This window comes from Mustela lutreola, chromosome 1, assembly GCF_030435805.1.
Source record: "Mustela lutreola isolate mMusLut2 chromosome 1, mMusLut2.pri, whole genome shotgun sequence".
In the NCBI taxonomy this organism is placed as follows: domain Eukaryota; kingdom Metazoa; phylum Chordata; class Mammalia; order Carnivora; family Mustelidae; genus Mustela; species Mustela lutreola.
Window position 1 is genome coordinate 277,650,854 of NC_081290.1, and position 72,089 is coordinate 277,722,942.

General features: G+C 41.0%; 5 protein-coding genes across 5 annotated transcripts; 2 read left to right on the plus strand and 3 right to left on the minus strand.

The window, feature by feature from the left end:
• Positions 1-18,097: 18,097 nt before the first annotated feature.
• On the plus strand, positions 18,098-19,024 carry LOC131822678 (olfactory receptor 9Q1-like). The gene has a single exon (XM_059158967.1). It carries the CDS (start codon positions 18,098-18,100, stop codon positions 19,022-19,024), a length of 927 nt encoding a protein of 308 aa, XP_059014950.1.
• A 9,675-nt stretch (positions 19,025-28,699) lies between these two features.
• LOC131822679 (olfactory receptor 9Q2-like) lies at positions 28,700-29,644 on the plus strand. The gene has a single exon (XM_059158968.1). It carries the CDS (start codon positions 28,700-28,702, stop codon positions 29,642-29,644), a length of 945 nt encoding a protein of 314 aa, XP_059014951.1.
• Positions 29,645-37,919: 8,275 nt separating this feature from the next.
• LOC131811441 (olfactory receptor 1S1-like) lies at positions 37,920-38,927 on the minus strand. The gene has a single exon (XM_059140054.1). The coding sequence runs from the start codon at positions 38,892-38,894 to the stop codon at positions 37,920-37,922; it is 975 nt and encodes a 324-aa protein (XP_058996037.1). The 5' UTR covers positions 38,895-38,927.
• An 11,214-nt stretch (positions 38,928-50,141) lies between these two features.
• LOC131811508 (olfactory receptor 10Q1) lies at positions 50,142-51,101 on the minus strand. Its single transcript, XM_059140176.1, has one exon. The coding sequence runs from the start codon at positions 51,099-51,101 to the stop codon at positions 50,142-50,144; it is 960 nt and encodes a 319-aa protein (XP_058996159.1).
• A 15,161-nt stretch (positions 51,102-66,262) lies between these two features.
• On the minus strand, positions 66,263-67,207 carry LOC131822680 (olfactory receptor 10W1-like). The gene has a single exon (XM_059158969.1). The coding sequence runs from the start codon at positions 67,205-67,207 to the stop codon at positions 66,263-66,265; it is 945 nt and encodes a 314-aa protein (XP_059014952.1).
• Positions 67,208-72,089: the final 4,882 nt, after the last annotated feature.

A 72,089-nucleotide genomic window follows, 5' to 3' on the forward strand; every position in this document is an offset into this window, starting at 1 on the left:
CATGCAAAATAATGGTCCTTGATTGGGGTCATCAATACAATCCTCATGAACAATCAAACAGCATAAGAAGAAAGCTCATTGGATTGGACCTGTATTAAAATAATAGATTTAATTCTATGAGAACTGACGTTCTTACATTATTGATGAGTCTTCCATTCTGACAACATGGCAATCTTTTCCCACTTAATCATGTCTTCTGTTTTCTTTTTTTCCTTTGTTTTGTTTTTGTTTTGTACAGATGCACCTACTTATTTGAAAGAGAGAGAGAGAACATGAGCGGGAGGGACAGAGAGAGAGGAAAAGAGAATCCCAAGCAGACTCTGTGCTGAACACAGAGCCCAATGTGGGTTTCATCTCAGGACCTGAGTTGAAAACATTCAACTGACCATACCACCCAGGAACCCCTTGCCTTCTGTTTTTATAATTTTATAAAATCGTGTCCTTCTATAGATTTTATAATTTTCTTTATATAGGGTGATACTTATCTTATTAAGTTGGTTTTTAAGTAGTAATCATAGTTTGTGTTATTGGTATGAATTAAATCTCTCATTCATTGTATTGTCTAATCCAATGTGGTTCAATAGAAATATAACATGAATCACAAATACAGTTAAAATTTTCTTGCAGTTACATTAAATATTAATAGATGAAATTAATTTTTCATAGCATATTTTATTTGACACAATGTATCTAAAATACTATCATTTCAACATATAGCTTATAAAAGTTATTAGTAAGATATTTTACTTTATTTTTCTATATTAAATTCTTAAAATCCAGAGTTTATGTTAGAATACATCCTAATTCTGATTAGCTTACGAACCAGACCTTAATAGTCACATATGGCTGCTGCTACCATAACAAACAGCTTGGCTTTAGTCAATTAGAGCTATTAATTTTTTAAAATGTTTTTCTTGAAGATAGATTCCACACAGAAATCTCTTACTAGATTGTAATGATTTTTCATTTTGTTTTCTGATTTTCTCCATTTAAAAAAAATTTAAAATTTTAAATGGCAATATATAATACATAAATTGTAACTCTTTCCACTTCCATTTGAATTTTTAACACTTTATTTTATGTAAAAAAAAAAATCTGTTGCCTTGGTTGTAACTTCTAGAAACATGTTAGATAAACACATGAAGGACACCTGTTTTGCTCCAGACATTGTTATCAATGGACATGATTTTAGTATGTCACCATTAAGTATGGTGTCTGTTGCTGATTTCTGAAATACAACCTCCCTTAACAACATACAGAAGTCTATTCCTCATGTTCAAACTTGTTCTTTTTTGTTGTCTATATTTTGAAGTAAAGAATAAGTGTTACATTTTATGAAATGTTTCTTTTGGGTATATATCACTATGGCCATATGAATTTTTCTTTTAGTATATAGTAAAAATAAATCACATTAACAGACATTCTAATGTTGGATTGTGCTTGCCTTCCTGGAAGAAATCCCAGGGGTTTTTGTTTGTTTGTTTGTTTGGGTTTTTTTCACACCAATAGAACTGACTGACTTTGCTAACTTTTTATTCCAAAATTTTGCAATTGAATAAATGAGATTTTTGTTTGCTTTTATTTTGGTGTGTGTGTGTATATATATATATATATGCTCTCTGAGTCTGGTTTTGGTATCAGTGTTGTTGTATCTATTGTGTATTTGGTGATTAAATATGACAGGAACTATCTATTTTTTGCAGGTTCCAAAGAATATCTGCATAAAAATCTATCCTATTCTGATGGCTTTGATGGAAATGGGGTTTGATTGCTTTTCAACTTTTATGGTGCACTTAGCTTTATATTTCTTCTGTACTAATTTAGTAATTTATCTTTTCCTGAGAAATAAAGGATGATGGTTAGATTTTTAAATGTAAGATGGAGAGGAGAATGGAGCTGGGGGAAATTGAAGGGGAAGATGATCCATGAGAGACTGTGGACTCTGAAAAACAATATGAGGATTTTGGGGGTGGGGTGGGAGGTTGGGTGGGCCTGGTGGTGGGTATTATGGAGGGCACATATTACATGGAGCACTGGGTGTGATGCATAAACAATGAATTCTGGAACACTGAAAAGAAATTAAAAAATAAATGAAAATTAAAAAAAAATACATAGATCGATAAACCATTGGCCACACTAATCCAAAAGAAAAGAGAGAAAGCCCAAATTCATAAAATTATGAATGAAAAGGGAGAGATCACAACTAACACCAAGGAAGTAGAAACAATAATCAGAAGTTATTATCAACAGTTATATGCCAATAAGCTTAGCAACCTAGATGAAATGGATGCATTCCTGGAAAACTATAAACTACCAAAATTGAACCAGGAAGAAATCGACAACCTGAATAGACCGGTATCTAATAACGAGATTGAAGCAGTGATCAAAAACCTCCCCCAAAACAGCCCAGGACCTGACGGATTCCCTGGGGAATTCTACCAAACTTTCAAAGAAGAAATAACACCTATTCTCCTGAATCTGTTTCAAAAAATTGAAGCAGAAGGAAAACTTCCTGACTCTTTCTATGAAGCCAGCATTACCCTGATCCCCAAACCAGGCAAAGACCCTACCAAAAAGGATAATTTCAGACCAATATCACTGATGAATATGGATGCTAATTTTCTCAACAAGAACCTAGCCAACAGGATCCAACAGCACATTAAAAAGATTATCCACCATGATCAAGTGGGATTCGTCCCTGGGCTACAAGGATGGTTCAACATTCGCAAATCAATCAATGTGATAGAACAAATTAATATGAGAAGAGAGAAGAACCACATGGTCCTCTCAATTGATGCAGAAAAAGCATTTGACAAAATCCAGCATCCGTTCCTGATTAAAACGCTTCAAAGTATAGGGATAGAGGGAACATTCCTGAACCTCATCAAATCTATCTATGAAAGACCCACAGCAAATATCATCCTCAATGGGAAAAAGCTTGCAGCCTTCCCGTTGAGATCAGGAACATGACAAGAATGCCCACTCTCATCACTCTTGTTCAACATAGTATTAGAAGTCCTAGCAACAGCAATCAGACAACAAAGAGAAATAAAAGGTATCCAAATTGGCAATGAAGAAGTCAAACTCTCTTTCTTTGCAGATGACATGATTCTTTATATGGAAAACCCAAAAGACTTCACCCCAAACTACTAGAACTCATACAGCAATTCAGCAACGTGGCAGGATACAAAGTCAATGTGCAGAAATCAGTGGCTTTCTTATACACTAACAATGAAAATACAGAAAGGGAAATTAGAGAATCGATTCCATTTATTATAGCACCAAGAACCATAAGATACCTGGGAATAAACCTAAAAAAAGAGGTAAAGGATCTGTACTTGAGGAACTACAGAACACTCATGAAAAAAATTGAAGAAGACACAAAAAGATGGAAGACGATTCCATGCTCTTGGATTGGAAGAATAAACATTGTTAAAATGTCTATACTGCCTAGAGCAATCTATACTTTTAATGCTATTCCGATCAAAATTCCACCGGTATTCTTCAAAGAGCTGCAGCAAATAATCCTAAAATTTGTATGGAATCAGAAGAGACCCCGAATCGCTAAGGAAATGTTGAAAAACAAAAATAAAACTGGGGGCATCACGTTACCTGATTTCAAGCTTTATTACAAAGCTGTGATCACCAAGACAGCATGGTACTGGCTTAAAAACAGACACATAGACCAGTGGAACAGAGTAGAGAGCCCAGATATGGACCCTCAACTCTATGGTCAATTAATCTTTGACAAAACAGGAAAAAATATACAGTGGAAAAAAGACAGTCTCTTCAATAAATAGAGAGTATTCTATTATAATTTTTATTATGTAATATTCTAATCATCCAGAAAGACATAGAGAATATTCTGATGAACGTGTGTGCCAACCATCCAGGTTTGCTAGATATTAACATTTTACTATATTTGTCTAACATTAAAAAAAAAACCATAATGATATTCTTGAAACTTTTGTAAATCTATCTCTGATCTCATTTTTTATCCCTATTGATACACATGGCTCCAGGTCATACCAGTTTTTTGTGGATCTGATATATACGACTTATTCTTTCTCATAATTTACAGTGACCTCCACAGGCTGAATTTTTCTCATTCTTCAATCCTAATGGTATTCATTTGTTTTGTTGTCTGTCACTTGTACCCAATGGACTGACAATATGTTTCCTATTGTATGGATCATTTCAAAATACTAGCTCCTGGTTTAATTTATCAGGTCCACTAAAAAAATTTGTCTTATATATTGTTACTTTCTACTTTTTCTTCTCTCTTTCTCTTTTTTACTTCCTTCTGGCTTCTTTTGGTTGTGTGTGTAGCTTTTACTTGCAACACACCAAATTTATTTGTTTCCATATCTTTTAATGAGTGCATTTACAAGTCTAGTTTTTCCCCTTTTTGATTGTCAGTACTGTTCACAGGTTTTAATATATACTAATCAGTGTCAGTTATTTCTGAAAAGCTTGACATTTCAGGCTCAGTTCCATTTTGTCTCCGGAGTAACTGAACAGGCTCTTTCCATATGTTAGCATAGTTGGTATTCTTCTTGGCTAGACCTTTGTTAATTTCTTTGTGCCTTTACATTGTGGCAGAGAATAGTTGGGAATTAAAGTTTAGATCAAAATCATTTTCTGTGATCTTTATAGACATTTTCTTTCCTTTGACTTCAGGCATTTAGTATAGTAGATTAAAATGTGATGATAGTCTATTTCTTGTTCCCTTATAGATCACTTATTTTTTTTTCATTTACAGAAATGTAGAGTATATTCATTGTATTCTTAAAACAAATTTTTTAAATTTATTTTTTATTTATTTTCAGCATAACAGTATTCATTATTTTTGCACCACACCCAGTGCTCCATGCAATCCGTGCCCTCTATAATACTCACCACCTGGTACCCCGACCTCCCACCCCCCCGCCCCTTCAAAACCCTCAGATTGCTAAAAATAAGTACACACTACCCCCAACATGGGGCTTGAACTCATGGCCTTGAGATCAAGAGTCACATGCTCTACCAACTAAGTCAGTGGGGTGCCCCTGTTTGTCCTATTCTTGAGTCTAGAAGTATGTCTTATCTTCAATATTGGCATCAGGATCTTGGTGAGCTCTTTGGATCTGAAGACATTAGTTTTTTAAGCTCAAGGGAACTTCCTTCAATTATATTTTATATTTTATTATTCTCTTTGTATATTCTCCTTGTGCCTTTATTAAACAGAGAAGGATTTTTGAGGGCTTTTAACTTTTTTTCATGATTCTTTTCTCCTTTGCTGACATTTTGCTCTATATCCTGGTAAGTGTAATAGTTATACAAATAATAGTCAATACAGGTGTGCAACAAAAATAACATATTAATATTTTATTTTAACTGAACTCAATCTTTTTTCCACTAATCTTTTTTTTAAAAGATTTTATTTATTTATTTGACAGATAGAGATCACAAGTAGGCAGAGAGGCAGGCATAGAGAGAGGAGGAAACAGTCTCCCTGCAGAGCAGAGAGTCCAATGCGGGGCTTGATCCCAGGACCCTGGGACCATGACTTGAGCCAAAGGCAGAGGCTTTAATTCACAGAGCCACCCAGGGGCCCCCAGCCACTAATCTTTATTCCACTTTTTCCACTAAAAGAAAGAAAAAAAAGAATCCTTTTCAACCCAAAACAATTTAGTTTTACTTTTTGAAATTTGTTAACCTTTTTTTTAAAATTTGTTACTGTTTACTATTCCTTAAAATTTTTTTTTTATCCCTTTTTGAAAAAGTAATCTTGACACTCAATGTGGGGCTTTGAACTCACAACCCCAAGATCAAGAGCCAGATGCTCTACGGATTGCACCAGCCAGGTGCCCCAAGGGCATGCAGTTTTAAGCATGGCCTGTTCAGAATTCCAAATCAGTTCAAAATTCTCTCTCTTCTTTATTCCCCTTTTCTCCAGGGAGTGATATAAATTCTCAGAGGGTTTATGTATCATCCTGGCATTGGGAGTAGGACATTTAGTACAACTAATTCCCTCTGTTCTCCCTATCTTCTGAAGAGGGAGCTAGTCGTTTCTGGTTCCTCTTGCCATATGCTCCTATGGGCTACTGTCCTTGCCATGGCTTCTCTCTTAAAATACACACTCTGTATTCTTTTTTGTAGGGCCCTAAGTCTCCTTTGGCTTTCTAACCCTCTCATCAGATTTTTATACTGAGGTGTCAGTGTTCTGTGAAAGTATTTTTGGTCCCTCTGTTTAGACAACATCCATCAACCATTGTTGGTATGTTTCTTGGCTGCCATGTTGGATGCAGAGACTCTAGTGGGCTTGCCACCACCCAAGAAAGTGAAGCACAGGTATCCTCACTTCCAGACTTCTACAAGATGAGATTGGGGCTTACATCACCTACTCACCACCTCTGGGTGCTGGGACACTGACGCTTTCTTAACAATATGTATAATCTATACAACTATAATCTAATCAGGATACCCTCTGATTTTCTCCTCTCCCGCCTGCTGATAACGTCTTCTCTTTCCCTTTTAAGTAAGAAAATGACTATCATCGCGTGAATTTTAACTTCATGATATCAACTCTCTGCTTCGTGTTTTCCAGGAATGCTCTTTAAATGAAAAGATCAATTTAGGGAATATCAAGGAAAATCTCATTTTTCAAAAACATCTCCTTTGCAATTAAAAGCTTTGGTGTCAAGCCTATTTTAAAAAATGCATTAAAAATCTATTTAGAAATTTAATTGTTTTCTTTAGTCCAGGAAGCATCAGGCCTGCCCTTGAAGGGAAAGTACGTGACAAGTAATGAGGGCTTCCTAAATCATGGAGGTCACACAAGGATAAGGAGCAGAGGATATTGGGTAATGCAAACTGATGGCAGTGGTGGAAAGCCAGTGCTTAATATCTCAACTATTACGCCACTGAAGTTAACATATCCTCTTGGAAATACCAGTTAGATTTTCAATGTGTTTATGATTATTTTGTGCCCATTGTCACCCCTGCTTTATGCCACCATCATGACCCCCAAGATGGCTGGCAGAAGCTGCCAAAGTTTAGCTGCAAATTTGAGAGCTTTTGACAAATGTAGTCCTATCTACATGTATCACCTTCCTCTCTCTTTCTGCAGCCCTCATCAGTTGGTTCCATTTTCTGTGAACTCCCATCGCCTCTGGCACTGCCCTGGGGGCAGAGAGCTGCTATATATGATTTCTTCTTGTGTGCTTTCTGCTGCTATATTTGTCTTGCTCTCTACAGTTCTGACCAGATGAGCTTGATCCTGTTCATTTACCTTTTCATCAATCAGAATATCTAAGCATCTGCAAATAACAGTGCCAGCCAAAGCCCTGTTCTACCTTTGTCTCACATATTACTACAGTCGGGTTGATCTTCATGACTTGAGCTCTTACTGATGCTTTTATGCAATGATTTAGGCAAGTTCCTGGAAGGGGAAGAGACTGTGACCAGGTTCTACAGAGTCGTGAGCCCCAGGCTGAACTTTCTGCTTTTATAGCCTGAGGAACAGGGAAGTGAAGGAGGCCCTGAGGACAGTTCTTAATAAAGCCAAGTTGTACTAATTATCTTCAGAGCTCTGTGAAATGCTCATCAAAAGCCTCTTCCATTGTATGAACCATCTGGGCTCTCATTATTGTTTGCAGGTGTTTGCAGCAAAGGAAGCTGGGAACCAGGCCTTCAGATGTAGAGAATCTTTCAGGAAGGAGTTTCCCATGAATCCTGCCTCCAGGGGAAGTGATGAAAGACAGGGGCAGAATATCAACAAAGAAATTCCAAATTTTAATGGACAGAAATATGAATAGATATTTAAAATTAAATTATGTGATGACATCAACAGGCATGTTGACATCAGAAGTAACATTAATATTGTGCTAGAGGAGAGCAAAATGGGACAAGGAGATGATGGGTTGGCAATTACAAAATGGATTTGTTAGAACTATCGTCCGAAAAAAGGGGGCCTTATCATCTATAAGAACATTTCCTTGTATGAGTAAGAATGCTACATTTTGCTAAAATGATTTTAAATTTTATTTTGGGGGAGTGAAGGTGTGCACTTGTGATGAGCACCGGGTGTTGTATGGAAGGGTTGAATCCCTATATTGTGTGCTTGAAACTAATATTACTTTATGTTAACTCAGCAGAATTTAATTAAAAACTTAAAAAAACCCTCGATTTTTAAGTGAGAAGTTACATGGAAAGTTCTCAGGATGGTGCCCAGCACATAGTAGGTACTCAGTGGCGATTTTCATGATTATCACAAGTATTATTAGTGGATTCTATATTTATGAAAGCACAGAAAGTTTTATGGCTGCCATAAAGTAATGAGTTGGTGTGAACTCTACAAGATCATTGAATGAAAGGTGGAACTTGGGAAGTGGTCTGGGAAACAGCCTGCTGATGGTGAAGAGCAAGGTATCCTGCTGAAGAATGGTTTTCTGTTCTCTCAACCTATTCCTTTTTCATTTGATCTTTTCCCCCATAACTTTATGATGTTGGCACTATAATTTCCAATTTACAGGAACTACAGTGAGATTATGAATATTCCCCATGGTCAAACAGCTAGAAAATAATGGAGTCAGGATTCAAATCCAGGCAGTCTGATACCAGAATCCATACTTTTGACCAAAACTGGTAATGTCTTCGTTTTTGTAAACTCTTGAATGGTTAGAGATTCCTAAGTGAAAGGAAAGGCTAAAATAGAAATTATCTGCATTTAGCATTAAAGTACTTTGGGATATGAAAAAGCTCTAAAGTTCATGAGGATACCCATCCCCCACCAGGTAGCAGATTTGCAGCCCCAGGAGTCATATTTCCTACTTCAGAGTGAGGGAACATGGTGATCTCTGCCTATTAGGAATCAGAATTACTATGGGCCAGTAACGGCCATATGCCTGACACTCTTCCCTTTTCTAATGGGTGTGTTTACTGTGGTTGTCTTGCCTAGCTCACCAATGTAGGTTGGGTGTTTGCGGGACAGGCAGAAAGCTTGTTTTTTTTTTTTTTTTTTTTTTTCTTTTAAATTCATAGTTCTTTAGACCAAGGAGAGCTGCATCTGGACCTGGTAGGGATCACAAGACCCAAACTCTAATCCAAATCATGTAGTTTTTTGAAGTTTGTGGAGGAGGTGGGGGATCTACTTGGCATATGATTGATGGGGTAGAATAGGAATGTTTATTAGACAATAGAGAAGACTGGATTACTGTTGAGAAAATATTCACTCTATTCCTTTTCCACTGTGAAGAGAATTTATTCCCCTGCTCTAGGATGTTGAGCTTGAACATGTGACTTTCTTTTGGCTGATGAACTTTAACCTTTTGAGGTTTCTCAAAAAGTTAAAAATAGAACTACCCTATGACCCAGCAATTACACTACTAGGTATTTACCCAAAGGATAAAAAATACTAATTCGAGGAAACACATGCACCCTTGATGTAAGCAAAAACTTGAAATACGCTTTGGCCCCTTGCATTTCTGCCATTGTTAGAAGAAGAACATGTCCTGGGTAGCTTGCTGGTCCATGAATGATGAGAGACTCATGAAACAAATCAGGAACTGAGTTCTAGCTTGGCCAACCTAGGAAAGTCCAGCCTGGATAAGCCAAATCCTGGTTGACCCATAGACTAGTGAGTGTGAGAATAAATGTTTATTGTCATGTGGCTCTGAATTTGTGGGTGTTTGTCACACCACAGTAGCTAAATAAAAATTCTATGGTCAAATACTTTTGAGATTTGTTGCATAATACATGCTTCATTTTAGAGACTTATAAAGTGTATTATCATACTGAGGTCTTAGTATGGTACTAAAGGTCTTATCCTTTAGTAAAGACAATTGTTTGGCTTCATATAACCCAGTTTTCCAGACATCTTTGAGCACTGAATCCTTTTTTGGTGTGTTAAAAGTAAAAAAAAAAAAAAAAAAAGAAATGTTAGTTAGGGTTTGATCTATTTTTCTTTTCTTTTCTTTATTTATTTATTTGACAGACATAGATCACAATTAGGCAGAGAAGCAGGCAGAGAGAGAGGGATACAGGCTCCCTGCTAAGCAGAGAGCCCAATGTGGGACTCGATCCCAGGACCATGACCTGAGCTGAAGGCAAGAGGCTTAACCCTCTGAGCTACCCAGGTGCCCCTAATTTTCTTTTCTTAAAAAGAGAAATTCCCCTGTATTGAGGAAAACCCCTAAAAGAGCATTTTGATTATGAAATTTAAGATTCTCTAATGTATGATGGAAATAGAAGTATTTATAAATCAAAATCACAGTGAGATACCATCTCACACCCATCAGAATGGCTAAAATTAACAAGTCAGAAAACAACAGATGTTGGTGAGAATGCAGAGAAAAGGCAACCCTCTTACTGTTGGTAGGAATGCAAACTGGTGCAGCCACTCTGGAAAACAGTATGGAGGTTCCTCAAAAAGTTAAAATTAGAGCTACCCTAGGGCCCAGAATTACAATACTAGGTATTTACCCAAAGGATACAAACATAGTGATTCAAGGAGACACATGCACCCCAATGCTTATAGTAGCATTATCAAAAATAGCCAAATTATGGAAAGAGCTCAAATGTCCATCAACTGATGAATGGACAAAGAAGAGATAGTACACACACACACACACACACAGGAATACTACTCAGGCATAAAAAGAATGAAATCTTGCCTTTTGCAACAATGTGGATGGAGCTAGAGTGTATTATGCTATGTGAAAAAAGTCAGAGAAAGACAGTCATCATAGGATTTCACTTGTATGTTGAATTTAGGAAACAAAACAGATGAACATAGTGGGAAAAGAAAGAGAAGCAAACCACAAAACAGACTCTTAACTGTAGAGAACATACTGAGGGTTACTGGAGGGGATAGGTGGGGATAGGCTAAATGAGTGATGGGTAATACAGTGCCCTCTGTATTAATAAATAAAATAAAATAAATAAAATCCTAAGATTTATCTATTATTTATTTATTTATTTTTAATTTAATTTAATTTTTTTTCAGTGGACCAAAATTCATTGTTTAAGTACCACATCCAGTGCTCCATGCAATATGTGACCTCCATAATACCCACCACCAGGCTCACCAAACCTTCCACCCCCCACCCCTCAAAAAACCTCATATTGTTTTTCAGAGTCCACAGTCTCTCATGGTCCATCTCCCCCTTCAATTTCTCCAAATTCACTTCTCCTCTCCATCTCCCAATATCCTCCGTGTGTTTCCTTATGCTCCACAACTAAGTGAAACTGTATAATTGACACTCTCTGCTTGACTTACTTCACTCTTCCAGTCCCATCCATATTGATACAAAAGTTGGGCATTCATCCTTCCTGATGGAGGCATAATACTCCATTGTATATATGGACCATATCTTCTTTATCCATTCGTCTGTTGAAGGGCATCTTGGCTCTTTCCACAGTTTGGCAACTGTGACCATTGTTGCTATGAACATTGGGGTACAGAGGGCCCTTCTTTTCACTCCATCTGTATCTTTGGGGCAAATACCCAGGAGTGCAATTGCAGGGTCATAGGGTAGCTCTATTTTTAATTTCTTGAGGAATCTCCACATTGTTTTTCAGAGTGGCTGCACCAACTTGCATTCCCCCCAACAGTGTAAGAGGGTTCTCCTTTCCCCACATTCTCTCTAACACTTGTTGTTTACTTTCTTGTTAATTTTGGCCATTCTAACTGGTGTAAGATGGTATCTCAATGTGGTTTTGATTTGAATCTCCCTGATGGCTAATGATGAACATTTTTTTTTCATGTGTCTGTTAGCCATCTGTATGTCTTCTTTGGAGAAGTGTCTGTTCATGTCTTCTGCCCATTTTTTGAGGTGATTATCTGTTTTGTGTGTGTTGAGTTTGAAGACTTCTTCATAGATTTAAAAAAAAATTAAAAAGATCTTATTCATCCCTGGGTTACAAAGATGGTTCAACATTCACAAATCAATCAATGTGGTAGAACAAATCAATAAGAGAAGAGAGAAGAACCACATGATCTTCTCAATTGATGCAGAAAAAGCATTTGACAAAATCCATCATCTGTTCCTGATTAAAATGCTTCAAAGTATAGGGATAGAGGGAACATTCCTGAACCTCATAAAATTTATCTATGAAAGACCCACAGCAAATATCATCCTCAGTGGGAAAAAGCTTGCAGCCTTCCCGTTGAGATCAGGAACATGACAAGGATGCCCACTCTCACCACTCTCGTTCAACATAGTATTAGAAGTCCTAGCAACAGCAATCAGACAACAAAGAGAAATAAAAGGTATCCAAATTGGCAATGAGGAAGTCAGACTCTCTCTCTTCGCAGATGACATGATTTTTTCTTTTTCTTTTTTTTTTTTAAGATCTTATTTACTTATTTGACAGAGAGAGAGAGAGAGAGATACAAGTAGGTAGAGAGGCAGGCAGAGAGACAGGGGGAAGCAGGCTCCCCGCTGAGCAGAGAGCCCGATGCGGGACTCGATCCAAGGACCCTGGGATCATAACCTGAGCCGAAGGCAGAGGCTTTAACCCACTGAGCCACCCAGGTGCCCCTGACATGATTTTTTATATGGAAAACCCAAAAGACTTCACCCCCAAACTACTAGAACTCATATAGCAATTCAATAATGTGGCAGGATATAAAGTCAATGTACAGAAATCAGTGGCTTTCTTATACATTAACAATGGAAATACAGAAAGGGAAATTAGAGAATCGATTCCATTTACTATAGCACCAAGAACCATAAGATACCTGGGAATAAACCTAACCAAAGAGGTAAAGGATCTGTACTCGAGGAACTGCAGAACACTCAGGAAAGAAATTGAAGAAGACACAAAAAGATGGAAGACCATTCCATGCTCTTGGATCGAAAGAATAAACATTGTTAAAATGTCTATACTACCTAGAGCAATCTATACTTTTAATGCCACTCCAATAAAAATTACACTGGTATTTATTTATTTAAGATAGAGAGAGCACAAGTGGGGAAAGGGGCAGAGGGAAAGGGAGAAAGAGACTCTCCACTGAGCAGGGAGCGCAATGCAAGACTTGATCCCATGACCCTGAGATCATGGTCTGAGTTGAAGGCAAACGTTTAACGGACTGAGCCACCCAGGCACCCGCAGAGGGCACGTGTTGTGATGAGCTCTTGGTGTTGTATGTGAGTGATGAATCACTACATTGTACACCCAAAACTAATATTACACTATATATTGACCAACTGGAATTTAAATAAGGACCCAGAGCTATAAAACAAATAAAATAAATGGAAGGTACTGAGATATTAAAAATTTGATTGTGGTGTGTAACAATACATAAAGAATTTTGAGTCTTCTCAAAACCACCTGTTTCAAATATCATAGCTATAAGATGAGGGACAACTACCCAATCCATGCTGGATTTTCTGTGGGAAAAAAAAAAATGTACTGTGTAAAGTCAACTGTGATTTTAAGGTAGTCTGTTAATACAGCATAGCCCAGAGGACTCACCTCTTCACCCAATGAGCCTTGGTGGATAAATGCATGAGTGGAGGGTCATAAAAAAAAAAAAAAATGTCCTCTGGCAGTCAGGGCTTTGGTCTGGGCAGAGTCCCTTAGCAACCAGTATGCACAGGACAGACAAAATTTCTAGTCCACTCACCAAGTAACTAATGACCTTAGGATCCTCTTGCCCTTTTTCCTCATTGGTAAAAATGAGGAATTATCTCTCAATCCACAGGCTCTAGTGAGAAGAAATGAAGAGAGGGCTTTGAAATAGTTAAGGAGCCTCTCTGCAAGCATTAGATCTTATTAAGCTGACCTTCCTTCATGGTCTTTTCCTAAGTGGAGGGCAGTTAGGAAAGAAATGGAATATGCCCAGATGAATGACAGCGTGTGGACTCTGAGAAACAAACTGAGGGTTTTGGAGGGGAGAGTGGAGGGGGAGTTGGGTGAGCCTGGTAATAGGTATTAAGGAGGGCACGTATTGCATGGAGCACTGGGTGTGGTGCAGAAACAATGAATGTTGGAACACCGAAAAAATAAAATAAAATGTTTAAAAAAGGCACTTGTTGAACCTGTCCCTGGAAGCCCTTGGTCTTGTCCTTCCTTTTCAAGTGTATCCCCCGGTCCCACTGCTGTGCTAAACCATTAGAGATAGTGGCAAAAGAGTGATCAATGATACTGATATCTTTGTTTGAAAACTTGATGTTTTGTTCCCCATAGATTTTTTGCATTGATTTTGACTTTTTAATAATATTACATTAATGTATACCTTGTTTACTGTTTTTGGCAATACCTTAGATTTTGCACCTGAGGCGAGTTCCTCACTCACCTTACCTGAGTCCTGGACCTTCCTAGTATCTTCTCTGCTGCTGCTAAAATTTGAAGCATTGTCCCAGGCTGTCCTGCCACTATAGATTTGCTCCCATTGGTTCACCGTCCTGAAGAGTTTTGCCTATCATCCCTGTCCCCTACCTCTGTCCAAGCTGTCATCTCCTCTAGGAAGTCCTCCCTGATCTGTTCTACCTATAAATAATCCTGACCTACACTGAATCCCCATGGCACCTTGTGTACACCACCTTGATTAAGAGTTAGTGCCCGTTACCTGTCAGATGGATAGTTATCTTACCTACCACATTGCACATTCCTGTGGATAGGCACCTTTTCTCTTTTGGAGAGGTTTGTTTCATTTTGTATCTCTCGCTCTTTGTTTAGAATTCTTAGCACAGTATTGGATTAATGAACTGTGTGGTGTCATTTTCTTTTGGCTCTCCTAATTGTCAAAGAGAGCAATTATTTTGTTCCCTCCCACTTTTCTTATTTCCTTTTCTGAACTGAGACATGTTGGCATTCAGTGACTTAACAAAATGCTTATGAATTTGGGGTTTCAAAAATGTTACAGTGTCAAAGAGGCAGATTGCTGGCAGAGGTCATGACAACAAGAACTTGCCAATTTCTCCTCTGGGCACAGTACTAGGCTGTTGTTTTCCCTATAGTTTTACTTGTTTTGGAGAGAGAGTGAGAGGGAGAGACTGACAATTAAACATTCGACCTCTAGGGAGGGCAAATTTAGAACACACAATGTGTCTTGTTGAGGTCTTCCCCCCTTTGTCTTCCCAGATTTTGCAGATCAAAGACTTCTGTTTATAATGCATCCTGCTTCCAGATCTGGCCACTGTGATGGGGTGGTAATGTGTACAATTTCTGACTGTAGAAGTTAAAGCAAAGACATCTCTCTCTCCTCAGGGCACTGTGCAGAACCAGGATTCAGGACTTTTATCCCAATCTCAGTGGGTGTGTCACAGGGCTTTGGGAGCTGGGACTGGAACCAGGTGCCTTGTTAAAAATCCACGTGAGCAATAATTGCCTTTCCTTAGAGACCACTTTAGTCATCGATTGGAGACTTCAGAGCTTTTATATCAACTATTATTGTCTCTCCCTAAAGGAGTTTGCATTGGTGCCAGAAGCCCATAAGAACAGGCTGCTCTCCAGCCTCTGCTATCCCAGCCTGCAACTGAACAAAAACCAGGGTGAGGTGTGCATTTTAACCAGAGTTCCCAGATGGAGGAACCGGAGAGGTTGAGGGCAGGGAGAAGAGAGGGCTGGACAGTCCAGAACTTGCAAGGTAGATGAAGATGATATGGTGCAGGCACTGATGTTCAGGCAACGGTCACATTATTATTCCCTTGTTGAGTCACTGTTTTAGTGTCTGTGAGGGAAGTGTAGGGGCAGAGGGAAGGACACTGTAGCCCTAAGAGATACTAAGTCACTTGCTCATCGTCATAGCTGAGCAGATATGGGAGGACAAGAACCACCCAGCAGACCTCCTGCTGCCCAGAGCAGTAGTCTTTCCCCTACACCCTTACCATGCTCCAAGCCATGGAAGACAAATGACCTTTTAGGAACACAGTGGGAAAAGGTGTGGCCAGTAAAGACGGAGTGGGATTCAGGGGAGAAAACGGATGTGGTTCTCTTGGCTCATGCTCCATTCAGATCCCCGGATCCAATTTCTTTAATTTATAATTTCCCCCACTACATCAGCCCAACTAGCTGCCAAGATCTAATGCTTTAGAGATGATCAAATATCTCCTTTATCCCGCTGCCCTGCAGCTCTGCCAAAGTACTGTCTGTCCATTAGCACAGAAGTCCCCATCAGCCTTCAGCTAGAAGTGGACTGCAGTGTGGATATCTGGGCGCGTCCTTTTGGGCTGTAGGAGTAGACGTGTGATGCACGTGAAATCTGGTAATGAGATACGTAGCACTTTTGTGTGCAGCATTGTTACTAATGACGGTTCTGTTTACTGGCTGTGCAGTCTGGAGCGTGTGACGTCAGTTCCTTCTGTCTGTTTCCTCATCTGTAAGATGAGGATAATCAAAGTTTCTACCTTGTAGAATGGTTGTGGGGATTAGATGAGTTAATACAGAAATCACTTAGAATACTTTTTTTTTTTTTAGAGATGTATTTATTTATTTTAGAGAGAAAAAGAGCAGGGGGAGGGGCCGAGGGAGAGGGAGAGAGAGAGACAGTCCCAAGAGGACTCCCCGCTGAGCACAAGCCCAGCCCAAGCTCCATCCCACTGTCCTCAGATCATGATCTGAGCCAAAATCAAGAGTCGGATGCTTAACTGACGGAGTCACCCAAGTGCCCCCACTTAGAACAGTTTCTGTCTGTGTGCTTCTATTGTTAAGGATAATAGCAGCTCTTATGAAATCTGCTTTTGGTAAACTAAAAGGCTCTAATGAAGATAGCAGCTTCCTATAAAGGAAGCACCTTGTTAGGCTGGGAATGGAAAGGGAAAGCCTAAGCACGTGGCCTACAATGTTTGTGAATGTTGGTTGGTTTTAATGATGTTTTTTGCTTTTAAACATTTTCAGAAAACAAAAACAATCACTTGAAGATTTGTATAGGGCCTTTCCCTTTGCAAGGTGCTTCACATCTTATTTGATAAGCTTATTTATTCTGTGAAGACATCTTAAACCCTTATAATGTGCTGAGTTCCAAGGGCACGCACACTTACCAGGGAAGACAGACTTGAGAGAGACTTTTTTCGAGAGCAGTACGATCTGACCCTGGGGATGGGAAAGTAGGTATTTTGTCAGAAGGGGTGGCCTGTGGAAAGCACAGAGATGACAGAAAGGATGGGCATTACAGAAGCTGCAAATAATCCAGTGTAGCTGGAGAGACGTGTGAGAGGGAGGGGTGTGGCCACAGGTGTGAAGAGTGAGTAGTAAGCAAGGGGCATGGGGAAGTAGGCAGGGAGTCCTCCCCACAGAAGAGTCCTCCCCATTGAGGACTTTCCTGACATGCCAAGGAGCCCACTGACTCTCCTATCCTATACATGATGGGGTATCATGGCTGGATTTTAACAGGGGAGTAAGACATGATCAAATTAAAGTCTTAGAAATATTATCCTGGTCACAATGAAGAAGAATTGGCAAGAAGTGTGTCTGAAGGCAAGGAGAGCTGTTAGGTACACTGCTGTGGTTTTTGATCCATGCAAGAGATGGTGAGTGTTTGAAATGAGGAAGGAGTGGTGGTCTTGGAGAAAAAGGGATAGAGTCCTGAGATGGACATTCCCATGGTAGACAGGACCCCATGTTTCAACCCTTGCTGGAGTGACAGGGGAATATTGGTTAAGAATGGTTATTTGGGGCGCCTGGGTGGCTCAGTGGGTTAAGCCGCTGCCTTCGGCTCGGGTCATGATCTCAGGGCCCTGGGATCGAGTCCCGCATCGGGCTCTCTGCTCAGCAGGGAGCCTGCTTCCTTCTCTCTCTCTCTCTGCCTGCCTCTCAGTGTACTTGTAATTTCTCTCTGTCAAATAAATAAATAAAATCTTTAAAAAAAAAAAAAAAAAAAAGAATGGTTATTTGGCTCACAGGGGCTCCCCCAGCTCACTAGCAATAAAAGTAAGACAATAGGCACTCTATTAAGAATAGAATTTTGGCTTTCTTGACATATACGATGACTCTATTTCTCAGAGCTCCCTTGAAGGTAGGAGCGAAGACCAGTCATCTCTGAGGTCCCACACAGCCGGTGACATATTTCATCCAGAGTACTGGTCCAGTAAACGTCCGCTGGAAATACAGGTCAGTCCTATTTATAGCTTCTGACCTGGCTTCTCATCCTAGTGCTGTGAGGCACCTCATGGCAGAGAAGAACATCACCTGGGTGAGCGAATTCCTCCTTATTGCATTCACTGACAGGCCTGCGTGGGCCCTTCCTCTCTTCTTCCTGTTTCTGCTCATCTATCTCCTGACCTTGTTGGGGAACCTGGGCATGATGAGCCTGATCCGTGCAGATGGCCGGCTGCACACCCCAATGTACTTTTTCCTTGGCCACCTCGCGTTCATGGACGTGTGCTACTCATCGGCCATTGTGCCACAGATGCTGGCCGTGTTGCTGGAACACGGGGCCACACTGTCCTACTCCCGCTGCGCCATGCAGTTCTTCCTCTTCACCTTCTTCGGCTCCATCGACTGCTACCTTCTGGCCATCATGGCCTATGACCGCTACGTGGCCGTGTGCCGGCCCCTGCTCTATGTCACCATCATGACTGAGAAGGCCCTCTGGGGCTTAGTGGCTGGGGCTTATGGCGCTGGTCTCTCCAGCGCCTTTGTTCGCACAGTCACCACCTTCACCCTCTCCTTCTGTGGGAACAACGAGATTGACTTTATCTTCTGTGACCTTCCTCCTCTGCTAAAGCTGACCTGTGGGGACAGCTACACCCAGGAGGTGGTCATCATTGTGTTTGCCATCTTCGTCATCCCTGCCTGCATGGTGGCGATCTTGGTGTCCTACCTGTTTATCATCGTGGCCATCGTGAGGATCCCCTCAGCGGGAGGCCGGGCCAAGACCTTCTCCACCTGCGCCTCCCACCTCATGGTTGTGTCCCTCTTCTTCGGCACCCTCATCTTCATGTACCTCAGAGATAACTCTGGTCACTCTCCACAGGAAGATCGGGTGGTGTCTGTGTTCTACACAACAGTGATCCCCATGTTGAACCCCCTCATCTACAGCCTGAGGAACAAGGAGGTGAAGGAGGCATTGAGGAAAGTTCTTGAAAGAGCCTAGTTGTCCTGATCATTTACTTCCAACTTTGAGAATCCTGACAATCGTCTCTTCTGAGGACCAGCCTCAGATACTCATAATGATACTCATTATTCAAGGCATGCTCCATGTTTGAAGGATTGTATCATGGCACAAAGCATAAAAAGGAACCAGAACTTTTAGTTCCAGAGAGAGAAAAGAAGAAAAGGAAAAGGCTGCCTGCAGAGATTGGGGGAAGAGCTCTAAGTCCCAGGACAAACGACAGAAGGAGGTGCGGTTAAATCCTAGGAAATCCCCATGTGTCACACTTCACAGGTCTGTGGCTGTAAAACAAGATGACTGTTGTTGCAAACTTTTCCAAAGATCCTTACCATATAGAAACATTGAAAATAGTGTATAGTGAACTCCCTAGACCTCAAACTTAGATTCTGCTACTGCTAATATTTTATTATATTTGTTTTATCACATATTTATAATCTATTCATTTACCCATCCATCAATTCGCCCTTCAATCCGCCTTATTTTTTGATGCTTTTCAAAGTGAGTTTCTGACATCTGTATTAGTGCTCTTCAGTCCTAGACAGTTCAGAATTATGTCATCAATTAGGATTCAAAATTTAGATTACATTTATGTTTAAAGGTTGAGGTAGTAGTTTGAGGGTCCTGTTAATTAAACTGAACCTGCTCAAAGTATTCTTGACTCTTCACGGGGGTGTCTGACAGAGTCACTGAAAAATGCCCAGGATAACATGCCTGTCAATTCCTATCACCACTGGAAATATAGCCTGGTCTTCCTTCTTCCCCCACCTGTCCCAGCCTCCATGTGTCATGCTGTTTGCCAAGAATCCACTCTGTGAACTTATACCATTCCCACTGCCTGTGAGAGTTTTGGCAGTGTCTGTATCATTGATGCCGACATTACGTTCTTGGAGTTTTTGACCTGAGGGAGGCCAAGCATTGTGCATTCCACACACATTAAGCAGGAAGGTTTTCCTGTACTGGGTCCCTGGGTCTATAATAGCCCAGCCTGTGTCTGAAAACTTCCAGAGTCCGTTAGTTTTTGATCTTTATTTCTCGGACTTGTAGTTCCTCAATCAAATTTAAGACACTAGAAGAGAACAGGCCACCCACATATAATTTTCTGTTTTTATGTTGATCCTTTTTCCTGGAAGTGAGCTCTTTTTCTCCCTGTCCCTTGGATTACCAAAAAACTAGATCCCAGGTATATGAATGATGTAAACCATCATGGGAGAGAAAAGGGAGGTGACAGTACCTTGCAAACGGGGGATGATTCCACATTTAGTCAGCCAAAAATGCTCTGTCATACTTGGAATTCTAGTAGAGCTTTGCTCTGCTATCTGAAAGTAGAGCCTTCTTATGAAAATGTTTTTAAGCCCAAGTGGCATAAACAAAGAAGCAATTACCGTCATTTATATGGAAATTTCTTTGAGCATTCCCAGATTCCCAAAATAACCTCTCTTAGGCTCTTCTGACACCTTAGGACACAAGTTGTTAATGGATGCAACAAAATAAATCGAGATAAAGCACAGATGCTTGTAGACACAGTTCAAAGGTGTGGTGGCTTAATGTTCAACAGCTGAGTGTAGTTTTGGGGAAGGGAGCTAAGTGGAGCCCTTCTTGCTGTTTGGGGTACATGCTGAATGTTATTTTCACCTTTTGTCATTCTTAGTAAAAGTGAAAATCCTCTTTGGATTTCTTTCAGTTAGCCAAAACAGGTCTTAATATAGGTCTTTCATAAAAGCAAAGTGGGGCAACTTGAAGTTTCGAAAAGCAGAGGAGACTAGTAACAGATTTTAAATTGGAAGAAGCAGCTAAATGAAAGGTTGAAGATTCAGGGTGAACATGTACAAAGGATATGCAATTTAAGATCACCTGCAGTAAAATAAAATACATTACAATCTTCAAAGACATTACAATAGAGGAAAAGATGTTTAAAATATAAATATAAAAAATATATGTTATAATCATCATAAGAAATATATGATCCATTTAATGGTGGCGTGTCTGGTTATGAAAGCCCAGGTTGAAAATCCATAGCTCCACAAGAGGGATGTTATTAGATAGCTCCCATGTCAACCATGTTATAGGTGGTGGCAAAAGTTAAAGAAGGAGTTAGAAAGCTCAGATTGGTTATGTGAAGTTCCCTTCTGACTGAAGAGACATCAGGTCAGCTCTCTTGGAATCTTCTGGAAGGCAGGTAGCACATCATGAAGTGAGAGAAACTACAAAAAGGATGAGCTGCCAGGTTTAAAGAGAAGACTGAATGCTCCTTCTGATGGAATTCTGAGTAGGCAGTGAAAGGAACTTGTTCAAGAAGGGGCCAACTGAACTGTCTGTAGACACTAGTGGCCACAAATCCTGTGTTGTATATGGGATGCCATATATTTTTTACTCTATAGAGAGAACTCAGGGAAGATTAAGAAAAATGTCCTGAGGTATCCACTTATGTATTGAAGGGCAGACAGGATTAGATTAGGTATTTTTTTTCATTCATTCATCCATTTATTCATTTATTCATTCATTTAAAGTAGGCTCTCCTCCCAGGGTGGAGCCCAACGTGGGGCTTGAACTCACGACCCTGAAATCAACACTTGAGCTGAGATTGACAGAGTTAGACGCTTAACCAACTGAGTCACCCAGGTGCCTCTGAATTAGGTATTTTTTTAAAAAATATTTTATTTATTTATGTATTTATTTGACACAGAGAGAGAGATAGATCACAAGTAGGCAGAGAAGCAGGCAGAAGGGGAGGGGGAAGCAGGTTCCCTGATGAGCAGAGAGCTAGATGTGGGGCTCCATCCCAGGACCCTGAGATCATGACCTGAGTTGAAGGCAGAGGCTTAACCCACTGAGCCACTCAGGTGCCAGGAAGATGCCAGGAAGGTTACCTGGTTGTGAATAGGTGTTAATATTCTATACATCTTTCTATTCTTGTATTGAAGTCACTCAAATAAAGCAAATTATGATTCTTTTTGTTGAGTTATTTTAATTTTAAAGGTCCTGTTTTAACAGAAAACTTATACTTGATGATTAATCATTCAAAAATATGCATAGGTCATACCAGACTATTCAGATCAGAAAACGCCTTCTGTGGGAAAGTTCTGTATATGGTGGCAATACCTGAAAGTAGAATAAAAGAAGTTTTCCGGGGAGATGACCTTGGCTCTCCAGCTCAGTAAGGGAATGGTGAATATAACACCCTACCCACATCCTCCTGGTCTCCTGCTGCAGCTCAGCTGGATGCCTCTGTTCACCCTTCTCAAGGGCCTGCTGGAACATTGTTTCCTCCAAGGAGAATTCTACTGCTATAAGCCAGGTCCTCTAGGAGCTGTCAAAGAAGGGCTTACTGGTATCATGGCCTCTCTGGTGGCTTCAGGAGACTCTCCCAGCCTTTTCTGTCCCAGACCTGAAAGAGGGGTCCTGGGGACCACACTACTTGTTCCAGGAGGTGAAGAAAGAAAAGCCATAGCTCTTCCAGCAGTAGCTCAAGTTAGCAGATATCACTGTACATTGATTGCAGTAGACATGAGCAATAAGCCATGATTTGCAAGGTGTCAAGAATGAGCCTGATTCCCTCTTAATCCTCTTGCTTTGCTTTCAATTCCTTTGCTTGAAATTAGCTCATGTGGCTTTCTTTCCTGGGGACCGTAGATAGATAGAAAGAATGCTGGGTGGTGCCTGCCACTCACCAGGTCTGGGTCCTTCCATGTGGGAATTCCCAATTCTGTACTTTGATTTCTCCACCCCCCAAATTGGGGAGAGGCTGGAATATGAGAATTCTAAGAGTCCCTTTGTGGTCTGACATTCTAAATATCTGGGCTTTAACTCTTAAAATATCAATTATTTGAGAAGAGGACACACAGGATTCATCACCAGCCACTTTGTTCAGAAGGGAGCCCTCTCCGAGCATGGGTTAGAAGGAGGGAGCCCCTGAGTCTAGGTAATGGAGAAGTATGGGAATGGGCAATCAAGCCAAGGAAGATGGAGTGGCCAGAAATGAACTTCACACACTTTGCATGGTCCTTAAGTGGTCAGGCATAAAGCTGAAGGACATCACAACAATTGTCTTTCCAATGCCCTGTTACTGGCAGTTAGGTCTTTCGGCAGGATGTAAATGTGAACTGTTTAAACTCCAGTGACACATCTGCTTCTGGCTCTGCCACCTCTTGCTTCTCAGAGTTGCTGCTTAGCCACCACCTCTGTGGGTTCCTTGAAGCACAGGTGCAGCAGGAATTTCTTGGATTCTCCATAGCTTAGTGTGGTGAAAATCTGTTCTTTTGTATGTCCACACCAGCATCCCCTCCCACCTGGAAATCTGACCATGAGTTCCCATGAGCACTTCCCTTCCCTGTAGAACCCATATTTCTGGGCTCCACTGACTGACCTTGGGGTAGGCACCTGACCAATGTTAAGCCAATTTTAGTACCTTGTCCCTTGGCCATATGACATCTGAAGTCTTCCTTGGAATTTTTTTTTTTTAAACTTGGCACCAGAAAAAGTGATTTTCATCGTATGTGTGTGTGTTGGAGAAGCTGGGCATGTGAGGTATGGACACAACCAGTAGCCACTTTTTTCTACTTTGTGGAAGAATTTGGTTGGGAAAAGCTAAAGCTGATAGTCAGAGACAGCTATGGACAATAGAGAAATTCCTGATGTCACGAGAGTTACCCGTCCCAGTTGTTCCCTAATGTCTAGATGCACTCTTCTGTGTACCTCCCAAGGTTTTGAGAATCTTGCAGGGAATTCTTCTGTGTGTTACAACCATGTTAGGTGTTGGGCTTTTGTTGCTTGCAAAGAAAGAAGACCTCATCAAGAAGTCCAGAATGACTGTCAGAATTCCCCTTTTAGAATCTTTTTCTCACACTTATGAGGAGCGGAATGGATCCCTAATGTTTTTCTGGCCCCATCATTTTGGGAAGTTCAGATCTAGAAGCTCTAAGAAAACTTGGAGGCAGCTTATCAAGGAGGGAGTGGAAGATGCTTTTCTCAGAGGGATGGGAAGGGCAAGATAATGCATTTTGAAGAACTAGAACTGAATCAAGAAGAACTCACTTGATTATCTCGTCATGTTTATGTGGAGCCTCCTCTGTATTGGGGGGAAGTAAAGGGCCACTGGATAAGGTGCCAGTTAGCCAGTTTGATCTTAAAAAGTTACAGATTGGGAATCAAATGAACTGATCCAACCATTGACTGTCTCCCTGTTTGGGGACAGCAGCCTGTTTGCCTAGAATTGGAAAGCCCCAGTCATTTGAATTCTCATGCCCCCTGTAGTTCTAGCATTTTATGGGATCCTCTAAAAATCCATCAGTTCCACAATGCATAAAGCGAAGGCGGGGCACCGATGATGAACTGTAACATCAGGAAAAGTGCCACCAAAGCAAATTTGTGGGCTCTAGGCAGTCCTTAACCTTGAATAATTGGCATGAGATCCACCCAGGTATGGATGGGGGAAGACAGTAGAGATGGATCCCAGAATGAGAGCTGAGGATATGTCCTGTTTACACCCAAACCTGCCCTCTTTCCTAATGCCTCCAGCAGGCTGTGAAGTGTGACTCCTTGGCTACAAGGAACAGATACTCACTTAAAGCAGTTCAAGAAAAGAGCCTTTTAGAAGAAGAAAGGATTACCCCTGGCGATCAACTCAGGTTGAGTTTTCTCCTCATCCAATCATCTGCCCTTAGATGGGTGGGGCCTGAGGGGCGGAGGATGATACTGATTCCATCCTTTCTCCATGGTTGGGAGTAATAATTCTTAGAAGGAGCAACTGCCTGGCCAAGTACCCCAAGAATTTTCTACCACCATCTGCTTACTCAGCAATGCATGTCCCATGTCTAAGTCCAGTCCCGTCTTCCTAAAAGGTTACAAAGGATCTAGAGATGTAGAAGGAGGAACACTCCAACTATTTCTAAATATGAGGTCCACAGACATCCTCATGAGGGTTTGCAATAGAGTATGGGAGTTACGAGTGTGCATTCTGGAGCCAGACTGCTTGGGTTCAAACACTTGTTCTGTCCCTCACTTTGGTACTGTTGGTGATCCACTTCAACTGTCTGTCCTACATGTTCTCATTTCCTTAAAATTGGGATAATAACAGTACCTAACTCATAGGGTTGTTGCATGGATTCAATCAGCTAATACATCTATCTGTATATCTATCTATCATCAATCATCTACTTACCTATTTATCACCACCATCATCATCATCATTGTTGCCGTCTATCATTTTAGAAGAGTTGGTTGGTGTACTGTAAGCAGCTTATGTGGTCTTTGCTATTATCATTGTATTGACTTTCCCTTTCACATTTTGGCTCAACGACCACCAAGCCCTGAATCTCTAAACTAGGAGACAGAAGTCTGCCATATCTTTAGGTCTTAGCAACAGACCTCTAAACTTCCTATTATATAGGCCCCAATGGTCACAAATGTGAGATTTTGGTCTATATTCTTTGAGTATACTGCTTTCTTTCTGGGGAAGGTTTCATGGTGACCAAACTGTTTTACTAATTATCTGATGGTGGTTTAAAATTCTATCAGAGCTTCCCAAAAGTAAGGTTCTGATGGTCTTAGCATCCTGTTTCTTCTGGGGAAAGAGTGAGGCAGAGTCACTATTATTTCTGATGCAGAACTGTAGGAGCTCATCCTTGGACCCTACTCGGAGCTGAAGGAGGAGTCTTTTCAAAAAGCTCCTGAGGGATGAATCTGGAAGAAGGCTATTGCCCACCCGAACTCCTTCCAATATCTTTCACAGTGGGAACCATTGCTCTTGGGACAGCCGGTCTGCAGAGACTTGAAGGAGCCAGATTTAAAGATGATGAGTCATCAGAAGATGGCTTTTCTTGGAACCATTATGGCTTTGCTGTTTGGCATTGGGTCAACAGCTGAGCTTTTTCAGAGCTGTACTGCCTAAGGCGCATCTACCCCTGGGAACTTGAGTTCTGCAGGATGCTAATCTGCTCTCAGTGAGAAAGAGGTTCTGTGGTCAAATATTTTTGGGAAATGGTGGGTTAGGAACCTTGGCAAGACTTCTTTTTTAAAGATTTATATATTCATTTCAGAGAGAAAAAGAGTGCATGTGCATGCCCAGGGGGAGGGGCCAGGGAAGAGGGACAAGTACAGATCCCAGTGCTGCACCAATCCCATGACCCACAAGATCGTGACCTGAGCCCAAACCAGAAGTCTGACGCTTAACTGAATGAGCCAACCAAGCACCCCTCGTTGGCAAGGCCTCTCAATGATAGGACCTCATGGATCATTTAATATGCTGCTTTGCAATATGATTTTCCACATGGAAGGTACAGTATGTAATGATTTTCAAACTTGTAAGGACAGTAAGCCTATTTTCCTCCCTGGAACCACCTGGGATGACTGTCAACAAGGTAGATGTCTGTGCCCCACGGCAGAGACTCTGTCTCGAGTTTTCTGGAGGTGAGATGATGGTATTCATGTTTTAAATAAATTCCCTGGGCAATTCTTATGCATCTGGAGAAGCAGTTTGGGAACCAGTTCTCTGGAGGAGAGATGGATCACCATAAAGAATTTACTCAGTTTGCCTGGTAGAAGTCTGTTCATCTCTCATGCACACCTGCCTCCCCGACAATTTGTCTCATGGCTTCACACTTGCATGAGTCTGTTTCTGCCAAAGGGTGAATTTTTGGAGTCACCAATTCCAGTGAATCTTGGCGATGGGGATCAAAAGTCCGTGCTTACAAAACAGTCTATTTTTGGGATCAGATTAGAGCTGGCTAGAGTGTCAGTGGGCAAAACATTTGACAATATTCCCAACTGAGATACAGGAAATCTTCAAAAAAAGCACCATCCTTCTGGCACAAGGCAGGAATGAGGCAAGGCCAGGAACCAACCCCATTGGCTGCTGCTGAGTGAAAGCAGGATGTGAGATGGGGCTTTTGGAGCTGGAAATTAGAGAGAAATGCTCACAGATATTAGACACCTCATTAGAAGTCACATAACATAAATTGTCTCTCCCTGGAGACTCCCCTCTGGGACCAATTCAGGCATGAGGCTGGGGCAGTGAATATAGGAAACATCTCCAGTGAGGTTTAGTGCTGGATGCGAAGCTCAGGCTGGTCCCTTAACCCTGCTGTACTGTTTGAGTCTGACAAAGTCCCAGGAACCCCCAGTGTCAGCGATTTATTATTTTGTCAAGGTGCAAGGAAAGGGAGGGACTCTGTGAAGTGATGACAGACATAGAGGTCTGGAAGCCACCTCAGCTCACCAAGGTTGCTGTGATTATGGACTCCTGCTGTGTTGTTGATTATTGAAGGGAATAAAGACAAGGTTAATTGAAGTCCAGAGAGGAAAGGTGACTTGCCTAGGGTCACACATCTTGCATGAGTGACCTAGAACACAGGACTTCTCTGATTGGCAGGTTGCTGGCAGAGGAAACACTACACAGAGGAGGAAGGCATCAGTAAGAGAGATTCAGGTGAGGACAGTCCGGTGCCCAGCTCATGGCTTCTAGATCTAACTTCTTTTCTTTGTTATTTTCCCTAATGGGTCCACTCTGTACTGGCCTGGCTGCTGCTGCATCAGGTCATCAAATGGAACCAAAGTCCTCCTTTACATCCCTGTTCTACAACCCTACAAGGACTCCAAAGCCATTAGCCGAGATTCCTCCAACAGCCCTTAAGACACCAGGCTGAAGAAATATTGCTGCTTTCAAATTTGGATGCTGTCTGTTATTAAACTACTGCTATTTTCCAGGACAGTGAGAAGAACCAAACAATGCTTATTGAGTTTTGTTAGGTGTTGAAAAGAGCGGATGGTTGTTGTTTTGATTCCAGGGTTATTGCTAGCACTTACAAAAAACAACAAATGCAAAGCCCTTAATAAGCCAGCCAACTCTAATTAGGATAATAGCTGTTTGTTAAACATGCCTGTTTTTAGACTGAATAAAAATATTCCTACAAGCAGAGCTTATTGCTGATTCCTAATGGGCATTTTTTTGGGGGTTCATGGTCCTTTGTTCATAGAATATAAATTTTCCTTCCTTAAGAAACATTCACTTTAAATTTTAAATAGCCACCGTATATACATGGAGTGTTTTTAGCTTTCCAAAGCACTTTTGCATTTATTTTAATCTATGCATTAACCTTATCTCCTAAGTAGGGCAGATATTATGATCCCCCTCTGGCAGAAGAGGAAATTGAGGTTCAGAGAGGTTAAGTGTCTTGTGTAAGATCAAATAGCTAATTGGGGACAGAGATGCAAATACAAGAGCCGACTTGTAAGTCAGAGAATCACTTGCTGTCCATTTTTTTAGAGGCATTCATCACTTTTTATCTTTTTGTTTGTTTGTTTTTGTTTTCAGGAGGGAGAGAAGTGGGAGAGGGGCAGAGGGATCTAGAGAATCTAGAGCAGACTCCATCCCTGGTGCAGAAAGGATGCGGGGCTCATCTTCCAGCAGCTGAGATCTTAACCTGAGTGGAAGTCAAGAGCTGGATGCCTAAGGGTGGGAGCTACCCAGGTGCCCCACCTTTTGTCTGATCTTACAGCGAGGTCTGCATTTGTCCATTTCCACTTAGACTGAGAAGTTTTTTCAAGTCCAGTGCCTCCCCTCAGACACCCTAATTGAAGCTTTCTTACTTGAAATGACTTGCATTTGTCTTCAGGACCCCTGCACCTGGCTCCCGTCTGTCCTCGCCGAGGCCCGCTGGACGCATGGCCGGGAGGAATGGCACCGTAGTGACCGAGTTCTTCCTCACTGCGTTCAGCGAGCATCCCGAGTGGGGGCTTCCTCTCTTCCTGGTGTTTTTGAGCTTCTATCTACTCACTCTTCTGGGGAACGCGGGAATGGTCCTCCTGATCCGCGTGGATGGCCGGCTGCACACCCCGATGTACTTCTTCCTCGGCCACCTCTCGTTTGTGGACATATGCTACTCGTCGGCCATCGTGCCGCAGATGCTGGTCGTGCTGCTGGAACACGGGGCCACACTGTCCTACTCCCGCTGCGCCGCACAGTTCTTCTCCTTCACCTTCTTTGCTTCTATTGACTGCTACCTGCTGGCCATCATGGCCTATGACCGCTACGTGGCCGTGTGCCGGCCCCTGCTCTATGTCACCATCATGACCGAGAAGGCCCTCTGGGGCTTAGTGGCTGGGGCTTATGGCGCCGGTCTCTCCAGCGCCTTTGTTCGCACGGTCACCGCCTTCACCCTCTCCTTCTGCGGGAACAACGAGATTGACTTTATCTTCTGTGACCTTCCTCCTCTGCTAAAGCTGACCTGTGGGGACAGCTACACCCAGGAGGTGGTCATCATTGTGTTTGCCATCTTCGTCATGCCTCTTTGCGTTGTGGTGATCCTGGTGTCCTACCTGTTTATCATCAGGGCTGTCCTGCAGATCCGCTCTGCAGGGGGCCGGGCCAAGACCTTCTCCACCTGCGCCTCCCACCTCACGGCTGTGTCCCTCTTCTTCGGCACCCTCATCTTCATGTACCTCAGAGATAACTCTGGCCAGTCCTCGGAGGAAGACCGAGTGGTGTCCGTGCTCTACACGGTGGTGACCCCCATGTTGAATCCCTTCATCTATAGCCTGAGGAACAAGGAGGTAAAGCAGGCATTTAGGAAAGCCCTGTGTAGGACAAAGGCTTCTGGAAAGCCCTAGATGGACTCTTGCCAAATATGTCATTCCTTAGTGTCTCCGCCTTCTCTATCTTCAGATGTCACCCACTTGGGGAGGCTTTCCCTGGCGACCTTATTTAAAATTATACCCAAACTTACTACCTTCACTTTCTGATTTATTGTTCTGTGTAATACTTGTCACCCTCTGATGTACCATGTGCTGCATATTCGATATTGTCTAAATCTCACAGCTAAGGACGTAGGTTGAGCATCCGCCTTCAGCTGGGGTCATGATCCCGGGTTCTTGGGATCGAGTCCCACATCGGACTCTGCTCAGCAGGAAGCCTACTTCTGCCTGATTCTCCGTCTGCCTGCCAATTGCCCTACTTGTGTCCCATTTATTTTATAAGCCCTGATGTGCTAGTATTGTGTAATATGACAGCAGGGGTGTGTGTGCGTGCGCGTGTAATTGTGTGTGAGTAAATGAGGTGTGTAGGTTAAATAAATGGCAGCTTCTGAGCTTTAGGAATTTTCATTGTAAGGACTTATAGGACACAACTTAGAAAAGAGTTGGGTGGGCATGTTTAGGAGAAGATATAGGGGAAAAATTCCCCTGGGAGCCAAGAGATTTGAGTTTACACCTCAGTTTTTGTTCCTGTTTTTGCGCAAATCTCTCCGAAGTTGCAGAAGGCGGTAAAGCAACTCCACAGAGTGCATCTTGTGAGCTGCTTTTCAGATGTTAATGGCCGTGCTCTGACACATGAGCGTCTGTGGCAAGGGGCAGAGGCATTCATGCTGCTGCAGAGCTCCAGGTCTGGCACCCATGTGTCCAGGCTGTCACTTCTTAGCTCTATGGCTTTGGATTAGTGAGAGCCTGTCAGTCTGCTTTCTCAACTGTGAAATAAAACTTATTGAGCATTTACTCAGGGCCGGGTTTTATGTGTATCACATTTATTCTCACCACAACTCAGTATGTGAGGCAGTGGGAAGGTGCTTGTGAAGTTCTAGAAACATTAATTAGTGTGATTACGGGGATTATCCCAGGGTTCACAGCCCACTGGGCATCTGTGAGCCCCTTCATTTCAGAGCTGTCTGGAACAGTCTCTCCTGGGCTGAGACTGGGCTTGGGTCCAGACACCTCCAGAAGTGGAGTTCTCTAAAAATTTTTTTACTTGCCTCTTAAAGTCACATACACTTAAATACCCACTTAAATTCATACTAGGCACTATGCTTAAAGCTTTACGTGAATGGTTTACTTTAGTCCTAACACGTTGAATAGAAAGTCAGTTTGATCGACTTCATAGCAAAAGAAAGATATAAAACCCCAAAAAGGTGATATACCTTGCTCAAATTCAGCAGCAAGAAAGTGGCCGAACAGGGAGCATCTGGTCCCAAGTCTCTCTCACTCCAAAGGGTCTACTCGCAAATCCTATCCCCCTTGGGTTTCTCCCCTTCTGTCCCTCCCAGCCTCAATTCTCAGACGCAAATCATTGCAGAAGCGTCTGGATTTCTGTTGCTTCCTCCAGTAAGTAGTTCGTCAGCATCGTGCTTCCAAGCAGGGACCAACCTGGCCTGCTTGTCTCCTTTTTTCATTTTCAGCGATTGCCTAAGAATTCAAGATTCCTTTCTAAACATCGATTGTTGTTATTCTTACCATTTAATAACATTTAATATATGTATTTAATTATTTTGTTCTATTATCTACATATCTATCTATCCACCTACCTACCTACCTATCTGCCATCTATTAAATCTGATCTCTACTTCTGTGAGTTTGGCTTTTTTTGGATTCCACATAATAGTGAGATCATACAGTATTTGTCTTTCTCTGTCTGCCTTACTTCCTTTCCAATACAATGTTGAATAGAAGTAATGAGACTGTACATTCCTGTCCTGTCTTTTTTTTTTTTTAAGATCATTTATTTATTTTTGAGAGAGAGTGAGAGAGCACGAGAGAGCGAGAGAGAGAGAGAGAGCACACTTAAGCAGGGGGAGCAGCAGGCGGAGGGAGAATCAGATTCCCTGCTGAGCCGGGAGCCCCATGGGGACTCAGTCCCAAGATCACGACCTGAGCTGAAGGCAGACTCTTAAGCGACTGAGCCACCCAGACACCCTCCTGTTCTTAATCATAGGGGAAACTTGTCAGTCTTTTACCAATCACTATGTAGGTTTTTTGTAGATGCCTTTATCAGTTTAAGGGAGTTCCTTTGATTCCTAGTTTGTTGAGAGGTTTTCTTTTTCTTTCTTTTTTTAAAAATCAGGAATGGATTTGGGGTTTTGGATTTTGTCAGAAGAGTTTTCTGTCTCCACTAGGATGATCATATAGTTTTATTTTGTGCTTATTAATAGGGTAGATTACGTTGATTGCTTTTGGAGTGTTAGGCAACTCTTGTATTTTTAGGATAAACTGTACCTGGCTACAATATAGTATTGTTTTTATTATCAGGAAAAAATGTAGAAGATGTTACTGTACAGTCTTGGTTGGTTAAAAAGATCACAGATGGTATTGCCTAAAGCCATATGCCAGTTTGAAAAGGAGACTGTACTTCTGAGTCATCTAAATTCCACTATTAAAAGGAGAGTAGAGAGAGAGTCATGAGCATTGGAAGGAAAATGAGAGCAAAGAAGAAATCTGAGGCGTTTTCATTTTCCGGAGAACGTGTTCTGCGGGAGGCAGTTTTCATGTGGATTGGATGCTGAGGATGCAGGACTGGTGGAGAGGCTGCTGGGGATGACGGCTGCCCGGGGTGATGAGAGCAGATCACAAAGGATGATTGAAGGGCTGATGGTTTGGCTCCCGTGGTATTTGAAACAGCTGATCCCACTTTTTTCTTGGAAGAATTTTTGCTTTCCTCCTTGGTCTTCCTGACACCACTTTATTGTGGTTTCCTACCCCCTGGCTCCTGCTCCTCAGACTTCTGTGCTGGGTCCTCACTTCTAAATGTTAGAATCACGCAGGGCTTGGTCATAGGTTTCTCTCTCTGTAGTCACCTCTTGGCAATTTCCCCCAGTTCCATAGATCAAATACTGAAAGTATTAAATAAAATTCAGAGTCTTTGCCATGGTCTGAAAGATTCAGCCAGGTAGGTGGGTCCTGAGCTAGCACCAGGACTATATGTATATCCCCTGTTCTCCCTAGGCTTCCCCAGCTCGCTGTTCCACGAGGGCACCCTGCTGCTCCCATGGTGGCATCTTTTGCCTGCCCTTCCCTTTTCCTGGACTGTGTTTACCCAGAGCTTCTCATGGCTCACTCTCTTATTCAGTTCTCTGCTCAAATATCCAAGAAAGACCTTCCGTGACTCCTGCGCCTCTCCACCTCAAATAGCTAGTCCATGCTGGGTCACCATAGCCTCTGACATTGCTCCATGTCTTATCACAGGCCTTCTTGAGACCTCAGATTATGGCCATTTTTAATTTATTCATACATTCCTTGTTTGTCTCCTTCTCTGTGAAGGAAAAACCAGGAAAGCAAGGGTGCTGTCCTATTTTCTTTTTGACTCTCACTAGGTACTCAAAAAAAATTTGTTTTGTAAATAAATTAATACATATTTGAAGACAATTTATGCAATAGGTTTTACAAGCCAAGCCTACCCAATGTGTGGATTTTTTTTTTTCCAGTTTATTTTTCTAGGTGTTTCTCTTGCATTTGTGTTAGATAGCTGGGGTTTCTGTTAATTCATTCTTAAGGCTACAGGTTGTTTCTTCTCAGGCATGGTTAACACAAAGTTCAAGAAGAACATGAAGTTCAATTGACTGTTTTGCAGAAAATCTTTTTGTATTCTAAAGTTAATGACATTAATTATTGTCTAAATATTGTCTTTGCTTATCCAGTCTTACAAATCACTTAAAATAGTTTTTGTGTCAATTTCTCTGGTTTGTGAGTGCACTGAAGGCATGGACTGGGAATTATCCATCCTTTTATTTCCAGGGCCAGAGTCAAAGCCCAGTAAATAGAAGGTTTACCATAGACATTTGTTGAGATGGCAAATAGAAGTATTCTTCAGGGGAATTCAAGCATCCAGGTCCAGATGTACAACTCTCCTCTGTGAAGACTTATCCAGGCTCTCATAAAAGTTTGTGGTTCTCTATTTTCTTAATCGATTGTCTTTTGTGTCTTCAACTTAACCCTAATTCACTTCCTCAAGTAAACTCCCACCTTGTATACAAGTCCATCCATAACTAAGTCAGCTTCCCCATTATTCACTGAGAATAGAGATGTATCTTAGAATGGATATGGTCTCCTTTGGAACCTAAGAGCTGGAAGTGATGGAGGACCCACCCACAAGGATAAAGTCAATTCAAATGACCTGGGTCTAAACCTCCTGGTTCTTATTCTGTTCTACTAGATATTCTATTAGATATTCTATTCTATCACACATGGGCTGGATGAAACCAGAATAAAGAGAGAAAAATTATAGACCTGCCCGATGGATGCTTACATAACTGAGAAGGTTCTGGAACCATGTTAAGCATGATGGTGCAATAGGCAAGATAGTTTATCTTCCTTAAAATAATAAAAAAAATTCTTCCTAAAGTGACAGTTAATGTAAGATGTTAAAGCAATAACAGAGCATTACATAAATCTCTTAATTTTATGAAACAGAACCCATTATTTTGGTTACATTGTGTTTTAGAACAAACAGGCCCAAAATGCAGGGATTTAAAAAGATCCCAGGGATTTTTAGTGTTACCTCTCACAGTTCCATGAGTTGGCTGGACTCAGCCAGGCAGTTTTCACTGGGGACTCTAGTGCTGACAGCCCGAATGACACTTGGTCAGCTGAATATTCTCTCACTCCCATGGTGGAAACTGATGGGAGTCACCCAAAGACTCAAAGGCTGGAACAGTTAGAGCTCCTCAGGTGTCTCTCTCTGACTCTCTGTGGCCTTTCTAGGTCTCTCTAGCATGGTGGCTTCAGAGTAGTGGGACATTTTACAGGGGAACTCAGGGCTCCAGAGATTCATGTCCCGAGAAGGTGCTAGGTGGAGGTTCTTCTGGCTTTTCTAAGAGTCTTGCAAATCATCAGCACCTCTTGTGGGGACTCTATTAGCCAAAGCATCCCCACAGCCATCCAGGTTCAAGGAGAGGGACACAGATTCCATCTCTTGATGAAGATATGGCAAAGTTCTTCAAGAGCATGTGGGATGGAGATATTTTTATGACTGTTTTTGGAAAATATGATCTGAAACAAACACTGCTAATATTCTGTTGACTCTCTTCCTGCTTATGCCATTTTACATAAATGGGTTCTCATGATAATGCTGTTATAAAACCTTCTTTGTTCATATTAGACTAATTGTTGTATTACAGAAAAATACAACTGGGGTTGGTAACATGGCTTGTCCCACAGTGAGTCAGCTGTAGACTCCAAATCTTTTGATTACAAACTCTCTACCACTCCCTGTGGACTAGTAAAAGCAAGGTTCATGTTGGGGCTGTGGGTGGAACTGGGTGGATTTTGAGATATTTGAGGAAGGAGGACTAGGAGGCTCAGAGGAAGCAAGTGGATTTTAAATTTATAATGAAGACTCAAATGAAGCATAAAAGCTTAAGCAATACCAGAGAGAAAGGCAGGTGGCTGATTGCATATTTCTTCTTAAAGAGGTTGGATTTTTATAAGTTTAGAGAGGAAAAGAAGTCTTATTAAATTGGGAACAAATAAATGTAGTTTGGTAGGGCAGGTAGATTGGGGTTGAGAGCCAGGGGACAGTCATAAAAAGAGGAAGGCTATCCCACCCCTTACGAGTGTCTATGATATACTAAGAACTATGGTGGTTGCCTGGCACACATACCCATTTAGCCACAAACAGCTTACATAAATTAAATAATTTTCCTTGGATCATACAGGTGGGTCACAAATCCTGAAAAGCCAAGACTTAGAACCAAATCTCCTTACACTACAGTGCAATTGTTAGAGGATCACATTAAATAACTAGCAATAGTTTGCTGCAGAGGTGAAAATATTTTGAAAAAGGCTTTGGACAGAGAAAAAGAACATGCTTTTTTTGGGGAGCTCTAGGGTATATTTAAGATGGAGATCCAACAGACATCTTCAGCAGACATCTCCATTAACCAGTTGGCATACAGATTAACGGAAATCCCAGAGCTGGAGTAGAACTCAGAGTTCATGTGGTTCAGTAATTTTTTAGGTCACCTGAAGGATGTTTCTAAAATACAAGAGCCTGATTCCTTCACTGGAGTTGCAGGTTGGGGTTTGGAAGGAAAGCAGTAAAACCTGGCTTAGAGCCTTTCTCAGCCTCAAGGAAGCCTGAGATTTGACCCTTGATTGAATCCCCCTAGCAATGAGTTCTGGAACTGTCTAGGTGTATGCTGGATCCAAGATGCAGGACAGTGCTGCTGAAATGGCTTTGAAGCTGCTTGACCACTTTTATCTGTTCTTTAAAATTGGTTATAGAGGAGTCTGTAGTAGAGCAATTTACATTTGTTGAGAGGTAGAAAAGGGGTACTACCAGAAAAGGGAAGTAAGTCATAATGCCCTAGCAACTCCAGAGCTGAAGTTTTCCTCAGTTGAGGTGGTCCACACCTACTGAGTGCTCTCTCTCATGATCATGCACATTCCAAGTATGGAATGACTGGGGTAATTAGAAGGTGTGCCTGGGAACCATGAGACCTCGACGGTTGATATTGTGTATGTTGTGTGGCTGTCCTGTACCCTTACTTAAAGCTTTCTTAAAGCTTGATGCTTGGTGTATCTTGTGAATTTAATTGCCAAGATGAGCCCAAGTCCACTGCAGCTGGTCGAGCAGAGCACCACAAGATCTGAGATAGTGCATTTTAAACAAGTTCTTCTAGATAATTCTGATGTATACCCTCATTTAGAAACAACTGGCCAAAAACAACAAAATAGTAAACAAGTTGGAGAGGATGTGTGAGAAAGTGGAATCCTTTTACACTGATGGTGGGAATGCAAGTTAGTGCAGCCACTTTGGAAAACAGTATGGAGATTCCTTAAGAAACTAAAAATAGAGCTACCCTTTGACCCTGCAATTACACTACTGGGTGTTTACCCCCAAAGATATAGATGTAGTAAAGAGAAGGGCCATCTGTATCCCAATGTTCATAGCAGCAGTGGCCACAGTCGCCAAACTATGGAAAGAGCCAAGATGCCCTTCAATGGATGAATGGATAAAGAAGATATGGTCCATATATACAACGGGGTATTATGCCTCCATCACAAAGGCTGAATACCCAACTTTTGTATCAAAATGGATGGGACTGGAAGAGATTATGCTGAGTGAAATAAGTCAAGCAGAGATAGTTAATTATCATATGGTTTCACTTACTTGTGGAGCATAAGGAATAACATGGAGGATATTAGGAGAAGGAAGGGAAGGTGAACTGGGGGAAATCGGAGTGGGAGATGAACCATGAGAGACTGCTGACTCTGAGAAACAAACTGAGGGTTTTGGAGGGAAAGGGGGTGGAGGATGGGTGAGCCTGGTGGTGGGTATTAAGGAGGGCATGTATTGCATGGAGCACTGGGTGTGGTGCATGAACAATTAATCTTGCAACACTGAAAAAATAAAATAATATTTTTAAAAAAGTTGACCAAAAATAAGAAACAACTGGAAACAAAGATCTTATTTTAAAGATAAGAAAATAGGCTGAAGAAAGTGAGTTGACCTGCCTTAAGTCTCATAACTACTCAGGGAAGAGTCAAAACTAGAACTCCTGTCTTTTTATATATGATCCCTGATTTTTCATTGAATGCATGTCCACAAATGTGTTCTGCACACTCGTCTCATGAACTATTTTGTGATGAATTAGGTTATATGTGATTGACTAAGTTGAGTTTTGAGAATTGAGTTTTGAGTGTATACCTTACAATCCTCCTGGAGATTTATACTATACCAAAGGCTCTGAGAAGTTGTCTAGTGAAGACATTTTGCTTCAATGAGCTCAGACTTGTCCCAAATTATTTGGACGTGGCACCCTCCTATGAACACCTCACTGAATAGCAGTTTTGGCAAAACAAACTTTGAGCAGAGCTGACCTAGAGTAATCTAGATTGAATAAAGGAATCAGTAATAACTCTCTTCAGAGCTGTAAAAGCTAGACTGTAGGTACTGTCTGCACTTGTTATCATCTAAGGTACAAACAATTTGTAATCTATGTAGTAACATAGATTAGAATCAAGATATGTGTTATGCTTGTGATTTACAAGGGGTTAGGGCCTCATCTCTAAGATCAGAGTGACATGGAGAAGCCCCAACCCTTCAGAGGTTGGAATAGGAGGCAGACCTAAAGCTGAATCATCACATCTATGCCATGAACTCCAGGCAGAATCATACATCTGGTTATGGGGATAAAAGGAAGTCAGATGTCCAGCACATCAAAGGGAGGAACTGTTTCCTACTGATGAGCTTTCTTAGGGCACCTTTCATGTCCTTGTTCCTCAGGCTATAGATGAAGGGGTTCATCATGGGTGTCACCACTGTGAATAGCACGGCACCAATCTTATCTCCATCATCTGGGTGAGTGGATGAGGGGAAGAAGTAAACCCCTATAATGGTCCCATAAAAGAGTAATACAACTGTCAGGTGAGAGCCGCAGGTGGAGAAGACTTTCCACTTTCCCTCCGTGGATGAGATTCTTAGGACAGCCCTGACAATGCAGATGTAGGAGAAGAGGATGAGGGCAAAGGGGACAGTGACAACTGATGCGCCCACGATAAACATTACGAGTTCATTGATCGTTGTGTCTGAGCAGGACAGTTTGAGCAGAGGAGCCAAGTCACAGAAGAAGTGTGGGAGAGTGTTGCTGTCACAGAAGAGCAAAGGGAGGAGCAGAAGGGTGTGTGTTAGGGCAACAGTGTTACTCAGGGCCCATGGAATAACCGTGAGCAAAATGCAGAGCCTGGGTTGCATGATGGTTACATAGTTGAGAGGGTGGCAGATAGCCACAAAACGGTCATAGGCCATGACTCCCAATAGGAAATTGTCAATAACAACAAAGACAATAGAAAAGTACATCTGTGTGATGCAGCTCTCATAGGAGATGGATTGAGTCTTGCTCTGAATATTCATCAGCATCTTGGGGACTGAGGTGGATATGGAGGAAATATCAGCAAAGGACAGATTGGCAAGGAAGAGATACATGGGAGTGTGAAGGTAAGAATCCAAGCTGATGGCCAGGATGATGAGCCCATTCCCAACCACAGTGACCAGGTACATACTCAGGAAAAGCACAAAGAGGAGCTTCTGCTGCTCAGCCTGGTTGGAGAGTCCCAGAAGGAGGAACCCAGAGATGGTGGTCTGATTTCCTTGATGCATATCTCTGCTGATCTGGAGAAAGGAACACAAGGTCTTCACGCCCCCAAAGAAAAGCCAGTACAGTACCATTTGGCTAGAACCATTGCAAGGAGGTAGAGAAAAATTACTCAATATGTCAGCAGGGCAGAGACTCAGGAAACGCCCTAGGAGGGAAAGACAGAGCTGCCATGATAGACACTTGTCAATGAACATGTTTTAAACTTGGATATGACTCTGAAAGAGATGTTTATAGTTGGTTCCAAACATAATTAAATGCCTTAAACTGAAGACGACAGGCGAGGTGTACTCCATCTTCTAAAGATGCTAGATACCCCCGAAAGGAACTATTTAAAGTGAACAAAATGGTTCTACACCCTTTCCCATTATTCACCTTCATTTTGAAATCTAAGAAGACAGAAATGGGCAGAGTCACTGAGTGAAGTGTTTGGGAAGGAGACATGAGCAGGAGTTTGGAGCACTTACTGAAATACACTGCCATGTGGGTGCTCCTGCCCACTCCTGTTAGGGGGAGGACACCAGAAGAGCTGCTCTTGGACAACGTGTATAGGAAGGGAAACCAGACTTTTGCTTCACTGGTGGCAAGATATTAGATGAATGGAGTAAGTTTAGGGGGCTTTTAAGAACTTAAAAGATTTGGGTTTGTGTCCCATTTTTAAAGGTGGTGGGGGCTCATTAGATTAGCCCCCTGTGGCAGGGGTGGGGGCAATTCTGTACCCTCATCATGACATGACATGGATGCTGTTAGGCTCAGGTGACCTTGTTGGGATTCCAACAACAACAACAACAACAACAACAAAAGTAGCCTGTGGGGGTAGAGAAGGCTATAGCAGGGAGGGCATGCATGGCTTTCTCACAAAAAATGGATCATTAAAATATCAGGGAGAAAATTCATCGTCCTGGAGCAGTAGTCCCAGAAATGAGGCCTCTGAAGAACCCCAAATAGTTTCGTGACAGGCATGGCTGCCACACAGTACTCACCTGCTGCCAGGATTCCATGGCACTAGACTTGAAGACTGTGTCTCTGTACCCATTCCCATTCTTCCTTCCCACTGCACATCCCCAGGCCACCTAAGCTCAGAGGGGAGGGCAGTCACTTTGAAGCATGTGATATTTAAGTTTTAAATTGGACCAAGTTTTTGAATACCTGGATGTGAGTCTTCCATACCAAAGTAGAAGTTGTTTTTAAAACTAAAAGTGACCAGGAAGCTAGAGTGACCTCCCAAGGGTAACCCAGAGTCAGGGAAGGAAGACTGGGCCAAGTCTGGTTTTCCCTGTGGCTGACTGGAAAAAACAGTGGCCTGAGAGCCGAGGTATTGAGTTCCTTCCGGTCTTTTCGTTCTCCTTGTATGGCCTCCTCTCACTCTTTCTCTCTCTTCAGTTTCTAAAAGGTTAGAGATAGCCATATACCAAATAACTTTTCTTTCCATGAAGAGGCCAAAACCCAGGAATCCTCCTTCTCTGGTATTCTGGAAAACCGAGGGGCAGTGGAGACCAAGCCATAGCCCTGAGTAGTCTCTTTGCTCCTGAGAAGCTTAGCTTACGAATCTCAGAGGGGGAAACCTACCTACAGTAGGTAGAGACTCCCACTCAAAGCTACATGTGATAAGGAACCGGCAGGCATCTATATTTAAACCCCAGGACAAAACACAGACCTGCCTGAGAGGGTCCTGTGATCACTGAGCCCTGGGTTGGTTTGGGCTTGACTAGGACAGTGACAGGCGGTATGTGTGGTTTTGAGTGACAGTTTCTAATTTCACCTTCCTGTGCTACCACCTCTCCCGCCCACCAGGAGTCCCACACTAATTGTTTTGAGTCCCTGAGGCAATAGTCTAGCTGGTTAAGAGCCGCAGTTATGTCTAAAAGGGCTCACCTCTGAAGGATGGCAAGTCTCAGGTAGTTACTGGAATCTAGACCGAGCAGCTTTTAACAGAGCGTTGACAGGGTAGCAGGGAGGAGCCTGAGAGCAGCCCTTATGTATATTTCAGAACCAGACTCTTTTTTCGAGTACAAGTCATGCTTCTGGGCTCTCATGGGGGCACTGAGCTCTTTCGATGTCATTTGGGATCATATCCCTGAAGTCTTTTCCTCAAACAGACTGTTGTTTTCACCTTCCAGCCTCAGTGAGGTAAATGGGGAATAGACGGGCATCTCTGCTTTTTTTTGTTTCTGTTTTCAGGTACCTTTCCCCACTTGTGCTTTTCTCAGTAACTTAGTTTTTGCTGTTCTTCATAATAAGTGAAGTGTTTGCTGTGTGTCTTAGATTTTCATGACATGGTAAATATATTGAGTTCCTTCTGTTTCCTCTCCAGTGCCTAGTAGAGGGAGAGCGCTTAGTGAATACCTCAAGAACTGAGTGAAATTCCTGCACTAGGCTTTGTGATTCCAAAGAGATGCCATCTGCAACAGAAGGGGAGAGCCCATGGCCTCTGTACCCCTTGAATGGATGTCCGTGTGGGAAGGGAATCTCAGGACCCAGGGATTCAGCATTCACTGCTTTTAGCTGTAAATGAATGAAATAAACTCTGGGTTTTAATACTGAGAGGACACATACAGAGGACATGATTTGGGGTGGTTCACAGATATACTGGGAAGGCAGGAAAAAGAGGCCCTGGAATGTCAGGAGGAAGGGATGCTATATATATATATATATATATATATATATATATATATATATATATATATATTATGTATCTATTGAGGCTGGGTATATATATATATATATATATATATAAATATATATATATATCAATAGATACATTCCTTCTAATGCTTACATGGGCCTCATAATATAGTGCAGGTATTTCTTACCCAAACCAGGAAAATGCAGCTCTCCTCAATAGGAAACAATTTAATTGATAAACTAAATGTATAGTTACTCACGACCAATATTTAAAATAGCTGCTCAATGGAGAAGAAAGAGAAGGCAAGGCATTCTATTATCTATCTATCTATCTATCTATCTGGTCATAGATAGACAGGAAATGTGGGTGGAATCATAATCCTTGTTTCTGTACCTTGTCCGTGAGGCGTATTTATGAATTTCTTCTTCTACTACTGCTCGATGGTCTGAACGTTGGTGTTCCCCTCAGATTTGTATGTTCAGACCTGACCCCCAGGATGGTGGTATTAGGAGGTGAGGGGGTCTTTGGGAGGTGATTAGGTCATGAGGGAGTCCTCATGAATGAGATTAGTGCTTTCAGAACAGAAACCCCAGAGAGCCCCCTCTTCTCTTCTGCCATGCAAGGACACAGGGAGAAGACAGCCATCGATGAGCTAAGAAGTGGGCTCTCACCAGACAATGAATTTGCCTACACCTTCATCTTGGGGGGTGGGGGGACTTCCAGCCTCTAGAAGTGTGAGAAATAAAGCTCTGTTGTCTATAAGCCTCCCAGTTTATGAAATTTTGTTAAAGCAGCCTGAAATGACTAAGAAAACTACTAGCTCAGCATGTGTCTTCTAGAAAGCAGATCCAGGAGCAAGAATTTTCTCTTTCTCTGAGGGGTATGGATATTTAGTTGTCCTGACCTTTCAGGCTCTGGTTGTCATGATTGCTTCTCTAGAGTTCAGAATTACCCCGGTTCAAGGTTTTGGGAAATGGAAGCCCATTCCTCTACCATCCTGGGGAGGTAGAAACCAAGGGTTAGCCCTATTGAAAAAGAAGGACTTGGGAAAATCGCCTAAGCTTCTGACTACTTTTTATCTGTTCAGAGTTTATTAACAAAACATTACTTGGGCTTGACTCCATATCCTGTTCCTGTTCTGGCCTAAGTATTATGGGGAAGTCATGAGGGCTAACACTCAGGTTCTACTGTCCACAGTTCACAGTTGACTTGTAGATAGAAGAGGTGAACAAGAAGCAAGAGGTTAAAGTTACCAATGGCGGATGGAGACAAGTACAGTGGTTGCTGTTGGATATCAAGCATGCTTGGGAAAATGCTGCAGGTATTCAGGGGAGAGAGAGTTACCTATACACTGGGGTATTAAGTAAATATTTCATGGCAGGTGTAAACTAGAGGGATTCTTTTAACATGGGTAGTGTTACATAGGTGGGGAGACATGGAAAGAGGGATTCTGAAGCAGGGGGAGGGTATGAGCAGAGGCCACATGGCGGGACCATGCATGGCATGTTCTGAGTTCAGTAAAGAAACCAGTGTTGCTGAGATGGAAGCTCTGAAAAAGAAATAAATAAGGTTGAAAAGTTGTAACTTGGAAAATGTGCTGCTTTTGCATTTACCGTTTCCTTGCCTGTCATTTCTTGTCACTCATAAATTATATGGTGTGGAGTTGTTCCATGAACACAGTCATGGAATCTAGCACTGGAGGGCACCACAAAGGTCAACTAAAACATCACTCATTGTACAAATGAGTAAATTGAGGGACGCGTGACTTGTTAGCATCATTGGATTAGTTTTGGCTCAGAACCAAAAGTAGTGTCACATGAACTGGTTTCCAGTCCAGTTATGCTCTTGGAGGCTGATGTGGTAGAAACAGCAGGGACTTTGAAGTGAGACAGACCTGGCTTGCAAGTCCATCTCCACCACCCAGTGGATATTGACCTTGGGCGTGTCACTTAAGCTGAAAGAGCCCCTATTTGCATACCAAAAAAACTGGCAATCATCCCTAGGACACATTTAACAGCTCAACAGACATTAGGTAATTTTCTTTTATTTACTCGGGAGGTGTCAGCCACCTTGGAAATATAATTTAAGAACTCCACACTCCCAGCCTCTCTTTGAGGTTTGAGATTGTTGGGTCCCCCCAAAATTGGGTATCCCAATAATGGGTCCGTGATTAAAGGAGCGAGACTGATACAAAGCGAAGATCAAGCAAAGATTTATTTCGCTCCAAGCATCAGGAATCATACCGACCGTCAAACAGACTGGTCGGGACCACCCCTCCAGAGAGGAGGACCCCTCCCTGCCTTCCAGACTAACTTTTATAGAGCAAAGGCCATGTGGTTGGGCCTGGCCACACACAGGTGGCCAATGAGATTGTAACACACACACAGGAAACTCAACAGTGATGCTAGGTGACAAATTGAATTACAATTTACCCTAGTAGACATTTGAACCAGCCTTGGTAAGGATTGGCACCAAAAGGCTCCCAAAGGGCAGGTGCCCCTACTCCTTGGTAGCTAGGAGACAGTATGCACCACCACCTCCACCTGGCCTGACCCACCCTTGTACTTGGACTTGTTACCTGGGACTGGTTTCCTGGACTTGTTTTTAAGTAAGTTAAAAGCCTTGCCCTGGCCGGGGGGCAAGGTCAATTTAAGCTTTACCGCAAAATGGCAGTTCAACCGGGGTGGGGCTGCTCTGGCTGAATAGGCCCTTACAAGATAAACACTGATAAAATCACCAAGGACTCAGAAAACAAAATGTCTCCAGTATGGTCAGGTTGAGACACATGTGTGTTAGCCTCTGGCCAGTGAGGCATGGGGTGCTGAAGAATTGGAATATGGGGTGAGAGAACCCTTCTAATGAAGTGCCCTTTCATGTGTCCAGCGTAAGAGACCCAGAAACAGGAGTACAGAGAAGACATTAGAATCAAATTCATAATGGATAGAGAAATTGGATTAACAATACTTATACAATTAAATATGATTCAGGTATTAAAAAGAACAAATTGCTAAAATACATGACCACCTGTGTGAATCTCAAAAACATTATGTTAAGTGACAGAAGCCAGACACAAAAGAAAACATAGTATGTGAGTTCCGTTCATATGAAATTCCTGTATGGGCACAGCTAATCTATGGGAATAGAAGTCAGAGCAGTGGTTGATTGGGCAGGGAGGGGAGTTGATTGGAAAGGGGAACAAGAGAAATTTCTGGGGTGATGAAAATATTTTATTATTGAATACAATTGCCCAAAGACATTAAACTGAACCATTTGAAATCTATGTATTTTCTTGTATGTTACTTACATTTTGATTAAAATATATAAAAACAAAGTAAACTCACCACATTTTCCTTTTTTGCTTTAAGTGTTATTTGAATTATGATCACATCAGAGTTAATGGAAAAATCATTTCTTGCCTTGTCTTTTCTTCCAGATAAGCAGACGGTGAGATGTTAAATCTTTGCTGGGATCTGGAAGCAGTAGCTGCGAGGCAGAGTGAAGCCAAGGATGCTTCTACATATGGTAACATCCAGAGGGAAGCCGTCATCCTCCAAGATGATCTAATATATAGTCCACAGAGGACAAGAGTCGAGAGACCAGATATGTGGCAGTTTCTCAGAAAGAGGATGACCCAGGATAGAACAAGCCAGTGGGCACTTGTGTATAGCCACAGAGATTTTCTGGAGGTTTATGTCCTCATCTGTGCAGGTGGGATGGAGTCTTAGACGTTTTGGAACCAGAGTTTCTAAAAGCTCCTTGGTAATAGGAAAAAATATAAGCCCCTCTTTGAGAATACACACAAGAAATTACCAAAACTTACATTTAGGAATTCTGAAGCAGGGGGGAATATGGTACACAATGGTCTTCTTGCATGTTATTCTCCTCTACAATACTCCTCTGGAATTTCTATATTCTAGAAAAAAAAAAAAGATTGACTTATAATTGTGTGTTTCTGTTGCGTTAGATTCCTTGAAAGCAGGTATCCTATGTTTTGTATATGAATTTAAGCATATAGCCCAGTGTCAGGTACAAAATATGGTCCCTTCCTCATCCCCAGGTCACCATCCCTCTACACTCTCTTTATCCCAAATCCCTGCCCCCCTCACCACCTTCCTCCTTATTTCCATAGCATTTGCCTATTTTGTCTCTTTCTCCCTCATGAACATTAGATCCATGGAGTCCGAGACTTTTGCAGATAATAGATTCTTTCTAAATATTTGTTTAAAAATGAGTAAATGAATGTTCATAATAAATACTTATTGAAGGAATTATTGTATGATGACTTCAAGGTGCCTTTCTAAAATAGTTTCATGAAGATCACCAAGTATGTATTTTGTGGTTTCTGGGGATGGTTACACAACATTGTACGCCTTCTCTGTTGAGGAGCTTCTTTTTTCCAATGCTATAAGCGCCATGTCTTTTCCTTCTTATGAGAGCTGGATTGAAAACCAAAAGAAGCAACTAGGACAATCTCATATTGGAGTTGTGGGCAAAGAGAGGCTCAAGCAATAATCACCATCACCTTTCAAGCTTCTACTTATTTTCACTAGAATTCAAAATTTTATAATGTGGTTTTCAAAGTAACTACTGGGAGAGGAAGAAACAGAGAAAGAGACAGAGGAAAGGGAATATGGACATCATTATGAAAATGTCTGTTGCGATGCTTGACGTGTGATACGGCAGGTTATTTCTGACCCATCCAATATCCACAAAGCAAACTACCTGCCCAGGGTGTGTTGTTGCATCATCTCTCTCCTTCCATCCTCTTACTGCCCTCTCTCCATCTACGTTCATTAGTTGTATGTAACCGGACAATACACACATGCACAAACACATACTCCTTATATGGTTTCCTTGGTCTTCAACATGTGGGAAGGAGAAATCGGAACTCCTGTGAATTTTTGGGAATGCACAAAATTAAGCCATGTAAAGAGTATTCTCACTATTTTTTATCTTCTTTATTCTTAATATAGGCATCTAAAATTTAATAATTATAAATATTAGATGTATTAATATCTGCCAAGTACTGTAGGCTTCAACAAATACCCAAACACTGGAAAGTGCCTGTGCACATTACTGGGTGGTTTCTGAATAAAGAAACATTCGGATTTCCTATTAACACTAACAGCACTGTGCAGAATCACATGTCAAAACCACCAATCTAAGGACTTATTTGCTTCCAAAATGTGTTATTTCTTGGAACATCACTCATAGGATTTGTATAAAGTTTCCTAGACATATACACTTATGAATATTTATTTTATTTGCAAGGATGACTCACTGTTAGCAGCAGACAGGGCCATGAACTCACACATGGAAAGAGTCACCATCAAGACTGACTGATCCGGTCATGACCCTTTCTTGCCCGGTGCTTCCTGTACTCATTCCTGAAATGTAAACTTAACCTCTGACTCTGCATGCCGTATTTCCTGCTCTTGCTTTCCACTTGACCTGAGTGGATTCCTCTAAACCAGTAGCCTCTCTGCGTTGCTTATCATGCTTTAGTTCTTGGAGGAGCGTTATGATACCTTTTTCCAATTTTCCTAATTTCTAATCTATCTTTTCTCAGAATTGGGGTTTAAGAATAAATAATTGCTTTTGAGAAACGCTGGGAAGGAATTCCTCCATGGAAACACAACTCTCACCACTGTGGCTAACCTTTCCTTTCACGCACCGATTGAGCCATAAGAAAGGGGTTGGAGAAATCCAGTGTGACAACATAGCAGTGATAAAGAGTTTAAGAAGACATAATGATGTTTTTAGTGAAGTTACTTGCAAGCAGTGTCATTTCAGGGAATGGGAGTGATTCCCATTTTGTATTGTATGTAGCGCAGTGTTTTTTGTTTTTTGTTTTTTGTTTTTAAAGATTTTATTTATTTATTTGATGGACAGAGATCACAAGTAGGCAGAGAGGCAGGCAGAGAGAAAGGGGGGAAGCAGGCGCCCCGCTGAGCAGAGAGCCTGATGCAGGGCTCAATCCCAGGACCCTGAGATCATGACCTGAGCTGAAGGCAGAGGCTTTAACCCACTGAGCCATCCAGGCACCCCGTAGCACGTGTTTAATTAAATAAACAAAACAAAACAAAACAACAACAACAAAACCTTCCATTCAGCTAAAATATGTCCAGGAAGGTAACTGGGGGAGCCCAGAAATTCAGTGGACAGGACTCATCACCACTCTTCCTGATAGAGTAACAGTTCACCTTCTTTTTTGATTGTAGGTTAATTTTCTCTATGATTTGTGACATCAAATAAAAATGAAAGGAGGTTGGGAAACATAGTTGGAAACTTTCCTCGTGTTTGCATTCTGGACAATGCCTTGCACAGTGTGTACATATAATTGATTCATTCTGTACTGATGTGGCTTTGACTGCATAGGTTGATAAGCGACCTGCCAACCAGAGAGTTTTGCTCCCTTCCTCCAGCATTCAGTTGGAAGCAAAGGCATTTCTAATACATTGTTAAACCCATGACCGTTTCCAGGATAATGAACACTTTGTAGGCCTTCTCGTTATCCCCACGTGAAATCAGTGTAAAAAGTTAAAAGCATCAGGGCACCTGGGTGGCTCAGTCCATTAAGTGACTGACTTCAGCACAGGTCATGATCTCGGGGTCCTGGGATCCACCCCCACACGGGGCTCAGTACTCAGTGGGGAGTCTACTTCTCCCTCTCCCTTCACCCCTCTCCCTGCCTGTGCTCTGTGTCTCCAATAAATAAATAAAGCCTTAAAAAAGTTGAAAGCAACAAAAGCAGTAGTTTTGAAGAGAAGAAGTAATGAAAACATAAAGTGCATACCTAGGAAAAATGTGAAGGTTGGAGGATTGTGTTGTGATGGGAATTTACAGGCCAAATAAATTTATATGAGCCTCAGATTCCTTTCAGAAATTATCATTTTTCGGCTTATGAGGGTAACACAGCCTCATTTTACAACACATGGAAAAATGAATAGATTAATAAAGAAGAAGCAATTATCCATAGTTCTACAGATCATGGATGAGAACCATGAACTTTCTGGTGTACTACTATCATTATTCCGCACATGTATTTTTACAGCAGTGGGCTCCTGTTGTAAGTGGAGGTTTATACCTAGCTCTTATCACTTACTGTTAAAATCACTTATCACTTCCTGTTAAACTGTTAAATGTAGCCCCTTCTTGTTAAATATTAATTTAAATACGATTTTAAGTACGGTTGTATTCATGTGTCCAACATTGGAAGTGAGATTTTAATACCTTTTCATTTTATAAATACAAGGAGCAGCCTTAAAGTTCCAGTTTCGTTAGACTTAATTTTTTGAGGTTACGATTTTTAGAACAAGGATTATTGAATCCATGAAAGGAGACGCTTTTAGGCTTTTGGTATACTTAGCCTCATGGCATTTTGAAAAGTTATACCGAGTCCTTGATCAGTTTTATTTTATTTTTTTTTAAAGATTTTATTTATTTATTTGACAGAGCGAGATCACAGTAGACAGAGAGGCAGGCAGAAAGAGAAAGAGAGAGAGGGAAGCAGGCTCCCTGCTGAGCAGAGAGCCTGATGCAGGACTCGATCCCAGGACCCTGAGATCATGACCTGAGCTGAAGGCAGCGGCTTAACCCACTGAGCCACCCAGGCGCCCCCTTGATCAGTTTTAAATCCACTGGCGACACGCTCACTCTTCTGAGGTTGCTAACTAAAGTCAGCTTCAGGGGCTGGATCCAGACCCTTGCCAGGCAGGTTATGTCCTCCCCCAGCTGTTCTGGTAACAGGTAATTTCTGGTAACTGGGAACAGGTAATTTCTGGTTAAGCCCTGTCCTCGTAGCCCTCTTCACCGCACTGTTCCTCAAGGTGTAAGTGAGAAGGTTGGGCAGCGTGATGTCAGCTGTGCAAAGCGCAGAGGTTCTAGAGAGTATTGGCCTGGGGGCCGGGCGCAGGTGCAGGAGGATGGAACCACCACCTGCCAGCGGGACCTGCGGCGGTGGCAGGGCCAGTGGCGCCACCTGCTGAGCGGGTCTGCGAACAGCAGCCGTTCAGAAGGCGCGGGGAGAGGTGAGGCAGGAGAGCAAAGCTGCCTGCAAGCCCACAGTCTGGATAGTTTCTACAGATTGAGCTTCTATCCCTCAGCATGGCTGGCGCACTGTGCTCAGTCAATCAGTGCCAAGTCCTGACCGTTTTCTGGCACCGCGGAGTGAAAAGCAAGGAAGGCAACCCGCTGGGAGGTTTGGAATGAAGGAAATGGATGCATTAAATAAGCTCCCGTTTGCCATGCACTCGTGTCTAAATCAACAATAAAATACATTGCTCTTAGATCTACGCCTCTGTGAAGGGATCTTAGTGTCATTGCCCCGCCAGGACGCAGGGCGTCTGCAGGTATGAGGCTGAGGGAGCAATTGCCATGACTGGGCTGTGAACCTTGAAAGCAGGGCCAGCAGACTCGAGCGCCCGCCTTGCCCGCTTTGTCTGAATTTTCCAATCTTACTCAAAGCACTTCAAGGTAATGAGCGCTGAGTGCGGACACAGGGACAAACATGGGAAAGAACGGCCAACTGCAAAGTGTGGGAAAGTAAGTATTGTAATTCCGTGTTCGTTGTTTGGAGTTCATGGTCATGGCAACTGACAGACACCCACCCCAGGCCCCTCAAGCCTCAGCTGGCCTCAGAGGCTGCTTTACCGAGGACCGCATTCCTCAGGGCACCTTTCACATCCTTGTTCCTAAGGGTGTAAATCAGCGGGTTGAGGAGTGGGGTGACGAAGGTGTAGACCAGGGCGATGTGGCGGTCCTCGTCCTCGGAGGTGCTGGAGCGGGGGCGCAGGTAGACCAGGCTGCAACAACCGTACTGCAGCAGGACCACGGTGAGGTGCGAGGAGCAGGTGGAGAAGGCCCGGCGGCGGCCCTCGGCGGAGCGGATGCGCAGGATGGCCGAGGCGATGAACACGTAGGAGACACAGATAAGCAGGAAAGGGACGGTCAGCACCAGGATGCCCACCACGTAGAGGACGGCCTGGTGCACGCGGATGTCAGCGCAGGCCAGACGCAGGACTGGGGGCACGTCGCAGAGGAAGTGGTTGATTTCCCGGCGGTGTCCGCAGAAGGGCAGCGTGAAGATTAAGGCTGTGAGCTGCAGGGAGAGGAGGAGGGCCAGGCCCACGGCGCACACCACCATCTGGACGCACAGCCTCTGGGTCATGATGAGGGTGTAGTGCAGGGGGTGGCAGATGGCCACATAGCGATCGTATGCCATGACCGCCAAGAGAAAACAGTCAGTGCTGCCAAGGGTGACGAAAAAGAACATTTGCGCCCCACAGCCAGCCAGTGGAATGGGCTTCCGGGCCCCCCAAATGTTGGAAAGCATCAGAGGCACCACCACCGACGTGTAGCAGATTTCTAGGAAAGACAGGTTGCACAAGAAGAAGTACATCGGGGTGCGGAGCGAGCTGTGTGTGCACACCACCCAGATGATGGCTGTGTTGCCGCAGAGGATCAGCAAGTAGAAGAGGAGGAAGAGGAGGAAGAGGAGGACCTGGAATTGAGGAACGGTGGTGAACCCGCGGAACACGAACTCAGTGGGGCCGGACTGGTTGAGGACGGGGCTCCTAGCAAACATTGTCACCTGCAAAGGACGAGCAGAAAGTGCGAATCTTCCTTTGCCTTTATTGTGGGAAGAAAAGCAAACATTTTAAATTCGATCTTTGATTTAGCATTTCTTTAGTCTCCACTTTCTGATTTCAGTGCTTGGGGTGAATTCACACACTAGAGGCTATGGTATATTTTTCCATGGAGATCTTCATAAATGGGATAGATACTCATCTGCAGAAGGTTCTGGTGCCCAACACATGCAGATATTCTTGGTGAAGTGTCTTTTTTTACTCTGGTATTTTACGTCCAATGGACAAGGGCTGATTCTTTGCTTCTATTTAATCAAAGAGTTGTGTAGTTGTAGATATTTTCAAAGTTAGACGAATGGATGTCTTGTTCACTTTTTGGGTAAGCATTCTTGTTGAACTGTAATATACAGAGAAGTTCACAAATCCTGAGGCTACCACTTGATTTTTTTTTTTTTAACACAGTAAATACACTGGTATAACCACTATCAAGATGAACAAATTGAAAAATTTCAGTAACCCTACTAGCATCTCTCCTGTTTCCTGTCTTTCTACCTCATAAAGGCAAAACTACTCTTTTGACTCTTGTCATGGCAGATTAGTTTATGTTTCAATTCATATGTGTAACTGGCTTCAACATTGTGTCTGCAAAGTTTATTCTTGCTGTTCGATGTACCAAGGCTTTATTCTTTCTGTTGTTTTATAGTATTCCAGTTTATGGCTGAGCTATAATTTATTCATGAGTTCACTTCTCATCCAGTTATTTTGGGTCATATAAAACTGGGCAAGCACCTTTTATTCCAATCCTCCTGATATATACTTTTTATATATTTCCTTTCCTTTGCATATTTTTTCCTGAATTTGCAGTCATCGACCTAAACTTTTGGATTTGGACAGGTTCACATAGAAAGGGACTGTATGGAGTAAGGAAAAATTAAGGTGGAGCTGCCCGAGAGAAGAAAAGACAATAAGGGGACAAAAAATGTAATAACAAAATTGAAATAAATATTAGAACCCCAAGTGAATAAGAAAAGAGCCTTAAAAGCATCTGGGAGGCGAAAAGCATCAATAAATTAAGCTCCTTCAGCTTACTACAACTTTTCAACATAAAACTCAAGAGATGATAAAATAAAGTCTACAGTTTTAAGAAAAACAAATTGGTGTGAAAGAATTCTGTACCAAGGATTTAGTGATTTGTGTTCAAAAGCAACAGACAGACTTTCTCAGACTTACAAGGTATTAGGAAGTATGTCATTCTAAATATAGTGAAAAACATTCCTCAACAAAGACTCCTGGTTGCTGGGCAATTAATCAGCATACATAATCCAGGACTGGGGAAGTCATAATGTAAAAACTTGATTTGAGAATACCTATTTAACACTAAAGGATTAATGCAAATATTGTTAAAAGCCAAAAAATTCCCAAGATAATTCTTGATAACTTACATAATATAAAATGCAAGAAGTAAAATAATCCTGCACATTTAAAACAACGAATTATATTATCAGGAAATTGATAGGGAAGGATGGGAGAAATAATATAATCATGAAATAATTCCCTCAACATGTATCAGGAAGGATTCAAGAGCTATTTCCTTTAGCTATGACTGATCAGAGAAATACCTATTCAAACATATATTTCTGAGTGACGATCACCAGTAAAATAACACTATGCATATCCATTCCAAATCCTCTGGTTTAAAAAGTAAATCTCATACAGAGAACAAAAGGCTCAAATGAAGGAAACTGTGAACAAGCATTTAAGATAAAATAGCTTAAATAAGAAAAGTAAATATTTAATTCCTGAAAACAAGTTTAAATGAAGTTTAGATTCTATTAAAGACAGAGTCTCATATTTACATAATAAATCTTTCAAGAGCACGTACAGTGACACAGGAAAGCTAGCATTACTTTAGTGTCGCATTGTGTGTTTTGTGATCTAGCCAATGCAAGGAGACGGAAGTTAGACGGGAGTTAGATTTGATCATAACTGAAAACACAATAGAAACGATTGAAAAACTTGGATCAATAAGATATTCATGGGAGTGGCTAGTTCCAAATGACATGTAGCAGAGGGTCTCTTAACTAATAACCTTCAATGTACTGCTGTGTCAGATTAACCAAGCTCCTCATTTCCTCTGTTCAATGTACTAAATGATGCCCATGATGTACTGAACATAAGGGACTGGTAGCTCTTTGTACCATGTCTGAGCATTCCTACACCTACGTGCTGAGTTGTATGTCTATATATTGGTGTGGTTTCTCTCAAATGAACTTATATTACTTGTATTCATGTTGTGATTATGTAATTTTATTAAGTATTTAAAAAATCTAATAAGTTGTTATAGAAATATAAATGATGAAAATTAACAACTGAATGCTTGATAATTGCAAGCTGCTAAAAATTTTTGTGGAGTAACATGTGAGTGGGACCACAAAGGAACACAGGGAGGGAAATTTGGAATAATTTAATATTTGCATTTGACATGGGTCTAAATGTTCACTCTGTCATTACAAAAGCTAAAGCTGGCATTAATATGTGATATTTGAGAAGAAAGGCTTTGATTTCAGGTGATACACACTCAAAGCCCTTGGCTTTATATGAAAAGGTTGATGAATAAACACCCACTGGAAGATTTTAAGTTAAAGTAAAATGATTAAGGTAAGTATGTAGTTCATGGTTTGGATGTTAGGGCTCTCTCTTTCTATCAATGTTGGTTACAAAGTACCCTTCCCTTAAAAAGCCACCAAAATGAATGGGTGGATAATAAACAATACAGCAGTGAATATACCTAAGAAGTAGCAAACAGGAACTTCTTGAAGAAAACTGCAAAGGTTGGCACCAATATGCCTTGACTGAGAGCACCAACATTTCAGTGTTAATTGGCTTGAAGTACGAAGTGATTTCTGTGTAATTCCCATCAAAATCCCTGGAGGAATAAACAAGAGAATGTTAACAAAATAGAGAGTGCTGCAATAGAACAAAATTTACATCATGAGTTATTAAAATATATCACCAATGATTCTATGTTATAAAATATATCCTATGTTCTGTCATAAATAAAAATGGTATTCATAGAGCAGTAGAGCTCCAGCATACTGGAACACAAGGAACCATTAATACTAGCCAAGTATGACACTCATTGGGTCCAGCATTAATTTATGCACTTTACATTTTTGAAAAATTTAATTTAATATTTTTATGTGTGTTCCAAAATTCATTGTTTATGCACCACACCCAGTGCTCCATGCAATACGTGCCCTCCTTAATACCCACCACCAGGCTCCCCCAACTCCTCACCTCCCTCCCCTCCCAAACCCTCAGTTGCACTTTATATTTCTTAATTCATTTCATAATGGGCCTCTAAAAAAGGACTCTTATATCTGCTTTATGGATGAGAAAATTGAGGCACAGAGAGGGTAAGTAACTTGCCCAAAGTCACACCGCTAGCAGCTGTTGGAATAAGAATTTAAACATGATCTGGTTCCAGAGTCTCTCGTCTTAATCACGGTTACACTACCTCTGTCTATTATGTGCATCAGTTTTATCATCTGTAAAATCCATCTAAAAACACACGTACTTACTTCTCAGGTTGTTGTGAGACTCAGATGAATTATTCTGTAAAAGTACTTAGAACAGTCCAGGCACAGAGGACACATTCAATGTATATTCACTGTTGTCATTATTCAAATCAATTAGAGAGGATCAATTTTCTAATATGGACTTATGGCAATGGGCAAATCATTTAAAAAATGAACTTCCTATTGCATTACACATCAAAATTTATTTCTGATGGACTTGAGGGCCAAATAATTTAAAAACAGGAAGAAAACTACAAATGAGTTACAAGCAAATGAACAGAATCCATAAAAATATTACGGATATTTTGACAGAATAAAAAAATAAAAGATCCATGGGTCAAAAGCACAATAAGCAAACTGAATAGGAGATGAAATTTTATATAATCCGCCAAAAATAAACTCCTCCTAAGAAAAACAAATAGAAGATCTGAACAGGCAATTCAAAAAAGCAATATGCTAATAATGAAAATCGTGCAAATTCAACTTAATTAATATTCAAATAAATATACAATGAAACAAAATCAGATAGTATTTTCTACTTACAAACTGACAGTGGTGGGAAAAAAGATAATCCCTGCAGTTGTTAAAGTTGTAAGGAGAGACACATCTACACATATTGCTAGTGGACGTGTAAGGAGCTGGAAGAATTGGTGAAGTGCAATCTGGCAATATGTAAGAAAAGACTTAATAGATGCGTGCACTTTGCTTCAGCAATATAATTTCAAGGAATTTATTCTTATAAACTAGCCACGAATCCATGCATAAAATTATGACAGTTTCCTGTATCATGGTGATACATGGTGATATTTGGTATCAACCAAAATATCAGTAAGAGGAAAATGCTTAAATTAATTGTGGCATATCCACATGATGGGACAAGCAATCATTTAAAAACGATGTTGCAGAAAGATAATAAGATCAGGAAGGCTTATGAAAATGCAGATCGAAAAAAACCATTACATCATGATTCTATTAAAAAATAATGAAATCTGTTCATAAAAATATAAAAGAACATTTTTGAAAGTATTAATAGCAAATATTGCAGAGTGAAAAGGATTGCGAATCTTTCTGTGTATGACTTATGCTTTTCTGTGTTTACAAATTTTGCACTGAGCATGTGCAATTTGGCAATCATATAGTAAATTAACATGTTTCCTTTATTCATTGGTGTTTCAACGTGGTGTTGGGAAGGAAAGCAGGTGGTGTCAATCACATGGAGTTTTGTAGTCAGTTAGATCTGGTTTTGAAATCCAGTCCCCTTGTTTGGTAATTTAATTTTATGTTAATTATGTAAGCTTTGGTTCTCTGATGTGTGCTTTTATGTTAATTATGTAAGCTTTGGTTCTCTGATGGAGGCTTACATGGAATTTATGAACATTAAATGCTTCAAATGTATAATGTGTTTGGGACATAACAAGCGTCCAATGACTGTAACTGCCCTCCTCTCTCTTTTCCCACAATGGTCACTTTCCCTTGGATATTTACCCTTTGGTTCTTATCTCTTCTGGAGCTGATAGTGAGGTTCCGTTAGAGCTGAGTCTTTTCAGGCCTTGCAGTTGCTGTGCTAAACGAATAATAAAAAGAGTAATAGAGAAAATAGGGAAAAATAAAACAAAATGAAAAAGAGATTTCAGTAAAATATATTTTTTTAAGATTCTATTTTTCTGTTTGTCAGAGAGAGAGAGAGAGACCACAAGCAGGGGGAGCAGCAGGTAGAGAGAGAGGGAGAAACAGGCTCCCCGCTAAGCAAAGGGCCTGACATGGGATTTGATCTCAGGGCTCTGTGATCGTGACCTGAGCTAAAGGCAGACTCTTAACTGACTGAGCCACCCTGGCATCTGTCAGTAAACTAGCTTTAGTTACATATGGTGAAAACCACAGAAGGTAGATCTGGATTCAGGAGAACATTTAAAGATGGTTCTATCTTATTAAGACATGAACATCAAATGGACAGCACTGTACTTAACAGGAACATTGAAGATTTGGTGCAAAACATAATTTGGAGATAAAGCAAGACATGTGGTGTGGAGAGTGATGTGTGCCAGGGCAAGTCACTATAGGGTTATTTCCAGGAAGAACTCACACACATACCCAAGGTGGGACTATAGCCTATTGAAAAACCAAACACATCAGAGTTTGTATTTACACATTAGGGATTGCCTCTCCAGTGTTCACTCTCAAAGGTTTTCCACTCTACTGTTCTCAGAGAACCTCCCAACCCTGTTATGAACACTACTTGTGAATTCACTTGATTTCGGGTGCTTGTATTCCTTCCTTGGGGAGCTGATACTTAAAGCACTCCACTCTGGGCAGCACTGGTGTGATAAACATTCCAATCAGGGCCATATTTCTGCTCCACAAGGGCAAGAATGTCTGTTTTGTTCACCAGTATATCCCTATCACAACTGATCTGACTTGAACAAAATTGAATTATTTTGTAGCTAAATCTCATGCTCTTTATTTTTATTTATTTATTTATTTTAAAAATATTTTATTTATCTATTTGACAGAGAGAGAGAGAGAGAACACAAGCAGGGGGAGTCGGAGAGGGAGAAGCAGGCTTCCTGCTGAGCAGAGAGCCCCGTGGTGGGGCTCCATCCCAGGACCTGGATCATGACCTGAGCTGAAGGCAGATGCTTAACAATTGAGCCCCCCAGCCCCCTGATGAACCAATTCATAAACTGTGTTCCTTGGAACATGAGCTCTTCTGACGCCTCATAAATGAGCCTTTATGAGCAAATTGAAAACATTCACACTTCCTCTGAAGATTTACAATGCATATTAGCACAACAAAGTTCTGGGATGTCCTATTGTAAAGCAAATAGCTTCAATTTACCTGAAATTTCCAATTATTTTTACCATGGAATACTGCCCCCCACCCCACATAGCACCATTAAATTGTTTATGCCTTATTATTTAAAAATGCTGCTTGGAAAAAAGTGAATTTCATGCTATACTCTTTAAGATGGTCCCTTGGAAGAAATAGTGGGAAAAAAAAAAAAAGGAAAAGGCTCATTTCGTTATGGGTTTACACTTATTAGGTATATGATACTGAGCAGTTCCATCATTCATCAGTTACCTTCCTACATCTGTACAACTGGATAGTAACACCCACTCTGATAACCCATTTTGTCCTGCAATTTAATATCAATATATATGAATGTTCTTCCCCAATAGTGAAATGTTATAGGAATTTTTGTCTCTTACTATTATTTAAAAAAAATTTTAAAAAGTATTATTTATTATTATTATTATAAAAATATTATATAAAATTTATTATTTTATACATTTAAATTTTTTATTATTTTTAATTTTTTTTAAAATTTAAATTTTTATAATTTTTATTATTATAAAAATATTATTATAAAAATTATTATTATTTAAAAAAATAAAATCAACCAAAAGAATTAAGTCTCTTGAGATGCTCCCTTACCACTCTGAAATTTGCTCCTTTCCATCAGCCACTTCAGGAAATTCACTAAAGAGAAGGTTAACTTTCTTGCTGAGACATTGAGTTCCTGCCATAGAAGGTAAATGAGCTCTCCCAGAGAGCTCATTGACTCTTCCAAGGTAAAATGGAATGAAGACCCATGAACTTCGAGTTGCAGTATTTCCTGGAGAAGACTGTGGTGTATGATACCTCCATAATGTCCAGATAAAAACAGAGAAGTGTCTTACATGCTAACATTCAGGAGAAGAGACACCACTTAGAAATTTACGATCAAGATGGAGCAGGATGTGAGAGAGATATTCTTTGGAAGGATGATACTATGGAATAATCCTAATTCAAGTTCTGAATTAGAATCCTGTCTCTTCCTTAATGATAGAAAATGGATTCTGTTACAGCCACTCTGAGTCCAGTCTTGCCTGACTGAGTCAGATTGATTAGTGTCCTTTATGAAATGTCTTTAAAATTAATGGGTCCCCAAAGAGGAGGAATTTCCCCAGTGGTTTCCCCTTAAACTGAACCCAACTGGAGAAAGAAATTGAGGAAAATTTCACGAGTTGATCAACTAAGCAAGATTACTGGGCAAGATTAGTGGACAATGACACTCTGGGAATTCCATAAGGGGATCCTTGTTCCTGCCCTGTACCCACCAGGGAAATTTCCGATATTGTGTTCTGGACAATGTCCCAGTGAGCATTGTTGAATGCACATGTTCTTTTCAGCCTGAGCTTAAGGTGCATGTGCGATGCACAAATTCAGCACTAGCCTAGGCATCTGGGGATCTGGAGTTGAGTTCTGGCTCTGCCGTGTGGTAGCTTGACCTTGGGCAAGTACTAAAGCTCTTATGTGGGCTACTCATCTGGGGTGTCAGGTATGGTATTCAGGGGACATCAAGGATCCTTCTAGCTCTGAAATTCTATGAATGGTGGGTACCTTTTTCTTGAGAAGCAAAAAATTTATGAAGGATTCATGGACTTAAAATCCCATACCTTCTCATCATTGCTGCCATTAATTTTTAGCCATGTTCAACCTCCTTGTTTTATGTCCATTAGCAATAGCAATTTTTTATTCAATATGTAAGAATATTTATTGAATTCTTGCTGTCAGCCAAGCCCTACTTTCAATGGATGGGATACTTCAGGGTACAAAGCAGACAACAATTTTGTCCTCATAGAGATTGTGTTCTCAGAGGGAGGAAGACAGATCATATGCAATAAATAAGAACAAGCACATTTAATAATGTGTTGGAGGGGTGGGTGCTCTAGAAAATAAGCAGTACAGGGAAAGGACAATGGAAGAAAGAGTGGAGGAGAGTAATATTATAGACAAGTCGTGTGCAGGGGCTACTTACTTGGTGTTCTGGGAAGGCCTGCAACTCATCTATACCTCATCAGCTCATCTCGGAAATGAAGCACTAGCCAGGGGAAGAGAAGGGAGATCTTAGAGCAGAGGCAATTTCACATGAAAAGGTATTTCCTGAAGCCAAAATAAGCAAATTAAATTCATCTACAATGGTCCAAAATATTTAGAGCCCATGTGAGTGAAGACAATTTGCTTTTTATATTCAGGGCAATGGACAATTAAGTCTCGCAGCTGAATGGTTGGGTAAGTGCTCATGGAGGCTGTCTTCCGATGTGTTTCCCTTTTTTTTCCCACACAGGTACATTTATTTGTTCAGATGAGCTCATTCCCATGAGCATATTTTTATACTCTTGCAACAGTTCTATGTAATACGATATAAATGTCCCTCCTACTTTCCTTCCTTCCTTTCCTTTATTTCCTTTCCTTTCCTTTCTTTTCCTCTCTTTCCCTTGCTTCTTTTCCTCCCCTCTCCTCTTCTCCCCTCCCTTACTTTTCTTTCTAAAAAGATTTATTCATTTATTTTAAAGAAAGAGAGTGAGTGCGCACACGAGCATGTGCCTGAAAGGAGGGCAGAGGGAGAGGGAGAGAGACAATCCTCAAGCAGACTCCTCGCTGAGTGTGGAGCCTGACCTGGCTTTGATCCTAGGACCCTGAGTTCATGACCTGAGTTGAAATCAGGAGCCACCCAGGTGTCCCTAAATGTCTTCCTTTTTAAATGCCATGTTCACTCTTACACTTTTTGTGACTATTCAATAGTATCGATGTTCCATAATTTATTAAACTCTTTTCCAATACTGGACATTTAATATATTTTTATTTTTTACTACTTTAAATAAATGTATCATTAATTCAGGTGATCTCATTCCTTTAGTCATCCTATACGCGTTCTTATTGTTCCTATCCTCAATTTATACAGATATTTTCATATGATTTAGAAGGTAATTATGATGTATAAAACACTTCACATTTCTTTTTTTAATTTCTTTTTTATTTATTTTCAGCATAACAGTATTCATTATTTTTTCACCACACCCAGTGCTCCATGCAATCCGTGCCCCTCTCTATTACCCACCACCTGGTACCCTGACCTCCTACCCTCCTGCCACTTCAAACCCCTCAGATTGTTTTTCAGAGTCCATAGTCTCTCATAGTTTACCTCTCCTTCCAATTTCTCCCCAACTCCCTTCTCCACTCTAACTCCCTTTGTCCTCCATGATATTTGTTATGCTCCACAAATAAGTGAAACCATATGATAATTGACTTTCTCTGCTTGATTTATTTCACTCAGCATAATCTCTTCCAGTCCTGTCCATGTTGCTACAAAAGTTGGGTATTCATCCTTTCTGATGGAGGCATAATAATCCATAGTGTATATGGACCACATCTTCCTTATCCATTTGCCCATTGAGGGGCACCTTGGTTCTTTCCACAGTTTGGCGACCGTGGCCATTGCTGCTATAAACATTGGGGTACATATGGCCCTTCTTTTCACTACATCTGTATCTTTGGGGTAAATACCCAGGAGTGTAATTACAGAGTCATAGGGAAGCTCTATTTTTAATTTCTTGAGGAATCTCCACACTGTTCTCCAAAGTGGTTGCATCAACTTGCATTCCCACCAACAGTGTAAGAGGGTTCCCCTTTCTCCACATCCTCTCCAACACATGTTGTTTCCTGTCTTGCTAATTTTGGCCATTCTAACTGGTGTAAAGTGGTATCTCAATGTGGTTTTAATTTGAATCTCCTTGATGGCTAGTGATGATGAACATTTTTTCATGTGTCTGATAGCCATTTGTATGTCTTCATTGGAGAAGTGTCTGTTCATATCTTCTGCCCATTTTTAAAAATATGATTGTCTCTTTTGTGTGTGTTGAGTTTGAAGAACACTTCACATTTCTTAAGAGGATAAATTTCATGTTGTGTTCTTACCATAATAAATTTTTCTTAGAACCCCAATAAATATTTTTGAAGTACAGCAAGAGTCTTTTTAAAATAATCAGGAAAAGTTCTATAGAAATCAGCTATAAAAAGTTAATGCATCATATTTGCCACCAATTAGATGGTAAGCTAAGTAACTCAAATATGATAAATGTAATATCAATGACAGACTTACTTTGCCTTTCCTTGATAAAGTCCCAGTTCCTCGAGTTCCGTCGAATCAGCCATGATGAGTTCATTACTACATGATCAAGCACACGCCACAGTAACTGCACTGAAAAACTGGTCCAAGCTTAGTATCATGAAATCTGCTGTGGTCTATGGCTCCAGTGTAGGGGTAAGAGCTAATAACACTGCTAATAATTTCTGAATGATTAATCTGTGCCAGGCAATCGTAGTCGTTTTATGTATATAAAATTTTCAAATATGTTAAAACCATGGTATCAAGTGAGATTACTTTAAGATTGAGCCTTGGGGGGCGCCTGGGTGGCTCAGTGGGTTAAAGCCTCTGCCTTCAGCTCAGGTCCTGATCCCAGGGTCCTGGGATCGAGCCCCACATCGGGCTCTCTGCTCAGCAGGGAGCCTGTTTCCTCCTCTCTCTCTCTGCCTGCCTCTCTGCCTACTTGTGATCTCTCTCTGTCAAATAAATAAATAAAATCTTAAAAAAAAAAAAAAAGACTGATCTTTGGGCGGCTCTGGCATTTGGGTGTCAGTTAGGACAATAAAGAGAATCCAGCCAAAGAAAGTGAGCAGGATGGAAATAAGGACAGGGAAGTTTAATGAAGTATCACTCACATGTTGATCATTGTGAATTTATGATGGTACCAACCACCTCATGCCTGATCTAGATATCCAAAATATATTTCAGATGCAACATAGCCAAAACACAATTCTTAATTTTCTACATGAAATTTTATTTTCCCTTAGGATTTTCAATTTTAGTAAACGACACTTTGTTATTCCACTTTTATAGGTCAAACAAATCTGGAGTCATCCTTCACTCCCCTCTTCCACTCAGTCTGCATGAAATTATACTGTTTTTACCTTCAAAAGACATCCAAAATATGATTACCTGCCTACATTGTTACAATAGATGCCTAACAAGATTCTGATCCTCTCTTCTCCCCTCTAAAATAGCAGATTTTCTACTCTGCACGCAGAGGGATTCACTTAAAATATAAGCCTGATAACGCCCTACCGTGCTCAGATCTCTTTGGGGGCCTTGCACCTTACTGAGGGTAAAATGGAAGCTCTTACTCTGGTCTATAAATTGACTTTCTGTAATTTCTTATCTTATCTTGTGCCATATTTGATCTTATCTCCTACCATACCACCCTCCGTTGCTCTCTGTTTCACCCCATATCTCAAGTAACACAGTCTCATTGCTATTTGTTTCACTGGGCTCTGGGCATTGAGTACTTACTGTTTTGGGGAGAGCACTAGATCATCTTTGATTAAATGTGTCCTCAGAAGCTGTATTGCCTGGTTTTGATCCTGGGGTATGCTTCTTATCATTGCTTTCTTTCTTTATTTTTTCTTTCCTCTTCTTGAAACCTCAAATAGTAATATAAACTTTCTGTGCATGTTTCCTTATCTGTGAATTGGGGATAATAATGGTATTCCTCTCCTATAATTTTGAAAAGGATAAATGAACCAAACCATGTAAGTGATCATGTAGGGTTCAGCTATCCCCCTCCTCATCATCACCATCCTCCTCCTCCTCCATGATAAAATGAAACAAAAATGAACATCTAAGACTTACTAGCATAGCTGCAAGACATTGGTAGCTTCCACTTTATTAACTTTATTATTTTCTTTTTAAAAAGATTTTATTTAATAGAGAGAGAGCGAGAGAGCGAGAGAGCACACAAGCACAGAGGAGAGGGAGAAGCAGACCCCTTCCCTGAGAAGGGAGCCCAATACAGGGCTTGACCCCAGGACCCGGGGATCATGAACTGAGCCAAAGGGAGATGCTTACAAGACAGGGCCACCCAGGCACCCTGTAGCTTCTACTTTCAATCTCTGGATCCACACACTGTATGAAGAAGCTGGTGTGGGACTCCTGAATGGTGAAGCACCATGTGGAAAGAGAGTAAGGTGCAACCAACACCCAAAACATCAACAATGTGAATGAAATCATCTCAGATAATTCAGCCCCAGGCAAATTCCCAGCTGAATGCAACTATTTGTGACCCTAGCAAACACAGAACATGAGAACCATTCTGTTGAGCCCAGGGAAACCATACCACATAATCATGAAAACTAATAAGTAGTTATTGTTTCAAACGACTAGATTTTGGAGCAGTTTGCTTTATATAAATAATTAACTGATACTTTAGGTCAGTGGCATGAAAATCCAGTTTGCCTGTAGGTCTCACAGCTTCAGTCTTTACTAACAATTATAAGTTTTGTCTGCTTCGTGTTTACAGGAAACTTATGTTAGCTTTTTTCCTTATTTTAAGAGTGAGCTACTTTATTTATTTATTTATTTATGAGAGAGAGCACATGGGCAAGCAGAGGGAAGGGCAGAGGGGGAGAGAGAGATATATATATATCTCAAGCCAATTCCCTGCTGAGTGTGGAGGCTGATGTGTGTCTTGATCTCAGAACTCTGAGATCATGTCCTGAGCCAAAAACAAGAGCTGGATGCTACTGTTTAAGCACCCTGTCACAGTCTACAGTGTTCTGTTATAGTGGTCCAAAGGGACTACAATAAATGTATTCTGTTAATCATGTCTATAGGTTTAGGTAGAATGGGAAAGGTTTCCTTTAAAATCATTACACTCATTACTACTACAAAAATTACAAATTAAAATACAATTCCCCAATCTCAAAGTATCTTAAATGGCTTAAATTTTTGGTAAATCTCAAAAAGAAGGAATTCTCTGAGGTAAATTTACCTTTCATTGTTATGCTAATCCCCCTCAAGTCTGAAAGTGCTGTAGAACTAAAATGAACTCTACTTGAGGAGCTCAGCTGAACATTTCAAGGGAGTTTAGAGAAGATACTGGGGGAACCACTTGTAACATTACCTGTGAAAATATTCTTTCCAATTCTTTTCCTTTGTTTTACCTCTGTATACCCCAAATAATGGCAGTAATAATAGCGGCAATAGTAAGACAATAATAATTGATATCATGTTTATAAGGCTTATTCTAAAACCTGTATTAATTCCTTTGATCCTTAAATGATAGGTTTTTTTTGTAATCTCTATTTGATTGAAAATAAAGTCAAGGCACAGAAGGTTTAAGTGATTTTTTTTTTCCTTGTCACACAGGTAAAAAGAGGCAATCTAGGGCCTGTGCTGTGCTATAAACCCTTTTCATTGCCTGTCTGTAAACTTGCCTGATAACCAGTGCTTTAATTATATAACTAATTAGGGATTATTGACTGTACAATATCACTGATAAATGAATTTGTTACTGAGATGTCAGTTACTACTTAAAATGTTAGATGACACAGAGAATATTGAAAAACCCCATACAGCTGAGAAGATAACAAAATATTACTAGAAAAACAGGAATTCATAAGACAAATGAGCATGGAAGTTACTTTTACTCTTTCTGGAAAATAGAGCTTGGTTGGAGGACATGCATTGGGGGCAGGGGCTATGAACAATCTTCTTTCATACATTAGTTGTTTAGCCCATACTTTATTATGCAGAAATTGGATTGTTAACATATCTTCATTTCTACACAAAATACTATATAAGAAACAATTTTTGAGTGTCTGGGTGTCTCAGTCATTTAAGTAGCTGTCTTTGGCTCAGGTCATGATCCCAGGTTCCTGAGATTGAGCACCACATCGGGCCCCCTGTTCAGCAGGGAGCCTCATTCTCCCTCTCCCTCTGTTTACTATTCCTCCTGCTTGTGCTCCCTCTACCTCTGTCAAATAAATAAATAAAATCTTTTTAAAAAGAAAGAAAGAAACAATCTTTTTCTGGTTATGCTTTGTTTGCCCCTAACTCTCAAGATCCTTTTCTTGCTTGTCTTCTCCAAAAGGTTAATTTCTGGGAACTGAAACATTCAGTCTACTCTTCCCTTTTGCTTTCAGTTGGGTTTGGCCCATGGGAGATGGGCAAGGGTTGGGAGGGTACGAGCAGAGAGCGTTTGGGGTATTTATCTCCCTGGTCTCTCCTTGCATGGCCGTATTTTTCTCAACTGTTGCTTCTTCCCCCTAAAGCCACAGTTCCTACCAAATATTTTCTCTCAGTAAACTTGGCTCCTACAGGTCTTTGATCATACTGTACCCTTATGTGAGGTCTAGAGTTGATCATGGCTTCCTGCTGCTGCTCAAATGAAAGTATGTTGCCACACATACCGGTTTCTTTACTTGTACTTCTATATACAATCTTTGTATATTTTTTTCAGTCAAAATTTATTGAATGAGCCATCCCTTTCCAGCTGATACCTGAGATGCAGTGTTATACTTATTACTTTCTATTGTTATGCCCATTTGTTCATTTCCTTCCTAGAAGAGAATTACTGAGTGAAATAGTAGAAGCATTTTTTAAAAAGATTTTTTAAAAAATTTATTTATTTGACAGAAGGTGATCAGAATTAGGCAGAGAGGCAGGCAGAGAGAGATAGAGAGGAGGAGAAAGTAGGCTCCCTGCTGAGCAGAGAGTCTGATGTGGGGCTTGATCCCAGGATCCTGGGATCATGACCTGAGCTGAAGGCAGAGATTTTAACTCACTGAACCATCCAGGTACCCCTAGTAGAAGCATTTTCAAGGTCTCTGGCACACATAGCTAAATGGTATCCAGAGAAATCCCAGTTTCATGGAGATTTGCATGAGCTGGAATCAAACTCTTGCCTGAAGGTTGTAGACTCCCCTAGTTGTTATGGGAGAGGCAATTCCTGGTAAGAATTTTCCCCAGGGTCCCCTTCATTTCACTGTTCCTCAGGGTGTAGATAAGTGGGTTGAGCAGTGGGGTTCCCAATGTGTACACCAGTGAGATGAACTGATCTTGCTTGGGGTAGTAGCTGGAGCTGGGGCGCAGGTACACAAAGGCACAACAGCCATACTGCAGCAGGACCACAGAGAGGTGGGAGGAGCAGGTGGAGAAGGCCCGGTGACGTCCAGCTGTTGAGTGGATCTTGAGCACGGCAGCCACAATGAAGACATAGGAGGCAGCAATGAAGAAAAAAGGCACGGCAATGGCCAGTGTGGCTGCCACCAGCACTGACTGCTCATGGATGTGGCTGTTGGCACAAACAAGACGCATCACTGGTGGAATATCACAAATGAAGTGCTCAATACTCCGAGCCCGGCAGAATGGCAGAGAGAAGATGAAGGCCACCAGTTGTGTGGACAGGAACAAGCCGATACTCACAGAGGCCACGACCAAGCGGACACAGAGAGTTAAAGTCATGGTGAGAGGGTACTGTAAAGGGTGGCAGATGGCAACATACCTGTCATAGGCCATGGTGGCCAAGAGGAAGCAATCAGCACTGCCAAGCCCAATGAGGAAGATCATCTGAATGGCACAGCCCAGGAGGGTGATGGTCTTCTCTGACTGTAGGATATTGGCCAGGATGTGGGGCACCACCACCGCAGTATAACATAATTCTACTCCTGAGAGGCTGCCCAAGAAATAGTACATGGGTGTGTGTAGGCGGGCTTCTGTTCGGGTAGCCACTATAATTAAGACATTCCCAGTGATAATCAAGGTATAAATGAAGCTGACTCCAAGGAAGGACAAGACACAGAGCTCTGGTTGGGAGGGATAGGCCAGGAACACAAATTCCATCAACAGTGAATGATTTCCCCAGATCATTGAGCTAACAGAGTGTCTCTGCTGAGAAATACAAAGACAGAAGGAAAAATTGGACCAACAACGTATTAGTTCACACTCTGAGCCATGATCTAATCTAGTCAGGTCTGGAGTTAGAACCTTAGGATTATTAGACCCAAGTCTCTCTTTTCCTCCTCTTAATCAAGTCCCTTCACACAAGTATCTACAACTTAATTTCTAAGTGCAGAGAGTAGGTTTAAATTGTGTAAGAATTTTTTGAGAAAATGAGACAGAGTATAGCTTTCAAAATGATTTTTAGAGGAAGTAGAATGAAAATTAATTCTTTCATGAGAAAGTGTCAAGGAATTCTTGAAAGCAAGGGTCATTGAGGTGAGAGCAGGAAGTATTCCTTTATTCACTCATTCATTAATACATTTATTTACACACAATCCCTCCTGAGGTATTGACTCACATATATATGGATTAGCACTGAAAAGTTAGTCATATGGTGGATAATGAAGAAAGAAAACAATGCCCATGGACAAAGAGCTCACATAAGTCTTTGAGCAACAGTATCAGGGATGAATTTCAGAAAACAAAGCCCTCCCTCTCCTGGTTCCTCTGTCCATATCTTCAGGAGAAGGCCAGGACTTGAAGGAAACAGAGGGTTTTTATCGTAGAGCTCCTCCTGGCTTGTGATGGGGAAATATGTGATCATAAGCTCTTGAAGATCTAAGTATCCTTCCCCGATTTTCGGGATGAATAGGAAAGACATCTAATCTCCAAATATTTTTCTTCTCTCCTAAGGAACTAAAGGGAAATCCAGCTTCCTGAATTTCTTGCTTCCTTGAAAACCTTGAGATGAGCAGACAATAACTCTCAAAGGGCATCCATCTACTGTTTTCCCAAGATAACTCATATTCAAGAAAGAAAAGAGGGGCCATGTGATCTCTTTTCAGTGTTCCCAATTTCAACATTATTTATGAAAAACTTTAAAGAAAAATCTTAAGCCAGAAGCACCACTCCAGGACAAATCATCCACATAGACCCACTCTGTGTCACAAAACTTCAGAGGACCTTCAGAGGCATGAATGCCTCTTCATTCCCTTTTCCTCATCTGAACTTCAGTCATGCTCCAAATGATTTCTAATGTCATCTGTCATATTCAACATTTTATTATAAGATGAAGAGCAGAGGCAGTGCATCAGTGTGTGAGATCAGTTTTGAAATTAAATGATAGGATTTGCATAATCCCAAATCCTGGCTCTGTGATGCTAAGCAAGATATAATTTCTCACAGTCTTAGGTTCTTTATTTGAGAAATGGGGATAATAATTATACTTAGTTCTGAGGATTGTTTTTGGTTTAAAAAAGACCATTATGTAAAGTATCTACTGCAATGCATAGGACATAGCAAGAGCAGCCTAATACTAGATCATCATTATTTTTTCAAAATTTAAGTTCAATTAGCCAACATATAGAACATCATTGGGTTCTGATGTAGTGTTCAGTGATTCACCAGTTACGTATAACACCAGTGCTCGTCACATCACACTCCCTCTTTAATGCCCATCACCCAGTTACTCCATCCTCCTACCCACCTTCCCTTCTCCAACCCTCAGTTTGTTTCCCAGAGTCAGGAGTCTCTCATGTTTAGTCTCCCTCTCTGATTCATTTTTCCCTCCCTTCCCCTGTGGTCATTATTATTCATAAATTCAAGGAAAGCCATCTTCCCTTAATTCCATTTTCATCCCCCATATCATCAAGCCTAATGTATGCATTGTAGACATTCAATAAATATATGCTGCGTGTATAAATATACTATGAAAAGCATGTCATTACACTTTTGTCATTTTCTCTTTCACTTTTAAGATGATTTCATGATCCAATCACCTATTTAAGAACCCTCATGGAAAACTTGGTAACCAACATTAGGGCTACATTGAGGAAAACATTCTGCCACTCAGGAACATAACACGTAGAAGGCTACAACAAACACATTTAGAACTAGTTTTCTACTTCTATCTGATAGAGGGTTTTGGAATCTGTGTGCAAATGACAACTTTGGAGAATTTTATGATAGCCGTACTTCTGTCATTTTAATGGTGTTCTCCAGGTTCTATAATAATAGATATATTATTATTTATTAATATAATAGATATAATACTAATATCTAATATTAGTATTAGACTAATTTTATATTTATATTAATAGATATAATAAATTTATAATAGAGGTATCCATAGGTCATGAATTCTTAGTGCTGGAGAGGACCTCCGAAATTGTCTAGTTCAGTCTTCTGTCAGATACTTGAATCTTCCACACAATATCTGAACATCAAGTCACCTTCAAAGCCTAGAGAATGCCATTCTCCTGAATTGCTTGCTTCATTGTTGGATGGTCTTGTTCCCTAAAAGATTTTTCTGATGGTGACTGAAACCTGCCTCTGTAACTTCTACATTTCATTCTGTTCTATCCCAGTGGGCCATTTCTTCATGAAGTAAGAGCTCTGATCATGTAGCCCTAAACTGTCTTCTCATTTTCCTTTTGGTATTCCTAGAACAACATGTTTTTTGATATGTCTCACAATTTTAACCCTGGAAATGCTCTAATTTTAAATAAGTTAATTAAAAGATTACTGCATGGGACAGATCACAGAGAGGGCTGCGTTTAAAAAGATCTGGGTATCTCCTATCAGTCCATTGGCTGTCTAATTCTTCAGTCTAACCAAAATTGGATTAATGCACTTGTTGTTGTGTTTGTTTTGATAGTCTCCTTAGCTTGAATGCGAAAACTCTTAACTAAATTTATTTTAATAGTTAGAGAAGAACATGATCAGCATTGTTTTTTAAAAATTTAGATTCAATTAGATAACATATAGTAGATCATTAGTTGCAGATGCAGTCAGTGTTCAATAATTTATCATCCATGTATACATCATCATTCCTTTAACATTGGTTCCTTGCTCTAGTCTGTTAAGGTTGCCATTTTAAAAAATCTTCAATTTGTGGCTTTACATTTTAACTATCCTTTCTGAAATACCTTACCTTTATATTGTATGGGTGAAGCCCCACATACAATGCCCCAAAATGGCAGAGTTGTGCCAAGCAGTTGTATATCCTAAAGAGAGACAGATAAAGAATCTCTTGTATTATAATTTCATACATGAATTATAATATACTATATATATTTTATATGTATGCCATTATATTTATGTGAATAAACTGTGATTAAGTGCAAAAGGAGAAGTGTGTTATAAGATTGTTCACCATGTGGCTCTGGCATAGTTGGTAATTAGGGATTCTGAAGTGGCTTCCTAGAGGAAGTCATCTTTAAGCTTAGATCTGAAACACAGGCATTAGCTAGGAGAAGAGAGGTAGCAGAGTAATGGGGTCCACATTCTGGAGAAATAAAATAGTGGATTTTATGGCTGGAAGTGAGTGAAACTTACTATATCCACATACTAACACCTTGTTATTCCAAGTTGTTACTAAACATGGGCATAGAACAGAGGCAAGGTAAGAGCCCTTTAGTGTCATCCCCAGAAATCTGCCCAGGCTGGCATCTGTTCATGAATCCACAACTGCCTCAGTGTCTACAAGTCACAGCTCACATCATGTCTGCATCTTCCTTCCTATCTCTCCAGCCAGCCAACCCCACGTGGCCAAAGTGTCATGGGAAACCGTGTCCGTGTGCATTCTGGAAGTACAAGGAGTCTATACCAGAGTGGCTCTCAAATTGTTGAGTTAGAGGATTGTTTAAAATAAGGAGATTAGCAGATTTGGCAATACCAGACAGAGATAGAATATCAATCTATTATTAATAGCAATTTCACTGGGGCAGATTTACTCACATTAATATCTCTTTCCACATATTTAGAAGATGTAAATAATAATATTCACATAATGGAGCTGTGATGAAATTAACTGGCATAGAGTATTTAGAACACTTGTTTTGATGTGTGAAACCAACTAGGTTGCATAATAAATATTAATTCTTCTCTCCTTTCTTTGACTCTATTAAAGGGATGTTATTAAGAATGCCTCCTTCATAGCAGAGGATTAAATGAAACACCTTACAGGAAAAGGGTTTTTATGAGTCCTAAAACCTTATCCAAATTTATATTAGCCATCCCTTCAATATTATTTAGTCTAAGATTAGTTATTATTTTTTTAATCAGAAGAACAAGCCTTCCAAGGGAATTCATAGAAACAATGAATGCTGTGGATTGAATGAACTCTAAAATCCTAGAGTCTCTACTTGTAAAGCCATTACTTGCTTTTCTAGCCTGGTGTCAGTGAGTGGCTGGTATGTTGTGATTCTAGAAGAAGGGAGCAAAAGACTTCCTCTTACCTTTACCATGAGAAGGGAGAGGGGTATGTGGAGCCAGTCTCCTCTGTTATGTTCATTAGGGATAGAAGCCAGCAGATGAGGTCTGACTGCTCTGCTGGAGAGGGAGAGAAGGACCATGAGCTTGGAGAGGATGTCTCCTGGGACAGAGGCTTCAGTAACCTTCCTCACAAAGGCCATGTCAAGCATAAATTGCTCTGCTATCTTACCCATAAGTTCCATCTCCCAGGAGGGTAGTTGGATAGTTGTTGGATCTCCCCTGTTACCAGGTAATGAGTCCAAACTAAACCGATCCTTGCACATGGAATCTCTTGTCAATGGGAGATCTGAGGTATTCTTGTCAAAGTGAAGATCAGTATTAATCAACATTAATCAACATTCTCAGCATCCAATGTAATTTCCTAAGAAATAGCAGGCTCCCTAATGAAGGTCATTTATCCCTCCTGCTTCAAGGATTTGAGTCTCACCAGACTGTCATAGCTGGGCCAGCCCAAGTCCCAAATTATTATTGCCCTGGGGAACCAAGACTGTATTTTATATTTCATATAAAAAAGGGGGCCTTGGTAACCTTGGTT

Excerpts from the sequence above, each read along its gene's own strand:
- LOC131811508 (XM_059140176.1), bottom strand. The coding sequence starts at position 51,101 with ATGTTTGCTAGGAGCCCCGTCCTCAACCAGTCCGGCCCCACTGAGTTC.
- LOC131811441 (XM_059140054.1), bottom strand. The coding sequence starts at position 38,894 with ATGCATCAAGGAAATCAGACCACCATCTCTGGGTTCCTCCTTCTGGGA.
- LOC131822679 (XM_059158968.1), top strand. The coding sequence starts at position 28,700 with ATGGCCGGGAGGAATGGCACCGTAGTGACCGAGTTCTTCCTCACTGCG.
- LOC131822678 (XM_059158967.1), top strand. The coding sequence starts at position 18,098 with ATGGCAGAGAAGAACATCACCTGGGTGAGCGAATTCCTCCTTATTGCA.
- LOC131822680 (XM_059158969.1), bottom strand. The coding sequence starts at position 67,207 with ATGATCTGGGGAAATCATTCACTGTTGATGGAATTTGTGTTCCTGGCC.